Raw genomic sequence first — 72,089 nt, 5'->3', positions numbered from 1 at the left:
TTATGACAGAACATAATTGTTTAATTTCTGCTGAAAAACCAAATTCTTGTACAGGGTAAGTCATAAGTCTCCATACAAATGGTGAAAACGGTGACTAATGTTTATTTTTCCTTTTCAGGCAGGTGAACCAATGAAAAGAGATGCCACTAACGAAGGAAGAACGGATTGACATCATTCTGTTGGCTGGTAATGTTACCACCCGTCGCGTAGCACGTACATTCAATGCAACCCACAGAACGCAGATAATCCATGACACCATGGCCAAACTTATCAAGAAATTCAGAAGAACAGGTTCCGTCACCGACGAAAGTAGACCTGAAAGACCAAAGACAGCAACAGATGAAAGGAGGGTAACACAGGTGTCACGGGTTATCTGCGTTCTGTGGGTTGCATTGAATGTACGTGCTACATGACGAGTGGTACCACTCCCAGCCAACAGAATTATGTCAATCCATTCTTCCTTCGTTAGTGGCATCTCTTTTCATTGGTTCACCTGCCTGAAAAGGAAAAATAAACATTAGTCACCATTTTCACCATTTGTATGGAGGCTTATGACTCACCCTGTAGTGTTTAGTGGTAACATCAGGTGCCTGTAAAGTAAATCACGATCTCGGTACACCAAAAACATTTTCACAGCACTGCAAGAAAAAAAAAAGAAGGAAAAAAAACATGCACGACTACATGTAATAATTTAATCAAAGTATTTAGGGTAACGATCACATATACCGGAAACACATTTCTTGAAATTTACAGGAGAAAAGACGAGAAAGTACTTACGGAATTTAGTTCTTGTGGACTTTCTGAAGCTGGGAAAAGTGTTTTTTCGAATTGTGCAAATTATTCGGCCTATAAATAAGGTATTTTTTCGACATTCATGTATCTCCGTTATACGATAGCTCGTGCCACCATTACCGTCGACTACCTGAATCAAATGTTCCGTGCCTTCGATTATGTAACCCCCTGTCAGTGTAGCAACCATGCGGTAGTTTTACAAGATGACGTGTGAGTGGGATTTTTTTTTTCCAATTTAATTTTCTAAATTTGCCTAACCTAACTAAACCTAACCTAACCTTCCGTGAATGGTTTGTGGATTAAAAACAATCATTTTTCGGTTAATAAGTGTTAGTGTAACAACCACGTGGTATTTTTACAAGATGACGTGTGAGCGTTTTCTTTTTCCAATTCAATTCTCTATGTTTGCCTAACCTAACTGAACCTATCCTAATGTTCCGTGAATGGTTTGTGGATCAATTTTCGCTTAAAAACCTTTTGTGAATAGTTTGTGTGGCATTTATTGGTTCATAAATTTGGAAACACTGCATATCAGCTGACGATAGACAACGTGAGTCAAAATTAGGCCGCCAATTAGCAACGACCAATAAATACTTATAATGTTAAAAATAAAGCTTTTTTCATTGAAAAAAGTAATCCCTAGTTGAAAAATGTTCCGTTATTCATATGAGGTAAGTAGAAATGAATTTTATTTAAATGTGTTTCCGGTATATCTAACTGGTACCGTATTTAGTGCAGGTTAAAGATTTTCTACATAAAATGGCAAAGAGTTAAAAAAAAATCCATAGATGTGAAATCCAATGTTTCTGAAAAGCAAGAAAAAATGTGAGGAAGAATAGGTTTTTTAAAACATTATAGTTGTCCAAACAAGACTGGTTACAATTTACATTCCGTGGTAATGGTTCTGAATGCTTAATGATTTTTGGCGAGTTTTATCGGAGTATTCGGAAGTGCTTTAGAATACCGGAACGGTTGAAGGAATACATTAGAACCATGAAGAAACTAATTAGCACAGTTAGAAGCTTCAATAATATTATTTACTGGAGAGTGGAGATTTTATTTGGAAAGAATCTTACGCGAGAGTCCCCACTTTGAAGACATGGAACGCGGGTGGATTTTTCATGCGAGGCTTGAGGAGGGTCGTGCTTGAGACCAGATATTCCGTGATAAGGTGTTAGAAGCATTAGAGATGTTATCTTAATGCTACGATCCATAAATCTAAGAAAGGGGGGGGGGAGGGAAGCATTTAGCGGCGACCTAGGAATACCAGCTCGCACTACCGTACGTAAAGTAGATGGCAGCAGCAGGCACCAGTCCGTATCAAAGACGACAGTAAACGAATGGTTGCTCGTAAACAATTAAATATTATACACTGGTGTTCCCTAGAAATCGAACCATGTAAAAAAAATGCCTGTGTATAATGATTAATTCGGAATTAAACAATCGGAACTTGGGCGACGGAACGAAAATCAGACCCGCAATTTTGTTTCACACACCCGGGTTTGAATCCTGGCCTGGGCATGGATATTTGTGGGTGTCCATTCATCAATTGCATCTTATCATCACTCATCTCCATCTTCGCAAATTAGCCAAAAGTGGCAAAAAAAAAGCGAAGAAAAATAAAGCAAATCAAATCACACACGTCCGAATTTCACTTAAACAGTTATATTTCCCTTTACTCGTTTAACAAAAAACACACGGTCCCATTTTCCTTCATAAAGTCACCGGGATTAGTAGAATAAATTTGATTTTTGGACAAGCGTGTTTTAAGTCACTGCTATTTTCTATGCTCTTACTTACCTGTTTTAATCAGACAAGTATATGTAACTCCTTTTACAGCACTGATTTTCTATTGTAACTCTCGCTAATATTTTTATGTTAGAGAAAAGTTGTTCATATTCACGATCGACGGACATCGAACATGCATCTTAAAAAGTAGTTCAGTGTTGCTATAACAATGGGTGCGTTCCGAAAGTCTTAACGAAACGAACGCATTCAACGAAAATAACTGGGCTCGTGAATCTGGTGAAACCAGTTATTTTACAGACTTATGGGACACGCTAGGCGAAAGCGCAGGCGCAGCGTTTTGTTTAGAGAAAGTTTCCGCATGGCGTCAGCGGAAGGGATGTCCTTATGGCAAAAATAAACTCTTATTATGGCCACTGTTACTCATTTTAATCACATTCTAAGAACGGTCAAGGCATACTTATCTTGTGCATGTTGCTTCATATCGCTATCTGTTAAAATCATAATACATTTTCCGAACTAGTGCAGTTTGAATCCATCAGCACGCGCTTTGTCTGCAAGGAGCAGACGATTTTCACGGAACAAACCAGCATCCTGGCCCGTGCGTTTGGTGAATCTCGTTCTTGCACGAAACGCACGGAATGCGACTTTTGGGACAGCATAATGAAACTCACGAAACGCACGGAAGCACTTATGGAACGGCCAGTTACCATAACTCGTTTAACGCGTTAAACTCGTGCGACTTTCGGAACGGGCCCAATGAATCTGATGAAGGGTGAGTGAAGAGAACACAATTTCCCTTTCCGAGAGACGAAATATCCCCTTTTCGACAAATTTTCCCTTTCATCTAAAAGAATCAAATTACAGGGTGTATCAGAAGTCCCTTACCACCCCTTTTAGAATCCGCAGTGATGTACAGGGTGTCCATAAATTATCTTTACAACTTTAGACTTTAATAACTTGAAAACTATACTAGATAATGACAAACGGTTTTCAACATTTGACAAGAAAACTCATTAAGTTTTTTTGCTTTCCAGGTGACGCAAATTTGAAGAAAAATTTTGGACGCCACAGGAAAAAGGTGAGTTTGTAGACTGCTTTATAGACGAAGTCCGATACCCAAGTGCCTGGCCGTACGCACTGATTTTGTCGGACTCCTTGCAAACGCCTGCCGCACCCTGTTCACGTTGGCGTCTGACACAGATGACCGACTCGCCCCCTTTTTATGGAGAACACTACCCGTTTCCATTAGTGACGTATACCAAGCCCGAAGGGTGGGTCGGGACGGTGGTTCCCTTCCATACTGTGTCCGAAAGTTTCGTTGCACTTGGGTATCGGACTTCGTCTCTATAAACCAGGCTACACACTGACCTTTATCCTGTGGCGTCCACATTTTTCGCCAAATCTGCGTCACCTGGAAAATAAAAAAAACTTTATAAGTTTTCTTGTCACATGTTGAAAACCGTTTGTCATTATCTAGTATAGTTTTCAAGTTGTAAAAATAATTTATGGACACCCTGTATTTTCATGGAATTTGATATGGGCGATACAAAATAGGCCTTGGGGGACACCTTTTCGAGTATGTCACGGGGACGGCCGCCATCTTGGTTCCGCCATCTTGCATTCAACTTTTTTATTTAAAATGATAGGTGGGTCAGGTGATACATGACCATAGGCTTGAATTTCGTCAGGATATCAAATCTGAAACTGATTTCATGTAACTTCATTTGGTGAAAAGTTATTGGCAACTGAAAGTTATGTTTAACTGTTACAGAATGTGCTCCACATGTTGTCCGTGCTGGGCAATGCACGTGTGCAGACACTTCTCCCAATGTCTGTGGACACCGAGCAAGGTATGTGGTGAAATTTGCTCAAAGGCAGTCATGACGTCCAGGTGACGAAGATCACGAATTTTCACACCATAGCCTTAACGTGTCCCCAAAGGTAGAAAGAAGTTAATTGGAGATAGGTCTGGTGATCGGGCAGGCCATTCAACTGGCCCACGTCGACCAATCCATGCCCCAGGAAATTGTTCATCCAGGTACTGACGCACCTGGCCGCCATAATGGGGAGACGCACAATCTTGTTGAAAAAACCTGGGAAATGTACCATCTTCCGACATCAGAGCTGGCAGTATCTGTTCCTGTAGCATCCCCAGTAATCGTTCCGCATTTAAATTTCCTTGAATAAAAAAATGACCGATTATCCATGTTCCCCATATACCTGCCCACACAATAATTATGCCTGCACCGGTCATTTTGGAGGGATCTGTCCATGTGGGGTTGTCATGCGACCAATTCGCGATTAAAATTAACCGATATGCCACCTGGTGGGACTTTCAGGAACTAGTCTACGTAGAATACGTTGTGTTGAAGTCGTTTAAAGCATGGGGAATATGAGAAGGAGTAAGGTCTACTGTTCAGGTTTGTTGTGCTGTAAATCGTTTTATGGGTCAGAACAAATGAAGCGTTTTCATGTGTTTCCACCCCGTGGAATCAACAATATTATACTTGTAAATAAATCAGGGAAAACGTAATTGATTGACAGAAGATTGGCATGGGGAATAACACTAATTCGGCAAGGAAATTACGAAAAATGCACGAGTCTGCTTACTTTATTTTTCGAGAGAAAAATATATATTGCCATGAAAGTAAAGCTTTTTCTCTTTTTCGAAAAGTCATGAAGCGTCTTAACCAATGCATCCATGTATTATGTATGTGTGAAATTTGGAACAGGTGCAAGTCGAGAGAAGATGAAAATAGTTTGAGAATGAATTAATGTCAAATGTAACCAGAAAATGAAAAAGGACATACTAATGTTGCTGTTTCATTCAGTACGATGTCCTTTATCAGTGAGGATAGCCTGGTCATGAAATCGTGAATATTATCGAGTAAAAACTGCACCGACATGTTCGCAATTTTCTCCTGCCAGCTTTTCAAGTATAAGTCTATTTCAATTTCTTTATTTTCAAATAATTTCCGAGAATCCCAGTTACAACATGAGGTGCAAATGATACAGCACTGCTTTGAAGAACCAGTGCGTATACATTAGTTTCGTCTGCGTTTTCCATGTTATCTTTGCCTATCATAATTAAATGCTTCGTTCTCATCACAGCTTCACCTTCGTTAGAGTTCCTGGATTTCACATCGCATTCGCAATATTTAAAAATATCGCGCAATTTAAACATTTTTACCATACCAACAATGACAACACGCTGCTGTTTCGTACTACTGCTGAATGTAAACAAAGATTTATCCTACATAGAGCGGCCATATTGGAAGCGACACTAGCGCTCAGGTGGCAATTTTAATTGCGAATAGCGCACGTTTTGCCTATTCACCTCCCCATTTACGTAGAAGTTCGCTTCATCGGAATGGAGTAACTGCATAGCGGCGTTTGGATTTAGCCGTAATTGCGCGATAGCCCACTCGCAAAACTGCACGCGGCGATCTGGATCGTCCTCGGAGAGGTGTTGCTGCATTTGCACCTTATACGGATGCCACTTGTGCCTCTGTAGCACCCTGTACACTGAATTGTGACTCATAGCACATTGCATTGCTATATGACGTGTGCTTCGCTGCGGTGACGTCGAGAAGGAGGCCAACACTTCCGCCGTAGCTTGTGCTTCATCCGTGACTGTCCGCGGTCGTCCACTACGCAGTCTGTCCAAGACCGTGCCCCTCCCCTCGAATTTGGTTAATAACTGTGCCACTGCAACATGTGACACAGGTGACGCTCTGGATGATGCAGGTTGAAATCGGCAGCCACTGCACGGGCACCACTCCCACCCCACAGTTTGACGATCTGGATGCGTTCCTCAGTTGTTAACGGCATGGTTCAGCACCTGCAACAAACAGGTAAACATCACTTTCAGTTGCCAGTAACTTATCACCAAATGAAGTTAAATAAAATCTGATTTCAGATTTGCCATCCTGACGAAATTCTAGCCTATGGTCATGTATCACATGACCCACCTATCGTTTTAAATAAAAAAGTTGAACTCAAGATGGCGGAACCAAGATGGCTGCCGTCCCCGTGACATACTCCTTTTTGTATCACCCATATCAAATTCCATGAAAATACATCACTGCGGATTTTACAAGGGGTGGTAAGGGACTTCTGATACACCCTGTATAATGATAGTAATTGATTGCTGGATTTTTTCGTTTTTCTGCAGGTTTTGGCTAATCGTGAAGATGAGGATGATTGTGACAAGCTGAAATGGATGAGGGGACAATCAAAACATCTAAACAGAACGATGCACAAGAGCAACTGAGGATTCTCTTGGCTAAATTCAGGCGCAATTGCCTCGTTAGTCTGCACAATTCAGTCCAAGGAGTCCCACCTGAAATAGGGTGTCTTCAGAAATGATCACCCCTTACACCCCAAGATTAATATTAATGATGATAATAATATAAATAATAATACTAGGTCTAATAATAACAGCAACAACAAGTGTTTGTAGTATTTTCGTTGCGCCAAACAATCACATACATGCCCTATCGTTATTCTTAAAAAAATGTGCAAACTACCATTAAAATAATGAAAAAAAATATCCGTGTTAAAAGAAGTAAGAAATCCGTTTTACTTGTGATGTCCCCCCTTCTTTCTCATTCCGTTTCGCGAATCGCGACAGATTCTTTCTTGAGCATTCCGTTTATATAGCTCCGTCGTTCTCACTCGTTCCGTTCTGTAACAGATTCTTTCTCATTTATTCCGTTTTGCAGTCACGCCATTCTCATTTTTTCCGTTTTGCACCAGATTCTTTCTCGCTCACTCCCTTTTGCAGCCATGCTATTCTTACTTCGCTTCGCACCAGATTCGTTCTCTCTCATTCGGTTTTGAGGCCACGTAGTTCTCGTTCATTCCGTTTTGCAACAGTTCCCTTTTCGCTCATCCCGTTTTGCAGCCACACGATTCTCACTCATTCAGTTTCGCAACATATTCTTTCTCGCTCATTCCGTTTTGCAACCGTTCCCTTATCGCTCATCCCGTTTTGCAGTCACGCCATTCTCACTCATTTCGCAACATATTGCTTCTCGCTCATTCCGTTTTGCAGCCACGTATAGTTCTCGTTCATTCCGTTTTGCAACAGTTCCCTTTTCGCTTATCCCGTTTTGCAGCCACACGATTCTCACTCATTCCGTTTCGCAACATATTCTTTCTCGCTCATTCCGTTTTGCAACCGTTCCCTTCTCGCTCATCCCGTTTTGGGCCACACGATTCTCACTCATTCCGTTTCTGATCCATTCATCTGATGCTTTTTCCACCACGGAAGACAAATTTAACGAAGAAGGGCAAAAGAGACCTCTTATTCAGTGGCGTGCCCAGGATTTTCGAAAGGGGGGCGGGTTACGTACACTATTATTGGTAGTCATCCCTCATTTTGCCATATTTTCCTACATTTGACGGTTTTTTTTAGGAATACTGTGCCAAAGGCGAAGGTTATTACCCCCACCAACCCACCCCCCCTTGGGCACGCCACTGCTCTTATTAATAAGTTTTTAAGGCATAACTGGACACTTATGCTTCTGGTGTGCAATTCCAGCGCATACCGGAAGATGAGAATAAGGCTCCAGAAGCCATTCGGCAACTTTCACACTTTCACCTCGGCCTACTTAGGGAAAGTCTCTCCGTCAGAAGAATAAACTGAAGCTAAGCATTCCGCCCCATTGCCTTCGTGCTCAGGCCGGCACACGAAACGTCCAAGGACTCTGATGCTTTCTTGTTTTTCCATCTCATTAGATAATGTAGTCACGGTTGCCAGGTACATGTAGAATCCATGTTAAGAGCTGCTCTTCTTGTTTTTATGGCGTTTCCTTCGCTTAAAGGTGAACTTGAATAATAAATTATGTTTTCCGATCGTTCACTTCAGCGCCGGCTTGATGGCCGAGCACGTTAAGAGGTCGACTTTCAGACCCGCCACCAAAGTTGCCTGGTTCGAGTCCCGGGTGTGGGTGTTGGTTGTGTGTGCTTCTCGATTTCATCTAATCATCCTCATCGATTCGATTAGCCTAAAGTGGTAGATAAGGGACGATAAATAGCAAAAATACATTCACTGCAGCAGTGGCGTGTCTATTGAATAAAGGAAAAGTGAAGTGCTCCCCTGTTCTTTGCACCACGCCACGAAGGCGTATAAGGGGTGTGGAGTTAGGGCCGAAGATGGGAGTGATGTAATCAGCACCACGCCCCTGGCCGCCTTTACCCCAAGAGTTTCCTCCAGGTACCAACCTTATAGACCCTGGGTGGGCACCGGAGCTGCTTCAACAGGTGGAAAAATTCCCGGATCTCCCCCGCCGGGGATCGAACCCGAGTCTCTCGCATAGTAGTCATGGTGGCGTGCCTATTATTATTATTATTATTATTATTATTATTATTATTATTATTAATATTATTATTATTATGTTATATATATTTTCCATTATAAGTCTAAGATTTTGTTCCTTCTGCTTACTTTCTGCTTCTCTCTCTCTTGTTGATAATTTCTCTCGCGTCTTTTTCTCCTTTTTTGTCTCGTTTTCCCTACACTTTCATTTTTTTCCCTTTGTAGTTTCATTTATTTCTCTTTCCCTCTCTCTTGAGTTTCTTTTATTTATAGTTTTCTCTTTCCCTTGAGTTTATTTTATTTCTCTTTCCCTTTAACTTCTGTTCCTTTTTTTCATACTATTCTATCATTCCTTTATTTCTTACATTTCTGTATTCGTCTCCCTCCCTCACTCTTTCTTTCCTGTTCCCTTTTGCCACTATTTCCCTTCTTTGCATGATTATTTTATTTCTCTATCTCTCTCTCTCTCTCTGCTTCTCTGTTGACATTTATATTCTAAGATTTCTCGTATACATGACGCCACTCTTGTAGCACCGACTTCATGTAATAATTTAGGCGGCAAGATTGACAAACAAGATTACACAATCTTCCCCTTCGTGAAGAATTTTGGTGCCCAGAAGGTGCCCTGACTCTCTATACATATGTGTCACACTATTTTCAATAATATAAGTACATTCCACTTAAATAATAATAATAATATTTTTGAGACTCTCTTAGTAAATAATCTGTGTTCGATTTCACCAACAATACGAGGTGTGGCAATAAAGTTTCCGGACTCATGCTGTAACTCTTTTATTGAAAAAAAAATCTGACAATCGAAATGTTGCACCCTGCAATGTAGTCCCCTCCTCGATCTCCGCTTCACGCGGATCCACTGTTAGAAGCAGTGTTGCAGGTCATTTTCTGACATGCTGTTCAAGAGTTGCGTCTCTTTGGCTTTCACCGCAACCACAGACTCGAACCGGGTTTATTTTATTGCGGACTTGACTTTTGGGAAGAGAAAAAAGTCGCACTGGGATATGTCCGGCGAGTACGGTGGATATTCCAACACTGGGATGTTGTGTTTTAACAAAAACTTCACAGATAGCGCGTTGTGAATTGGCACGTTGTCCTGATGAAGAATGCATGAGTAATTCTTCCACATGTCTGGTCTCCTTCTCACCCGTCCACGAAGGATCCCCAACACATTCTTATGATACAACTGATTGACAGTCTGACCTTCAGGCACCCAATCAACGACCAATTTTAGCGACCTTCTTGATACTGACTTGAGTTTTCGAATAGCAAGGGCGGCCTGATCGTGGATCGTTCCCAACGCCTTCTCTACCCTTTTTAAACGTCTAAAACTACTCGAAAACTCGTGTGCGAAATAAACACTGATCCCCACAAATTTCTTTCAATAATTGTAAGTTTCCGTGACGGATTTCCCAAGTTTTGTGACATTAGCACGTTGTTCCACTTTCGAACTTAACATCATTACGACGGAGCTCAGAAGCACGTTCCGCTTCTAGTAAAGGCTACAGCCAGACTGTTCCACGCATGTGCGTAAAAGTTTGTGCGCAGGCTGAGGAGAGTCCACAGGCCAGTATCCTACCCAGCTCTTCGTTATCGCCGTGACCTGAAATGAATAATAAAATGAATCCGGGAACTTTATTGCCACACCTCGTATTTTCTATTGTAGTATATATGGCGAGAAGATTATGTATCAGTACCTTCGGTTTTTCAGCGCTGAAGCTTCAGTTGACATCATCGCCTATTCCACCACTTAACGTTCGAATTTTCATCACAAATTGTTTCAAAATGGAGTCTACAGTTGCTCTTTTCTCTGCAGTTTCGGCTGTTGCTTGGAAACACCGTTGTTGAATGAATTTAAAAGAACAACTAAGGATAGTACGAAGGAAGAGGAAGATTTATTTCTACTTACAAGTGTAATGGCAGAACACAAACATTTAGTCTGTAGATTTCCGGCCCGCAATTCACTTCCATCGTTCTCATCAACGCCATTGTAGCTCCGTTAGAAGACTACAATTACCCACAATTCCTAAAACCCACCGCATGCACCAGCCCCTGTTTGTGGTTGGAAGAGGTGGAATCAGCGCTGAATCCATCGATGAATATCCGAATGAAAATGCTTAAGGGCTGAAGTCAGCGCTGAAAATCCGAATGTGCGGTAATGTAGTTTGGTTGATTAATTTGCTTAATTTCACTTCCCTTTCTTGCTACGTTTGGCAAATCGCGAAGATGAGGATGAAAGGTGATAAGATGAAATTTATGATGGGACAATCACAAGCATAGCTTATAGGTAGGGACATTGAATTTTCGCGATGCTCGAAATCGCGAAATGTGAAAAAAATGATGCAATTTTGAACATTCTGCACGTAACTACACCCCAATGATGAAATATGCATGAGTTTCATTCGCGAAGTAATGCGAAATGTGTGCTTTTCCACGAAATGAACGCTTTTTCGCGAAATAACCGTGAAATATCATCAAATTAAGTAGAAAACACGCAAAAATCGGCAATCGAGGTTGTGCTCGCAAACTGTCGATTTGTAACGAAACGTTTGCCTAAAGTTTCCTACCACTTGCAGCTGAAGAACGTTTTATCTTCGATCATATCAGGTAGACGCTGCAAATTGGGATTTCCCATGCACATAATTTCAGTTCGAAAACTTCGCTCCCTGTCAAGCTGCATTCCTTTCTTCCCCCGAATGTCTACTCAACTTCCAGTTTCATTGAACTTGCTAGCTGTAGCAGCGATAAGATTAGTGTGTTCCCGCACATCAAGGGAAACAATGGTGTGATTTGTGTTCAGTCATGAATGAATTTTGTTTATCATCATGTGATTTTCAACATGTGTTTGTGTATGAGCAGTAGTGATTATTTTATTTGTTGGACAGCAAGGATATCCTTTAAATACATACAATGAGATATGCAATTGAGAAATGAAGTGATTTTGTGTTGATGTTTTCTTTTTGGTTGGACAGCTAAGTACTTGTGTATGTGTACAGTATATAAAAATGAAGTAGTTTATCAATTTATAGCTCTTTTGTATGTTGTTTCCTCTCATGATGAAAAAGTGTGTGCGCCGGCCCCTGTGGCGGAGTGATTAGCACATTGCGCTACGACGCTAGGGGTCCCGGGTTCGAATCCTGGCCTGGGCATGGATATTTGTGAGTGTCCATTCATCAATTTCATCATATCATCACTCATCCCTATCTTCGCAAATTAGCCAAAAGTGGCACAAAAAGCGAAGTAAAATAAATCAAATCAAATGAAAAAAAAACAAATGAAAAAGTGTGTGCCAATTTTTTTTTCCACCGCTGGTATATACCGCTAATCTAACATTTTATTTACCGCTCTCCTCAGTTTTTATTTATCATAAATTTGTCTCCCTACTTATAGGACCGACACAAGACGAGCCCCACAGAGTATTATACTGGCTGTGAGTCGAGACGCCAAAGCCTCGTTGGCAGCAACTTTGCAGTCACCGGGGTGTGAAAGAGATAATGTAGAGGAAACACTATTTTCTGTGCCGAGCTCCATGGCGGGCTGGTTAGCACAGCGCGCTACGACGCCAGAGGTCCTTGGTTCGAATCCATCCCGGCTTGGGCATGAATGTTCTTTGTGAGCGTCTATTCATCAGTTTCATCATAACGTCGCGATTAGCCAAAAGTAGCAGGAACCAAGGGCGCCCGCAGGGGGTAAGTGCCCCCTTAGATTTCCGGAAAGAGTTAATGCAATTGAATGGTGGAATTGTAGCGATATTCTACAACAAAAACTAATGTTTTCTGTGACTTACAGGCCGTAAGTTACAGCAACGATTATTATTATTATTTTACAGAACCATTCGGCACGTAAATCAGAGGTACCATGAAGGACAGTAGATTCAATGGCGTCTGACTCCGATTGATATCTGTGCATTGTGAAAAAGTGCAAATAGACAAAGAACTGTTCATCAACAAAGTGATAGATGTTTATAAAAAGGAAGAAAGGCGAATCCAGTTTCTTTCTAAATAATAGACTTGATTGATTTAATGTTTTATGCCCCTTTAAGCACAATAAGGCTAATCGGGACTGGACCTACAGTTTAACCCTTCGTGAGTCGCGCGATAAAATTTACATCGATGGTCGCGCACGGTCTCGGAGACCGTGTTTTTAAAATATGCCAAATTAATGGTCTGAAACGCCCAAACCTCAATTATTACGATTGGATCTTTTCTTTCAATAATTGATTGATTGAGTTGGTAATTTAAGTCCACTTTATGCACAGTAAGGCTAATCGGGACTGGACCTACAGTTTAAGGTGAGATCCGAACCACTACGTGCCTCCACCGGAAATCGAACCCGGGACCCCTTGAATACAAGGCGACGACTCTAGCACTGCGCCATCGGAGAGGCCCTTTCTATAAAACTATAAAAATTGAAATTCTATAAAATTATAAAAAGGCACTCTTCGTTAATTCGGGCATCGAGGCGGCATATCGGATTTTCATTAAAAACTAGGTACCCCGCGCATGGACTCAGACAGCAAGTGGCTTCAACGAACCCTCCCCAGCGGCTCGAATATCTTACCAACGCTGGTAACAAAATCGTGGGGTAACAGAGGAAGGTTAGAAACTCAGCAAGACACAGGGAGGGTTGACAAAACAATCATTGATAAATAACGACGTAAAATCACACACCCGGAATCGTATTTACAAACCCCATAGTGCTGCAGAACCTCCAGCGATGTGTGGCTTCTGATTGGTTCTTATTCCGGAAGTTAATCCAGTGTTCCCTCAAGATAACGCTAGATGGCAGGGTTGATATTGACAATGTTGATTAAAGAGATCCATCCCAACAAGATAAGAAAGCCCTTCAAACTAAGGTTAATTTTGAGCACATTTTTTTTAGAATTAAGGTTTTGAAAGACAGAAAGTCAGAACTCTTCTAAAAGTTAATTGTTTTCTTATTTAAAGTCACATTATTGCAAACATTGTAACTACTTATGCATATATTTTGTATGTCACATCCATGGTTGATTATACAGAAATGGATTTATTTAGTATATTTCAAGATTCCAAGATATGAAATTTCTCCTTTAATGCAGTAATCACTTCGTATAAGCTACAAGTGCTTTCAGAGATATCAACATTATTATTCACGATGGCTTCATATTGATTTTTATCACCTGCAAACGATTCAAAAACATTTTTAACATTTTTTCCATACAAATATATATTCGTAACATAATTTCGACAATTTGATTACAAATTTTATTTCTAAATAATCACGAGTCTGATCTTTCCATACTTATCCTGTAAACAGACAAACAAGGAACGACGGACAAGGAACATAAACTCTTCCGGTGCGCACAGCCAATAAGACAGCGTTTTGTATGGTGATAATTAGGGCTAGCATATGACTTAGCATATTTTTGTGAAGAAACTAATTGAATTAAGGTGCTTTTTAAGGACATATTTTGGCATATTTGGCCATTTCTGCGTGATAGAGCATATTTCGATGGTTTTTCGGTCGTATTCAGCATATGTTTGCATTTTAAAGAAATATACAGTCATTTTCGAAGTGGATTCGTTCTTACTCCCATGTTTACTCGAGAGTTTCTTTTTTTGGACTGCAGCAAAATCTTTTTCATTTTTATTTGAGAATTTGGAGAAAGTATTAATTGTGCATTTCAACTCAGGGCCCATAAAGTGAACAAAAAAAAGTACGAATGTGAAAATATCTCAGCATTTAGATATTGATGTTTGAAACAGTCCAGTTATAAAGGGCATATTTTTCAAATTATAGTGCATATTTTGTAAAATTTTAGGTCATAAGAGCATACTTTATTTTGCATATTTTGGCGATTTTTGTCATAAAAATCCTAGCCCTGGTGATAATAATAATAACAATAATAACAAAAACAATAGCAATACTAATAATTTCTTCGACTTTGCCCCCAGCCCCCCGATAAAAAATCTCCCTTGGCAGGGACACTAAGTTACAAAAATCAGATCAAATCAAAACTCTACTCTGCCTTGGGTGGAGGTTGGAGGTGTCGCGTGACAAAGTAGCTTAGACCAAAGTTGGAGCGTGCAACAACCACTTCTGGACGGCATTGGCGGCAGGCTGTCATAAGTCACGGTTTCTTCTTTGACAAGGTTAAACAGCGGCCTTTTTTGATGTACATTTATGTTCCTCTCACGATCCGTTGAACTGCATGGAATAGCCAAAGTCAAGAGGACGCGGGGTGACATTCGAATTTACAACCTGCACATACTGGTTCCGGTTTTCCGGGTCCGGAAATCGATGGGAATACCAAGATAAGTCTATGTATTGTTACCAGCTGATTAATTTGCAAGGAGGGATGTCTTACGCGAGTGTGTGACGTAATGCTGCCCTTTACGAAGTAACGGAGGGTCTTCTTGGAACGTGTTCGTGGTTTTTGGGTCTCTGTTTGCGTCATCGGTTACTCCTTTCACGTGCTCGCACAGTTTTATTCTTGGAGCTGATTAATAAGCCGTTGGAAGTTGTTAATGTGCGTGATTTTCATCATGGCGGTCGGGGAAAATGCGTTGTAACAAGGTTTTGGTTCGTTGAGCTGACCAGTGACGTCATCAGAGAAATTCGTTCAAGTGCACTCTGCTTCACTTCGGTAGTCATCATAACGCCTTTGAATCTCTCTCGTCTCTCCTCTATTTCTTGCGAGCTTCTCCAATTTCTCTGTCTCTTTCTTCCTTCCTCTTCCTCTCTTCCCTCTCAGAGTCTTTATTCTTCCCCTCTCCCCCTGTTGTATTCTTTTCTCCTCTCTTCCAATGTATATCTTCCCTGTTTCTTTCTCTTTTTTTCTTCTCTCTGTCTCTTTTTTTTTCTTCCCATGTTTCACTATCTTCCTCTCTTCCCTTCTTCCTTTCTTCTTATATCTTTCTTTCCTGTATCTCCATCTCTCTCTCTCTCTCTTTTCTTCCTATTATAATGGGTTCAATCTGGTGAGGATACCTGAACCCACGTGCGTCCCAAGAAACCACAACCGTAGATATCACATACCCAATTATTTCCCTATTTCCTTAACTTCATCACCAATGGTTTCTTGGATGACATGTCTGGTAACACCGGTAACTCCGACAGGAGGGTCACAGTACGACAAAACCTATATCAATCTGAATTAAATCAATCATTCAAGTATCCATCAAGCTTACATGTAACATTCATATATTCCATTTTTGTATTGTATTACAATATATATCGCCAAGGGTCCCGGGTTCGAATCCCGATCGGGTATGGTTGTTTGTGAATGTCCATTTTCATCCATTTCATCATTTCATCACTCATCCCCATCTTCGCAAATTAGCCAAGAGGCACAAAACGCGAAGTAAAATAAACTAAATCAATCAATCAATTACAATATATATAAGGGGCAGTCAAATGATAACCGAACACCCTCCACAAAGTGACAATGGAGTTTGTTTTATTCAAAAGTAATTGCCACAAGTGTTAAGACATTTATCCCACTGGGAGACGAGACGATCAATTCCAGTCTTGTAGAAAGAGGTAGGTCGCTGACGGATCCACAACCTCACCCACTGTTGCACTTCCTCGTCCGAATGAAACCGACGTCCACGAATGTCTTTCTTCAGGTCACCAAAAATGTGGAAGTCACAAGGGGAGAGGTCGGGGCTGTACGGAGGATGTTCAAGCGTTTCCCAGCCAAATGTCTGAAGCTTATCCCTCACCAGATTGGCAGTATGGAGACGGGCGTTATCATGCAAGAGGATGCCGTCCGACAGCATTCCAGGGCGTTTTGACCTTATGGCGCGTCGCAGTTTCTGCAACGTGTCTGCATAGCGCTGCGCATTGATTGTGGCTCCACGCTCTAGGAAGTCGACAAGCAGAGGGCCCTTGTAGTCGAAGAAGAAGCTCATCATGACCTTACCAGAACTCGTATGGACAGCCTTGAATTTCTTTGGCGGGGGAGAATCGACGTGTTTCCATTGTTGGCTTTGCCGTTTGCTCTCGGGCTCAAAATGGTGGCACCACGTTTCGTCCCCTGTGTCGATACGTAACAGAAACGCATACTCTTCCTCGTGGTACCGCTGCAAATGACTCAGACATGCAGTCATTCTGTCAATCTTTTGTTGATGCGGAACCCACTGCACGCAAATTTTTCGGAACTGCAGGTGATCTTTGATAATGGCATGAACAAAGCCATGACTAATGCCAACCTGAACACGAATTTCTTCCTCTGTGATTCGTCGGTCTTCCCGGATCAGACCATCGATCCTCGCAATTACATCAGGCGTAATGGCTCGATGGGCCTGTCCCAGGCACGGATTGTCTTGCAGTGATGTGCGTCCTTCGCGGAATCTCTTCTGCCACTTCTCAGGGACATGCAGTGTTCGCCATACACTGCAGACATGCGACGATGAATTTCGCGTGTTCCAGCACCCTCAGCCACCAAGAAAGGAACGACACCTCTCTGCTCTTCTTTGCTTGCTTCCATTTCCAATGCTGGACGAACACACTTTTCACTACGCTCACCTCCTGAGCAATGACGAAGCAACTGTGTGGACCTGTGCGTTTTTACTATGCATTTCTCCTACCCTTCACATGGCAGTATCGATACGTAACAACAATGTTGCCAACTTTTGCGAGGAATGTGTTTTAGGGTGGGTGTTCGGTTTTCATTTGACTGCCCCTCATATATATATATATATATATATATATATATATACCGCGTGAGGTACCTAAAAGTACCACCTGAAATATTTATCTTGGTAAGTTTATAAATACTGTGAATGCTTCTTACAACATCGCAAGTACCATTAATGTTTTGGATTTTGCTCAGGCAAGACTCCAAAGTTGTTGTTTTCAAGGCGTCTCTCTTAACGAGGAACGCTAGTGGCAACCCTGGTAGTTATGTCACAGCAAGCATTTGCTGCGTTGGGTTGCATACGTACAGGATAGATTCTAAGCGCTTATAGTGCAGAAACTAAGTGCTTTCGAGGTAAACTTTATAGGGAAAACTTACTTGTTTTTATGATATCTACCAGCATCCAAACGTTGTTGAAAGAGTTTTGCGACACTCTGTATATACACTGATTACTTGTAAGCTTGACGATACTGAATATAAAAATATAAATTGAATATACCCTTACACCTCCTGGCTTCAACGATGGCGCAGTGGTAGCGTCGTCGCCTTGTAATGAAGAGGTCCCGGGTACGATACCCGGTGGAGGCACATAGTGGTTCGGATCCCACTTTAAACTGTAGGTCCAGTCCCGATTAGCCTTACTGTGCATAAAGTGGACTTAAAACACCAAATCAATCAATCAATCAAACCTTACACCTCCTAAAACGAACTTAAACCCCCAAATAAAAAAAAATCTGGAAAAACTTATGTCATCGGTTAGCGCATTTACAAACCCTGCTGCAGAACCAGAGGTACATAACGCTGTCTTATTCGCTGTGCGCACCGGAAGAGTTTATGTTCCGTGTCCGTCGTTCCTTGTTTGTCTGTTTACAGTATAAGTATGGAAAGATCAGACTCGTGATTATTTAGAAATAAAATTTGTAATCAAATTGTCGAAATTATGTTAAGAAATATATATTTGTATGGAAAAAAAATGTTAAAAATGTTTTTGAATCGTTTGCAGGTGATAAAAATCAATATGAAGCCATCGTGAATAATAATGTTGATATCTCTGGAAGCACTTGTAGCTTATACGAAGTGATTACTGCATTAAAGGAGAAATTTCATATCTTGGAATCTTGAAATATACTAAATAAATCCATTTCTGTATAATCAACCATGGACGTTACATACAAAATATATGCATAAGTAGTTACAATGTTTGCACTAATGTGACTTTAAATAAGAAAACAATTAACTTCTAGAAGAGTTCTGACTTTCTGTCTTTCAAAACCTTAATTTTTTAAAAAAAAACGTGCTCAAAATTGACCTCAGTTTGAAGGGCTTTCTTATCTTGTTGGGATGGATCTCTTAAATCAACATTGTCAATTTCAACCCTGCCATCTAGCGTTATCTTGAGGGAACACTGGATTAACTTCCGGAATGAGAGCCAATCAGAAGTCACACATCGCTGGAGGTTCTGCAGCACTATAGGGTTTGTAAATACGCAATCGGTTATCCTCATCGCTACGATTAACAAAAACGTACAGGAAAGGGACGCTAAATAACAAAATTACAGACAAATACACATACAAAGTCGCCTTGAATGACGCAGTCGTTACACACATCGTTTCCCAAGTCAGTATAAGCTTCCGGTCAGGAAGTTGGATGATTGCTTCAAGAACGACCACAGAGGTCATCAAGGTTGCAGCAACCTAATTTGTCACTGAAACACAAATGACGGAACCTCACAGCTATTCTTAGCTCTGACAGACTTCTGTTCACTTGTCTTCATTCAACACCTTTCGTTGGCCTTCACTGGGTCAGTAGCAGCAGGAAAAAACACGCCCTTAGATTTTTTCTTTTTTATATTATTCTTTCGGGTTCACCACACTTGGAAGCAAGGTTTACCGGAAATGCAGTCAGTCTCGCAGTTTTGTAGCCGGCGTCCAAGGATACGCATCGGAAGGAAGGTAGTATTGTGCTTAAAATAGGTTAGGTTAATAAACCGTAAGCGTGGCAGTGGCGTTGAAAATGAATGTAGTTCTAATGGGTTCAAAGTTAGACGAAATATTTCCTGGTCGGCTCTGCTTCCTAGGAATCTCTCTTCCTCTTTCCTTTTTTCCTCTTCGTGTTTCTTTCCAACTTCTCTTTTTCTCTTCGTTTCCTTCTATACTTTCTCTCTCTTTTTGCTTTTCTTTCCTTCTCTGTTTTATTTCTTTCATTATCTTTCTTCTTCTGTTTATTTATCTTTCCCTCCTTATCTTCTTCTACTTTTGTTTTCTTTCTTTCTGTTCTATGTTTCTTCCCTTCTCTCTCTTTCCTTCCCTGTTGTATGTCTTTCTTTTCTTCTTTCTCTCTCTCTCTCTCTCTCTCTTACATTATTTCTCTGCTTTTCTTTATTTTCTTCTCTCTTTTTGTTCCTTCCTCTGATTTTCTATTTTTCTCTATCTTTTCTTAGCTCTTTCTTCTTGTGTTTTTCTAACTTTGTTTCCTTCTCCCTCTGTTTCTTCTCCTTCTTCTGGTTTTATTTCTTTCCTTCTCTCTTCTTCATTCTTCTGTTTTTCAAATCTGTTCATGTCTATCAATTCATGTCTCATTCATTCTTTCTCTCACTGTTTCTCCTCTCTCTGTCACTCTCTTTCTCTCTCCGTGTGTGTGTGTAATTCTTGCTCTACTAAATGAGTATGAAAATTTCTCACGAATACAATTTTGATATACGTACAATATGGACAGCAAAGATTATTTCAGAATGAGCCTGTCACAATAGATCATCAACATTATCATTTAAATCACGTCCTGTAAAGGCAACTCAAGAGTACCCACACAATTACAAATGCAATTATTTACAGAATCGTGAGCAATTCATGTCTCCTACATTTTGCTTATAGTGATCTGATAGCCTAAAACGTATTGCTAATCGCGAAGATAAGGATAAGTGGTAATATGAGGAAACTGACGAAGGGACACTCACAAAGTACACCCTTGCCCAGAATGTATACTTGAATTTGTGTATGGGTAAACTGACTTTTGTGTCACCTGGTATATAAGAATTAATTTGTTACTTATAATAAGATATTTATAAATTGGCAAAATGAATCCCGTACCAACTGGTTTAAATTGTCAATAATAGTTGAAATTTTTTATTATGTTTTAGTTTAAATTTAATTTTTGAATTTTATTAACATAAATCATATTTCATACTTATATTTTTGTTGCATTACTTTATTATGTATTGCTTATTAGCAGTGCTCGAAAAATTGTCTTCAAAGCTAGGCGCCAGCTCTGAAAATCAGGCGCCAGGAGACCACCTATTAGCAATTGTGCATACTACAGTATGTTTCAAAAGTCGCGCAATCTAAACTTTAAAATGTATATCATGAAAATCGTAAGAGATATTTACACCACGTTTTCTGCACTAAACTAATCCTGTAGGCTCTCACTGAGTTCATAAATTTATGTTAGCCTTTAACTAAATAAAAACAATTACATTATTTTAAAGAACATTGTTAATTTGCTGAAAACATCTGAGAACTGATTTTCAACAAAAAAATACCAACTCTTAAACAATTTGTGTGATCATATGTTGGTGTTTGACTGATTTTAATACAGTTGCTTTGTGAGGTACAGCAGAAGCAGGGCATTTGTATTGGAAAACCTCTTGCACATGAGTGTAAGAATGAGTAGTAAAACACTCTTCAGCAATGCACACGCACTGCTCCAATGAATACGCCATGTTGAATCAATTAAAAAAAAAAAAAACAGGCACAGTAGCGACGAAAGTGAGCGAAGAGAATTCAATGTAACCAGGGGTAGTCTAGGATTCTCTCAAGAGTCCAATTTCGGCACAAAATCTTGATTTAGGATATTCCACGTAAATGTATGGCCAATACTTAGACACATGTTGCATGCGACTGTTGGTAATATTTCGACCTGCTAGTGTTTCCATATACGGAGATATGTCCCAAAAAAGGCACTTTTCACTTACCCATAAAATCGCCAGTCAAAAATTCATCAAATGTTGCACATGACCAATATTGGTCGCAAATCACAGACTGACATGGCATCAGTCATCAAATGTCTAATTATGACCCTTCGATAATTTCTTACATATTTTTCTTACTCAGAAGTTCATTTCTGGAAAAAATTGAATGTCGCTTTCCGTCAGTTATTAATTTATATAATTTTCTGTACGGAGTGAACTGATAATTTTAAGCATTGAAAAATATCTCAATGGATGAGGCTTTATAATGCACAAAACCCGGTGTAAATATCTCTTACGGTTTTCATGATATACATTTCCAAAGTTTGGGTTGTGCGACTTTTGAAACACACTGTATACGATGCTGAGCATCACGGTATTCAAAACCGCTAAATTATTTGAGAATGCAGGAAATGGGGTGTTGGGGGACAAAGGGTAAGAAATTGTTACTGGCTCTATGGAATGTTCACAACGTTGATAAAAAAAAATTGCTAACTTACGATGTACTGCTTTTAGAATCATCAAAAATTTTGTACATATTACAGCAGAAGATCATAGTCGCCAGGCCGAAATTTTTAGTCGAAATGGCGACCTGGTAACAGGGATTTTTCGAGCCCTGCTTATTAGTCTAACAGCGAACATACACACTACACACATACGTCATCATTCGTTCATTTTATGTGTTTTTTTATTATTTCTTGGTAAAGTTTATTTGAAGTTAAACTAATTGATTGTCATCGTTCTTATAACAAAAACTCCTCCCCTCGTACGTATTTGGTGTTAGGAATTTTTCAGGTCAAGATTTCGCACCCTGGTTTCCACTGAACACTTTCCTAATCGCAATACTTGACAAAACTCCCGAGGCAAAAGGTTAGATGCTAGTGTGGATGCATATTCCTTGAATCTTCACGCTTCTGACGACCTAGATTTCCTGGAAATCAGTTTCCTACGTTGAAGATCATCAGAAGCTGCTAACCTTATGTTATGTGAGGTAAGAGACGTCTTCCTTACAGGCACGCGCGTGTATCTGGGATTTTTTTGGCCTTCTTCCATTCCACGAATCGGCCTTCAGTGCCTTTACAAGGTCATATACATATATACGTACATGTATATATATCATAACGTAATTCATGATCGCGAAGCTCTGTTTTGAACTTGGGAAATACGCCCCTTAGTGAATCCTAATGTTAAGGTTTGGCTTGCACTTTTTGTATTGCCTTCATGTCATTGCTCACTGGCATTGCCAAGGTGAACATGTAACAGCTGTGATCTGCATAATGCAGTGTAAACCTACAGCCTTGAAGGAGTACATTCAATGTTAGGTTGAATACAACCTTCAGTTGAAGGTGAGGTATCACGTCCAGATTTCCTGGTGCATATAACCTGTTGTAAAACTTATTATGCTCTTAACGGCATCTTAACTTCACGTTAACGTAATAAGCCGATCTCTGCGGGAGTGTGGGTAGCGTTGCAAAGTTCGTGTTCGTGGTTTCGTATCCTGATAGATGCGTCATTCTGTTTAGCTGCCACCTCTATATCAAAGCTTCCATTCTGGCCTTCCCGGTACCACAGTGATCTGTATTAGAAAGTCCCAGGATTGATTCTTGGTGCAGTTATGCTGCCACAGTCTCAATGTGCCTATCATGGGCGTATCCACCATGGGGTAGGGGGAGCACATGCCCCCTGGAAAACGAGTGGCGAAAAATTAATTTTATTTATTTCTTTATTTTATTTATCGGCTATTTGACATGGCGATGTTAAGGCTTTACTTAATGCCTTTTCTTACACTTAACCATTTTCTTTGCATTTTACGTTGGATAGTAAAATAAATATTATTTCCTTTTCAAATAATTCAAAATGAATGATTTGGATTATTTTACTTCGCTTTTCTGTCACTCTTTTGGCTAATCGCGGCTTTGATGAGGAGGATGTGATGAAATTGATGAATGGCCACTCACAAAGATCACCCATGTTAAGGATGCACAGGCTGGGATTCGAATCCGAGAGTCCTGTCGTCCTAGCACGCTGTGCTAACCACTCTGCCACGGAGGTTAGCTAATTCAAAATCTAGTAATACCACAATTTCCAAGTACAAATTCCTTACCCTTCCTTGGAAAGTGTTTTCCTGGAAGAACGCCCCCATCCTGGAGAAAGTTTTTTCCTTCTCTTGAAAAAAATCTAGGTCTACCCTATTTGAGCAGAAAGCTGACCTGTACAAATTTTCCCAAAATTTGTCATGCCATTCTCATCATCGCGATTAAACGTAGGGAGGTAGAAAAGCGGCGTAGAATATCGAGAACAGATGAAGCTTTGCATTTTAATCAAAATGTATCTCTATTCAAATCTCGATGGTATACCTGCTGGTTCGTTGTCTAGAAAGCTTCGAGACGTGGAACATTCATTTTCCAATTGCTCTCAACAGTGCAAACACTTGCCCAGTCCGTTGTTAAACAAACGAATGAAACAATGATGCAAGCATCTCCTAAGATTCGTAACACATATCATGGAAGATCTTTGGATGAACACAATGAAATTGATTATTGTAGCACTGGAAATAATAACTGAATCAGGAACATCAATAAAAGCCATTATCGTTGAAAAGAAAGGAAATAGCAATAATGGTAAATAAATGAACTTGTACTCTCCCACTTAGTTTTTGCTTGCATTGTTGTCGTGTATACAGACACACACGCGCTCACTGAGTATCGTGCTGAAAGCAGAAGGGTGTGTTGTCAAATGTTAATTGTCGTTAAAACGAGAAAGGTTCTTGGGTTCACGTGTCAGTACGTTGACTCTCGAAATGTGAAGAATCTTTGTTAAACGAAATGTGATATGCGTGAATCCTGTTTGCATTCAAGTTACATGACCCTCTCTACCCACTGCAGTCCGCAGTTGGCTCACTCCAGCCACACTTCCTTTCAAAATATATCAGGTCATTGCAGGTAAGTTGACGAAAGGTACAATAACCTGCAATATTTTGAGATGAAGTGCTGCTTGGAGTGAACCATCTGCATGGTGTTTATTTAAGTCAATTTTCAAGCTCTTCATATCAACCACAACGATGAGGTGCATGATTTAGTGCTACATGCAAATGCTTTTACATTGTAAAAAAAATTCATTATTCTAGTTCTTATTGTGTTTAAATACATGTTTCAGGTATGGATTCATTTTGCAAAAAAAGGTAGCTGCATTTCTGCTAATTGGAGTAATATTTCCCTATGCTGCCATCTTTTGTTAAATTTAAACTATATTTTCCTATTTTATTTTATGGAGCCGCTCTGCCCTCTCCTCAGTGCGTTACCGTAAGTGTAATATTTATATGCACATTACTATTATTATATTCCGTTTTGTTATGTGTATGTAACATTCATATTGTTACAAAGTATTGTTCAAAATGTCCACCGCTTCTTTCCCAAGCCTTCCACTCGTGGTGGAATTGATAGCATGTGACAATACAAGACAGCACTGGCGTACGCAGTGGGGCAACTAATGGGGCTGCAGACCTCACCGAAATTTTGAGAAAAATTGTAATTATGAAATACAGTAGAGCGTCGATTATCCGAAGTAATTGGGGGACATGGGTGTTCGGAAAACTGGTTTGTTCGGATAATCGAACTGTACATGTTTATTTGCCAAAAAGAAGTACTGTACAGTAAATTTATTCATAAAAACAGGCATCTCTTTAAGTATGTATTACAAAGTAACGTACAAAGGCAACTTTAGTAGGAATATATAGTATGTGGTACAGTTTATTAAACAAAAATATGTACATATTACATACGCATTTTGCATGAACAATACACACAGTACACAAAATTAACGTTTAAAAAAATCCTTTATTTTGGTCTGTCTAAGCAAGCCTACACGCTTACGAGCAGCTAAGTCACGTACTTTTTTCATTACAGATATCTGAAAGTGAGCGAGTACACAGTTCGGTTAAGCGGTCGTTCGGTTGACCGACGTTCGGATAATCGACGCTCTACTGTAATTAGAAAGCAGTTATGTAATATCCGCCTTTAGAATCCCACCCCTGCGATAGATTGATTGATTTAGTTTATTTTACTTCGTGTTTTGTGCCTCTTGGCTAATTTGCGAAGATGGGGATGAGTGATGAAATGATGAAATTGATGAATGGACATTCACAAACAACCAAGCCCGAGCGGGATTCGAACCCAGGACCCTTGGCGTCGCAGCACGATGTGCTAACCACTCGGCCACAGGGTCCGGCTTCCCTGCGATAGACAATGTTGCATACGCTAGAGGCGGTCGTCCACTTCAAGGGAAGGGGGGCAAAGAGTGATCTGGGGAACGAGGAGGCCAAGCTAATGGTTCAGCACTCTTCCAGTCCGACTTTCGGCGAACCTGTTTTGCACATTCTGCTCATGCGCGCCACACCATCGCCACGGTGTGTTTCAAATAAACTGACAAAGATATTTTCATGACATTCAGTCTGAATCGAATACAACGAAAGTTAGGGACGCTTCTTTTATTAAAGATACGAGGGTCACTATTTATATTTTGAGCCTAACAATGAAATGACAGCTGGCATTGTCTTGATGAAGAATGATCCGACGGCGTTTGTTTGTTTTCCGTATTTGACCGAAGACCTCTGGCAAACAAATTGTTGTGTACCATTCAGAGTTGACCGTTCTACGTTCCTCTAAAGGCACAGTTGCCATATGACTAGTTTTCCCGAAAAAACAGGCGACCATTTGTTTCGATGTGCTTCGAGCGCGAACAACTTTTGTTGGATTGGGTTCATCTTGAAACACCCATACAGTCGACTGCTGTTTACGTTCCGGCTCATATGCATATATCCATGATTCGTCACCTGTTACAATCTTATATACGTCTTTTGAAGCACCACGATTGTATTTATTGAGCATTTGTTTGCACCAATTGACGCGAGCGTCTTTTAGAGTTTTTGTCAAATTGTGTGGGATCCAACGAGAACATACCTTCCTCACAGCTAAATGATCATGTAATATTCTATATATGCTGGTGAAACTAATGCCTATGGTTGCCTCAATCTCACAGTATGTCACATGACGATCTTGCAGTATTAGGTTTTGCACAGCATCAATGTTTTCTTGAACAACAACTGATTTTGGACGACCTTTGCGAATCTCGTCGGTGAGCGAATGGCGGCCACGATTAAATTCGTTATACCAGCGTTTCACAGTGGCTTCATCGCCAAATGTGGAAGTAAGTTGATCGATGCACTCTTGTCTTGATAATCCACGTCGAAAATCGTAAAGAATCATCGCACGAAAATGTTCACGAGTTAATTCCATTTTATTGTTGTCGCGCAATCTCCAAGGCAACATAAACAACACAAATGAAGCTATTGACAAAACATTTGAAGTACGTTATGGTCAATAATGCCAGACGATTCCGTGCAAACGTCAAATCGCGCCTAACTTCAATCAGTGTTGCCAAGGCTCAAAATATAAATAGTGACCCTCGTACATATGTGTGAGGTCATGTAATGTCGTTTTAGCCCCGGGTCAGAACATGTATTGGCACTTGCTTGGAAATAGTCTACAACAAAACATAACAATTACAATGATATTTTTATGTAATTGCACTTAGGGTACTGAAAAATTCAACAAAACTGAACGACAATATCGTTCAATTATGCGATACCGAACAGTTAATTAGCTAATCCCTCTTTGTTTAAATTCATACGTAGTATCTCTACTGTGTGTGCCTAAATGTTATCTTGAAACGAGAGCTCAGTTAGTATAAATCTTTTTAGAGCATGTAAAATGACACTATCATGAAAGTTGTTTGACTGTTTAGTGCCAAAAATTTGCAATGATGATTTTTGCAACCTTTAAAAGGGTCACGGCATGTAGCTTTCTACGGTCTTGGTAGTGGATGTGTGTTGCCAATTTTTTTTTGTTTTCAAGACTTGGATTTGCGCTGTTCGTGGCACACTTCCTCTTGGTGACTTAACCAAGCTTGTCGCCTGAGTACAAAGCCGTATTTAGACCTACGCCAAGGCGAGAAAATAATTTTGCAACTAATTTGATGCCTCCTCTCCCCCAAATTCCCTCTTCCCCTTCCTAGCGGCAAATGTTTATATTCTCATAGTTTAGCTCATTTTCAACAATCGTGCAATAACAGCGACACCAAGAGCGTGTAAGGAATTCGTAGCAAAAATGACGGACGCACCTCTACGACAGATATCCTTAGTTCTCTTACCTGTAACAAAGTTAATTTAATATGACAAAACTGTCCTGTGGCAAGATTCAAAATGCACATTCGTTACTTCTCATGTCTCTGTTCTAAATGGGATTCTTTACACTGTGTTACTATGTAGTATCGGTATTGATATCCAGAAAGCAGCGACGATGGGATTCGGTGCGCTGACCAGGCATCACCCAGCGAAAATTAGCTTGGTAGGCACTGCTTGATGTGGTTTTATTTTACTCCACTATTGTGCCACTTTTGGGTAATCGCGAAGATGAGGCTGAGTGATGAAAGGACTGACAAAGAACACTCATGCTTAGACCTGAATTCGACCCCGGGACCCCTGGAATTAAACTTTCCGCCACGGAGGGTGGCTGTCAATCCCTGGTGCTCAAAGGGCTGTTGCGTCATGGAGTTTAGTTTTTACTATGTAGTATATTGAGTACAATTATGACGTCATACATAGAATCGATGTCATCTCCTTATGCTGTCAGCATTTTCGATAGGAGGCTAGTGGCGCCACTCACCTTTTGTGGACGGTGTGAACCTTCCGATGTGTAATTTGGCTCAATCGCGAGCGTCTGTGTTGGCTATGGCCGTGTCAGTTTCTGTGAAGGTGTCTCCGCCGTGACGGGTTTGTGGCTCCACGAACATTCAATAAACACGCTACTATACTCTGTCCCAAGACTTTGTGAAGGAACGCCGAGCATAACGGTAGAGAAGAAGAGAAAGCGAGTGTGCGGATCAAGGCAGTGCGCGCTGTCGCAAACGTTTGGCAGCTGCAGCCACGTTTTCCCCTCCATGCACCCATTTCCCCTCTCACGCGTTCATTAGACGAGCGCACTCGAGTGACTACGGTAATTACGCCTGGGACTTGCTTTCGCTCGCTGACTCCACAGATTTCTAAGTGGAACTTTGCTATAGAATCCAGTGCATGCACGTCAAATTCTGTCAGTAGCAGCTCGTGATAGAAAAATATTTAGTAGTTCTGCAAACAATAATAATGTCAATTGTGAGCAGGGTGGTATTTTACTGAGGATGATAGGAAATCTCCCAGTTGCAGTGGCGGCGATTGGTTTCCAACACTTGGGGACAAGGACAGCTTACTTTTCCTTGATGGATAAGGTGTAGCATAGTGCAGGGGCAAAAGTGGGGGACAACTGCCCCCTCGCCCCTCCTAATCACCGACACTGCCCAGTGGATACTATTTTTCCTTCTCTGGATTCATAATTCTGGTGTCTGGACTCGCAGCTAGTATAATCCTCAGTGCGACTTGTGTTGTGTTCTCTGCATTATATCTTGTCAGCATTCTTTGTCGCGTTTAGTCAAAAGTGGCAGAAAACCGAAGTAAAACAAATCACATCAAACAACAGTCAGTTACTTGTGTCAGTACACATATTTTCTGGCAACTATTAGTAACTTTCTGTGTTCCTTTCATTAGTAAAGAATTTGCTTGATAATTTTCGTTACGTCATGTACGTTAAAAAATATCGAACATTCTCTGCAGCGTGAGTTTCTATCTATTTGCCGCTATTAAAATATTTTATTTGTTTTCTGATACAAGACACATATTCAATTTTCAATGAGTATTCAGTGTTACTGATAGAAAGTATGGAAAGTGGCATATCGGTGTAGAATTAAATTCTTCTTTGGTCTGTTGTTATTTTAACCTGTTTCACGTTGCTCTTCTGCCTCTTTAGGCCATAATTGAAATGCACAGTACGTTACTTAATATAATTTTCTTCTTTTATTACATAAGAGTTTTTTAAAGTTATTCTTTGCACAGTAATTTCATATTCCACACTAAACGAATATACACTATCTGCGATTATTCTGTTTCTATTCATCAAACGTTTGCTCCGAAACTTACCGTCCACAATTTAGAAAAAGAAATACTAAGATTGATCTTGAGGGGTCTTTCCCCTGTTACATATACCCGAAACCGGTTGCATGCAGGTCGAGTGCATCTGGGTTTTATTCTCTTGGGTCTCCCCCTCCTCCCGGATTATTAGGCGCTTCGCGCGTGAGGGGATAATGACGCAGACCGCCCCATCTAAATTCTTGGTGAGGAATATTTTTCCTTTCACTATCATAAAATTCAATATATTTTTCTAAAATATATGTATAAAAAGGAAATCGTTGTGCAATGTGTGCGATGAGGCGGAGAGGAACATACTTGATTAGTAATTAATTCAACTCACTATAATTGGTTCCAAGATGAAGAAAAGGAATAATTTGGAGAAGGGGCAGATCAAGTAAATTATTCAGTAAATCTTAAAAAATGACTTTCAGTAATAGGAGAGTGTCGCAATAAAATACTTTATGGGAATTATGGCATGATCTAAGGGGGGGACGCGCTGTTGGTCATGGAGGGGGTGGGAGACTGATCTATACAATTGTTAGAAGTTCATTATCCAGATATTCATGAACTACTTAACCTGCGCTTTATTTTTGCCGAAATATTCTTGAAATGGACATTGTGTAATTTATTTCTCTTCTTGACATCTGAGATACTGGGGAATATGCTGCCCTCAACCCCTCCTTGAGAACAGCAATGCTTTACAGCATACTTTCGCCATCCCGGTACTTCGAGAAATTTCATACTCCAGACTAAGTGAATATATATCTGTGCTGATTCTATTCGCATTCCTGAACACTTTCTTTTGGCCATTTTCAAGTTAGCCCTATAATTTCAAAAATACTCAGTTAAATCTTCCGAGAGCTTTCCTCCCCGGATATTTATACCTGAAGCAGATTTCTACAGCTCGAAAACATCTGGTGAGTTATCCTCGGGCCTCCCTCCCTTCTCCTCCCGGCTCATTAGTCGTGAACGAGGGTCCGTGAAGAGCCAGGCGACTGGGCTCTGCAGGGTTGCTGTGTCAAGAAAAGTGAAAATTGAGTAAAATGAATTAATTAATTTTCGGGACGTTGATGCAAAAAATGAAAATATTAATCAGTGGGTCTCTAGAAACATCCTTTCTCAGTGTTCAATCAAAATTTGGAAAATTTTTGTCGACTGGTTCTCGAGATAATCGTGACCAAAATACCGAAAACATCCCATAAGCTTACATAGAAAATGCTCAGACCTTCGCCGGGGTAGGAGATCGCCTTAAGTTATTACGATATTTTTCTTGTTTCACAGAGGTTTTAAATTTGGCAAATTTATATGAAACTTCATGTTAAAGTTTGTCTTATTAGGAAAGTAACATGTTTCTGGCGGTTCTGAATATCGTTATGAATGTATGCAACCACGCAGTACAGGCTCAAAATCGCCACTATTTGGATTTTTGTTTTTTAAGTCCACCTTATGCACAGATAGGCTTATCCGCAGGGAGCTTACAATTCAAAGTGGGATCCGAATCGCTGTAATGTGCCTCCACCGAAGTATCGAACCCGGAACTCCTTGATTGCAAGGCGACTACGTTACCACTACGCTATCGGGGGCCACAATCGTGAGCTTATTTTTCCACTAATACGTTTTATTGTTTGTTATTTTCCCAGAAATGAGTTTTATTTGTTTGTTTTAATGTTGTTGTTGTTTGTGTTGTGAACTGAGGCCTTTTCCTGTTTCGAGAAATTTCTAGAAAAGTCCAGTCTGACAACGAGACAGTCGGTTATTGAATCGGTTTCCAGGACAAAGGTTGGTTAAGAGACAGAACAAAGGTTGTGTAATGGATGCGAAATCTACGGATGAGACTATTTTAAAGAGAAAGCTACTATGTATCGAGGTTGTATAAGTAACAACAACGCTACAAGTGTTCCTAATAATAAATCGACAAACTTTGGGCAAGAGGGAAGATATTATCTTTTCATTTTCCGATATCACGTCCCTAGGGCGCTCATTGCAGCCGTAATATAAAGGAGAGTCACATAACTCTAGCGCGCACGGAGATTGGGCAGCTGCTGTGACGTAGTAATCTTTAGTTCCCACAAGAAGGAACGCCACCCACCAAAACAACGAGGTACATGTCTGAAGGTCAAATATTTGGTTTTGTAAAGGAAAGGGTCAGCCCTTACCCCTCGTCCATATATGCTTGTGATTATCTCTTCATCTAATTCATATTATCACTATTCATCACCATCGTCGCGAGGAAAAGTGACAGAGTGAAAAGTGACCTAAAATAAACTAAATCAAATGCAATCTTATCGACACGTCTCGTCTCGAATTTTACAAGGCCGTCAGCTGATAACTTCTGATTATTTGCCCTTTTCTGCTAATCGCGACGTTGAATATGAATGATGATTAGATTAAATGGGTGACACACATTAAGAAACACCAATGGCCAGTCCGAGAGACGAACCCGGAACCATCGGTCACCAAGCTCCTCCACCGAAGTAGCTATATTTAAAGCAACCAGAGGGGTGACGTAGGAAAACTATACGATTCTTCGAGTATGGACAGAGTTCCACAACAACTGCAGTAGTTTACGTCGAGCTTATATATTTCCTTCATCAATTTTTAATGATGCAGAATTTACAGCATGAGCAATGACCTATTTTCCTTGCACCTGGTGTGCTTTCTACCTGGCCTCTAGTCAGAGAACGGGGCCCCGGAGCGAGCATAACGCGTGTTCATTCACTGGTAAAGGCAGCCCCAAAAAGCAAGGGAACAGAACGAGAGACGACAGTTGTCTACATTGATACAGTGTGAGTGAGGTGGAATCATCACGATGTACTGGACTGCCGTGTTGTTTGCAGCTGTATGCGTGGTCCTGGGTGCGGAAGCAACACGCGTTAGGAATTGCGAAGATGGTAAGTTGTGTTAGTATTCGTTGAAAGTTTGTTTTCGCGCTAACAAGTAAGACCAGGAAATGCACAGGATTTGTGAGAATGTGGGCTGAACGGTACTGTGACTGCATTCGACATGATGATTGTTCCGTAACTTTCGTACAAAAGGAAACCGTGAAATGTAGATGTCATGTTCGTTGAAGCTTGCAAAATTTAACTAAGTAAGTACCTGGAAGAAAGCAAAGGTGAAACATTCGTATCAAACGTTTTCTTTTCCTTAAAATATGAGTAGACGAAAGGACATTCAAATTACACAATGTGTAATTTCATTCTTCCTTACTGCCAATAATTATGTGCAATTTCGTTCTTCCTTACTGCCAGTAAATACTTTTACTTGCGTGGATTATTATCAAACAGATTCCTAAGACATTATACATATATTAATTCCAACTTACAAGGTTCTACTACACACATCTTGTTAAGGAACATCTATACTTATTTGTGCAATCCTAACAATCGAGTCACAGAATACAATCCTTGTTTGTTTGAATAAGGCTTCGCTTTTAAAACATTTAGCCATGTGTTTCTATCTTGATACTTCCGTACATGAATTTTTATTCCAATGTCATTCTATATGCTTATTTTATGTTGTCTTTCAATATATATTTTAATAATCAGGAGATCCCGGGTTCGTTGGAGTTACACTGATTGCATAGTGGTTCGGAACTAACTTTATTGTGGGTTATCACAAGTGATGCGAATGAAAGATGATTAGATGAAACTTGTGACAAATAAACACACTGTCAAGGATTCGAAGCCAAAACTTTGTGTGACGACTCGGATTTTTTGTTATTTTACATTACTGGTCTGTCACTTTTGGATGACGTGATGAAGTGTAAGAAGAAATTCACAGGCCGGGACATGCGGTGGCGAAATCATGTTCGGGCATGTAGCTATTAATAGTTCTGTTCACTTTGTGCTGTTCTGGGCCAATCGGAACTGGATCTAACTTTTTGAAAGTGATCAGATCTTCTGAATAGTCTCCACCTACAGACGAACCCGTATCACTTGATTACAAGGCAACTGCTTTAACCACGACTACGCTATTGGGGTGGTGGTCGAAATCTGTTTCAAAAGTCACTTTATAGACAAAGACTAATCGGGATTAATGCATAAATCGCATGTATGAACATATATGAAAACCTCGATCTGGAAGCAACAATGATAATTTTGAATTCCAATGGTTGATTTCTCTCAGAATCTTATTTTTTGATTCTTGTCTGTTTCAAATCGGCCATTCTGTAAGTAAACGGCGTTTGTTAGTTCATTTGCGTATCCAAGATGGTTAAACTTGGATCAAATGCATTGTGCTATACGAAACGTAGAAAAAATATTTAGTGCTAACGAATTCATTCTGTGTATTTCGAGCTGTACAAATTCAGGTACCATCTTTGCCTTTGAAGCGTAAGAGATGTTGTCAGAACTGTGATCGCATAAGATAGGTATATAATTTATTCTTTTATATTTCTTATTTCGCATCACTTTTCTGCCAGTTTTCGCTCATCACGACAACGATGATGAATTTGCATGAAAAGAAAACAGTTTATTAACATGGAAGCAAGGCTTAAGTGTTACCAAAAGTGTAGTTCATAAGAGATGATTCTAACCTAGGACCTCTGGACTAGTGGCATAAGCACCCTTAGATTAACGCACTACTAGGAAGATGGTGAGATAAAGGGTAGAAAGTAGGTGAAAGAAGTACATGGCAACTTTGTCAAATGTATACTCTGTGTTCGCCTGGAGTGAGAGAAAAATACCAGCGTCGCTATCTGTTCCTGTGTGTAATACGTACTATTGGCTTGCAATAAGGAGGTCCCAGCTTTAATTCCCAGTGGAGACTCATTGTAATGTGCTTCGCATCCAATCGTGACTAGCTTATCTCAGCATGAAACAGACATAATAAACTTTCCAGAGACTTTGCCTATTTCTCTTATGGACAAGAGGAAAAGCTATCGTAATTTTAAATGGTAAAGGAAGACATTCTTAATTAATATCTTATTGTTAATTTAGATCGCCCCTCTTTCTTCTCTCACTTAATCGTGCATTTACCTTCTTTCATATTCATTATGAAAGTGGTAGAAATGCGATGTTAAGTGACTAAGAAATGACAATTCTATATTTCTTGCACGTGAGTTTTCTTCGGAACTGTTTCTTAATTTTCATTTCTATCTAAATTGTTGACGAATTTTGTATTGGAGTTCTCTTGTATTGTTCTCAAGTGAAATTGTGCTGAGGCTCTTGTCATTAGGATCACAAGGTACACAGAAAACCACTTACCGAAAAGTGACAGTTTGCTTTCTCGATTTTTGTAAATACTTAATGATATATGAGCACTGGATTTCTCCAGAAATGGTATTTTTTTTATTCCTATACAACAATTAAAGAATCATAAATCCTAAAATTTCAAGCATATTTTGATAGGTGTTCAATTACTATTTTATTTTGTTTTAAGTTTTAATTCTATATGAAAAGTAATTTCATCTCGTGCTGAAAAGCACAAAAAGATCAATTGATTGTAACAAAAAGAAGAAAAATGTTAATTCAAGGTATTAGCAAACAATAGAAAAGATCCGAACTATAATTGTACTGACATCTATGTATGTCCTCTTTTTTATGTTCGCAGTTTTCAACGGAAATTAGCATTTGATACCACATATTATCTTTAATTTTGTGCACTTTTGAACTAACTCATATCATTTACAGACACTGTAAAACAATTTTCAGTGAATGGCCTATACTTTTTAGATAAAACCTTACCTAATTTTATAAAACCAACAATAGTAGATACGTACAGTGGGATCCATGAGTATTACCTTGCAAATTGTCCATCACCATGTTCGTGCACTTTATTTGACCCAATAAAAGCTTCAAGAATTAAAAGAAAACTCAAAACTAGCTATTGACAATTTCTGCACCAGCATATATAAAAATCCATCGCTTAAAAGCACATAGGATGTAAGAGAAAAATTAAGGAAAATAGTCATGTACAATTTGCACAGTAATACTCATGGATCCCACTACAAAAGGAACTAGAAGATTTAGCCTTGGCCAGAATCATAGACGTGCGCAGACTTAATTTATTTGGGGGTGCATGTGTCTGAGCAATGTTATTAGCTTTATATCTACTATTAGGTATATAGATATGAAATTTTAACATTATAGTCTCCGAGTATTTTGTATCACTTTAGGATAGGTTTTCCTATTGTTGTGATGACAGTTTATTTATTTAAATAATGAGTGTAAACAATTGAAAATCAATTTTGTTACGGAATAAGCAATTCTTCTTTTTCGTGAGAGTGCGGTTTTGATTATTACTGCAATCTTCTTGCCATGTATAAAATGTAAATAAGCAAATAAGCCTTGCGAGTAGAAGGTTCCATCAGTAATAAAATCCATGTTTTCGACAAATACAGACCGAACTGCTTGATTACTGATTATTATAATAAACAATGTATCATATTTCGGTAAAGAGAGCGTGCGGTGCATCTCAACTGAAAATAAATTCCTTCATTGTTCTTATACTGATATTATTTGCGTCATTTTAGCTGTGGTTTCTATATTTTTAGAAGTTTTTGGGAATGCATTGGAAGGTGTCCAGGCACCGCGCACACTCTTATGGCCAGAATCAGGATATCAGCGCCATCTGAATTCCATAGTTTCAATTCTGATTACTTGCCTCAGTTTCTTTGTACAAACGAGAATAGTTATGACATCATTTCTAGTCTACTCCCATAATTTTCATCCGTTTTCATTGTTTGTATATCACTTTCATTTATTACATCCCGGTATATGCAGCCTTGAAAGCCAACGAGGCTCTGGCGTCTTGACCCACGGCCAGTAAAATCCCGTATCGTACATGTGTGTTCGTGAATGTCCCTTCATCCACTTTATTTTATCCCCATCGTCGAGTTTTGCCAAAAGTTGAAGAAATGCAACGTTAAATACACTAAATCAATCAATCGATCACCGCCTGTATTTGATTCTCTCCATTTCTTTCCTTATATATTTCGCTTTACTTCTTTTCTCTTCTTTTTCTTTTTCGTTCCTCTTTTTATTTCCTCCTCTCTCATTTCAATCTTCGGTGTCATTGTTACTTTTCTTTACGACGCCAGGGGTTCTGAGTTTGAATCCCGTCCTTCATGGATGATGGTCTTTGGTGAGTGTCCCTTCATCAATTTCATCAAATCATCGCAATCCCCATCGTCGCGATTAGCCAAACGTGGTAGAAAAGTGTCGTGTACTAACCTAATTCAATCACTCATCAAACTTCTTTTTTATAATTAAAACTTATTTATTTTGCCCATGTCAAAGTGGTAATTTTGAATCGTTTTAAATTGTCACAGTTCTCATGTTTTTACGTGGAGGTGAATCGACGAACACAATTTCCGTCTGTAACCTTGGCCACATTCCCCCCTTCAATTAGATCGTATCTTCTCGGGAATGCGAGATATTGGGAAGGAAACATACAGAAAGCTGTTTCGTAAGCTCAACCAATTCAGCCTGGTAATCAGCATGACACGCTCGGATGGGTTTGTCTGTCAGTCAAGGTAGGAAAGCTTGGTTTTGGATTGGTTGGAGTAGGGTGACCAGACATACTCTTTTTAAGAGTATTATACTCTTTTAGAGGTTCATATACTCTATACTCTTTTCAATTTGCAAAAATCCCCAAATATACTCTTTTCCTTGCTATTTCATTTAATTCATTATTTTACGCGTAAAAATGCCTTAAAATCCATAGAACGGAAAACGTCAAGATGTCAACAAACTGAAGTATTTACTCCTTGACTCAAGAATTTCCTATGAACAATTTCAAGAGTCATTTTCATATTTTATCAACAAGCAAAACATATTTCAAATTCATTGGAATTTAATGATAATGACTAGGGTTGAGCCGATACCACTTTGAACCGATACTCTTACCGATACCCACCGATACCGATACTTGAAAATTGCAATACTTAAAGTTTGTTCAACATATTGATCAAAATTGGTGTGTAAATATTCTCCTCCAATTATATGCATCAACATACCAAGAAATGTGCTTTAGAATATTCAAAAATTGCATCCGAATATTAAAATAGATATTATGTAGTCACAAAATATAGTTTTTTGTGCAAAATTACTGTAAAATAAAAAGGAAGTTTTAATTTTGCATAATTTCCAGGATAATTAGACTGTCAAGAAGTCGCCCGGGATTTTTGCGGACCTCGTGAAAGACCAAAATACATGCGCACCTTCAACCTGTAGACTATACTCTTTTTGGTCAACAAATATATGGTCACCCTAGGTTGGAGGATAGAAGCATCGAGAAGTGTTCTTCAGTTTGACTGCTTTTCCCTCTGATATGCCACGAGTTCAAGAGCTTACGGTTAAATTGCATGATAACTAACCGTTTCGCTTTCCTCGTTAAATGCAGATCTCGTATCGTTAGTTAAATGATTGTCAGGTTGTGTCGATTCGAAATGGATAGCTGCACTCGCGTGTTAATCATGTCATTGTGTGCATTTATGTAAAGACTTGCTAGATCGTCTTTTGTTTGTGTCATTCTTCTTTCCCTATCTCGCCTCTCTCTCTCTCTCTCTCTCTCTCTCTCTCTCTCTCTCTCTCTCTCTCTCTCTCTCTCTCTCTCTCTCTCTCTCTCTCTCAACTCCTCGCACCTGCCGGGGTCCGTAGCTGAGTGCTTAGCACAGCGCACTTCTATGGCTAGGGGTCCCGGGTTCGAATGCTGTTGACAACTAGCGTACGAGGATTTGTTTCGGAGGGTTCAGGAATTGTAATGGTGGACATTACATTACTGCGTTTTAAGGGTGGGGGATACACAATAACGTAATTTGCCGTTTTTAACGTTCGTTTTAAAAGTTGTTCAGAGGCAAGAATGTAACCACTTTGGCTCTGTCCGAAAGGTACAAAGTACGGACTTGAAGTATAGTCTTGACGGAAGTGACGTCACCCAGTACAGTTCGAAAGCGCCAAGTACACAAGTGCACCGATCGTTGCTGACGAGGTCACGTGATTTTCGCACTCCTTGTTCATTTGTTTAAAATCACGAAGGTACAAAGCCCGCAAGTTGTTGGTTAAAGATCTTCAAATGCTTTTTGGTTGATTGATTGAGTTGGTGTTTTAAGTCCACTGTATGCACAGTAAGCCTAAACGGGACTGGACCTACAGTTTAATGTGGGATCCGAACCACTATGTGCCTCCACCGGGTATCGAACCCGGGACCCCTTGATTACAAGGCGACGACGAGTTCTTCTAATGTGTGGTAATGTATGTGTAAGAACATTTGAAAATGGTATGTGATTTCTACGAGGGCCACTATTTATATTTTGAGCCTTGGCAACACTGATTGAAGTTAGGTGCGATTTGACGTTTGCACGGAATCGTCTGGCATTATTGACCATAACGTACTTCAAATGTTTTGTCAATAGCTTCATTTGTGTTGTTTATGTTGCCTTGGAGATTGCGCGACAACAATAAAATGGAATTAACTCGTGAACTTTTTCGTGCGATGATTTTTTACGATTTTCGACGTGGATTATCAAGACAAGAGTGCATCGATCAACTTACTTCCACATTTGACGATGAAGCCCCATCCTTTGCCACTGTGAAACGCTGGTATAACGAATTTAATCGTGGCCGCCATTCGCTCACCGACGAGATTCGCGAAGGTCGTCCAAAATCAGTTGTTGTTCAAGAAAACATTGATGCTGTGCAAAACCTAATACTGCAAGATCGTCATGTGACATACTGTGAGATTGAGGCAACCATAGGCATTAGTTCCAACAGCATATATAAAATATTACATGATCATTTAGCTGTGAGAAAGGTATGTTCTCGTTGGATCCCACACAATTTGACAAAAACTCAAAAAGACGCTCGCGTCAATTGGTGCAAACAAATGCTCAATAAATACAATCTTGGTGCTTCAAAAGACATATATAAGATTGTAACAGGTGGACGAATCATGGATATATGCATATGAGCCGGAACGTAAACAGCAGTCGACTGTATGGGTGTTTCAAGATGAACCCAATCCAACAAAAGTTGTTCGCGCTCGAAGCACATCGAAACAAATGGTCGCCTGTTTTTTCGGGAAAACTGGTCATGTGGCAACTGTGCCTTTAGAGGAACGTAGAACGGTCAACTCTGAATGGTACACAACAATTTGTTTGCCAGAGGTCTTCGGTCAAATACGGAAAACAAACAAACGCCGTCGGATCATTCTTCATCAAGACAATGCCAGCTGTCACACATCTCGTCTAACAACCGACTTTATGAACAGTCAAAAAATCGAATTGATGGGTCATCCGCCGTACAGTCCTGATTTGGCACCAATGACTTCTTCTTGTTCCCGAATGTCAAGAATAAATTGCGTGGCCAACGATTTTCGTCGGCGGAAGATGCCGCTGATGCGTTCAAAAACCATATTATGGAGGTGTCTCAAGAAGATTGGAAAAACTGCTTTGACAAATGGTTCGAACGAATGCAAAAGTGTATTGACCATAAAGGAGAATACTTCCAGTCTACGACTTCAAGACCATTCTCGGAGGATGTCCGCTTCAAGTACTGTCTTGCACCTTTCGGACACTGCCTTTGATTTTCTGCTGTTTTCATTTGAACTTTTTTATTTTCTCAAAATTTAAGGGATGCCTGTAGCCAGGGGTGTAGTCGGTACGGTACACGCCGTATACCCTCTGTTTAACCTTATCGATAGCTTATACTTTCTTCTACAATGCATATATCTTCAACTTTCGTTCATATTTATTCACGTAATATGGCAGTTTCACGAAATTTATCATATACCCTCTGAAAATATTGGGGCTACAACATTGCCTGTAGCCCCATCGGCTCCCCTGCGTACGCCAGCGCTGTTGAAATTTACATGACGGTGATTGACAAACAGGCGACAGAAATCGTAGTAATCTAGAATAGATCCCAGAGCTTCTGACTTAGCAATTCGTTTCGCAACCGCCAGAAAACTAGGTTGGAAACACTGTGTTTGGAGAGCTTACAACATGTAATGGAGGACATAGTTCTATATTCGATAGATCAGAAGAATATGGTCTGAATGGCGCTACCCTAGCAGTGGAAAAATTGATATAAAGACCTTGACACACACAAGATAGTTTCGTTTCTTGAGCAAGATGGGTAATTTAACTTGTGTGGTCCGTCTGTGGCGTGTCTGGAACTTTCTTTTTTTGTGGCAGTCAATCGTGTATTTTGTAATCTGTCCCTGCATGTAGCTTTTCACTTGTTCCCAGTTGTAATTCTAAAGATGTCAGTAGATGGCAGGATATTCGTTGTTATTAGCACTTGCAGTACTTGGACATGTCTTTCTCCTGTACCAAACTTGATTTTAAAATTTTTAGGACCCGTTATACATTCTGATAACTGCTATAGATCAAATTTATTCTCTTCTGTAACATAAAATCATTTTTTTCAGTTATGCTTAGTACTTCCTTGTTACAAATTTCAATTATATATAAATAATAGCAATTATAAAGTAGGCACTATGCATGAAAAGAACTCACCAGTTCCGATGTCAATGCTTGAAGATTGTAATAATTAAAAGTTGTATAAAATATTGATTAATATTAGTGGGCGAATATTCTAATCCAATTATAAGCATCAATATACAAGAGTCTTGTTTTAAAATATTCAAGATTTACATCAGAATATAAGAATACCTGTAATGTAATCACAAAAATGGAAATTTCAAATGTTTGCTTATCATCTAGGGTAATTAGACACAAGCACAAGTGCCTCGAAAGATCAAAACACCCTAAAAAGTATCGGCACATAAAATCGAACCGATACCACTGGTATCGGAATACAACAATACATTTTGTCTTATTTCATGTCTCTCTCCTACCTCTTGAAGATGATGATGAATGATGAGATGAAATTGATGAAGCGATACTCATCCATACCCAGGTCAGAACTCTAATCTGTAACCTTTGATAGCGAGATCTTGCATAGACCAATCAACGCGCTAGGCCACTGAGGTCGGGCAAAATCATAAAAAAAATGCATTACAGTGCATTTATTCAATATAGAAGTAGCGAGCCTACATTTATTTTCGTTTGCATCAAGGTCGTCTTCCTGTACACTGCACTTATATCATCATTCATTCCCATTCATTAACGGCGATTGGGTGCTACATTTATGGGAGGGGCAAGGACAGTTTACTTTCTCTTGGTAGACAAGGTTTAACATTTAAGAGGCCACAGTGCAGGGCAAAAAGTAAGGGGGGAAGCAAATGCCCCCACGCCCCTCTAATCTCCGCCACTATTCCCATTGTTATATTTATATATATTTACCAAGCACTAGCAATGGTCATCTCTCAGGTAGAACGAGTTGTGCTAGGGTGAAGACCTGCTAGTCTGAAGTAAAGAGAAAAAGACAGTTGAAATGCAGAAAGTAGGTTGAAGATACTGGTCTATCCGGGCCTCGACAGAACTGAAATTCCTGACTCGAATTACAAGAAAGGTTTCACACACGGTACACATATACTGGAAGACCTAGTGTCTCGTCAACAACTTGTGGAATGCATATTGTTGTGCGTTTGATGGAATCTTGAGAATTCACGCGCCAGAAAATCCAAGTTCCTGCTCCAATCAAGAACTGGGATGCTCCGGAGAGTCAGTGTAAGCATCACAAAGCAAGTCGATGTTGTAACGTTGTAGTTTAAGCAACATGTGTTCTGCATAGTTATGAAATTGAAACTTTAAAAATCCGAATCTTCATTGTTATTGCACTAATTATACAATTCATTCACATCAATCAACAAAACACGGCTTGAAGAGCTTTCGGTAATACGAGAGCAACCTTTCTACTGTGGCAACCTTGCGATGTTACTGCGCATGCCTTCTGCGCACGTTAAGCGCGGGATATCCATCAGCTGATTGGCCCAAACCATGGGCGTCCGGAAGGGGGGGGGGCAAGGGAGGGATGTGGTCCCCCCCCCCTGGAAAATGAAAGTTAACCAAAAATCATGTATTTCACACATATAATTTCATTTTAGCCACCATAATATGTGTTAATTATTGCATGAACACCATAAATTCAAATTTAAGCAATGTTTTTTTAGGGAACAACACTATTTTTGGGGAATATGTGCCTTGTTTGCCCCCCCTGGAAAAAAATACCTTCTTTGCCCCTCCCTGGAAAAAATCCTGCGGACGTCCATGGCCCAAACGGCATCATAATACTTATCATGTGAACGAAATAGAATTGTGGTAAAATGTAAGATTGTAAGTTTTAATTTATTTTGTAATAGGACCTCCCCAATGGCACGGTATTTGAGATCCAACTTTAAACTGCAGGCCCAGTCTCAATTAGCCTATCTGTGCATAAAATAAACTTAAAATCTCAAATATTTATTTTGTCTATATACTTTGTCTATATACCCTTTGCCTATATAATATATACTAATCTGTTATTGCATTTGAGCGAAATCCGTCAACGTGTTTCAAGACATTTTAAACCTATCTGAACATAACTTTGAGAAATGCACTTGATGTGCGGAAGATTTTTTTTATATTGTTGTAAAGCCAAAGAACCTTGTCCTAGTCATGCGTTGCATACTAAATATCTGTGCACGTCCATGTTTTACTTCCAGTTGCAGGAACCTGGCCTTGAAAGTTCTGGAACATCAATTGTCGACGTTTATTCGTCCGTGAAGTGGTTTACAAATTCCACCATTGCATATCCGGCTGTAAACTTTCTTTCAAAAGGGTTTGAACGAAGAACCAGGTGGAATTTGTTCTGGGAAACTATCCTAATTAACTAACAATAAAAGTTACGAAAGTACAAATGCTTCAGATGAATTCTCGGATCGATATCAGTGATTATCTGTGAGTAATGACCAATTATCTCTATCTTTTGTTGCTGTAGAAAACGTGAATTATCTGGAATGCTTTTTTAAAATATATTCACAAGGAAGGTTTTATTTCTAAATGATTGGATTTTAAATTAAATGCGTGTATTCAGTCATTTTTGTTCGCCACGAGGAAAACTCAAGTACACTGTCTCATAGTTTTATCCCACTAAATACCTTAGAAGATTGATTGATTGAGTTGGTGTTTTAAGTCCACATTATACCTACAGTTTAAAGTTTGATCCGAACCACTATGTGCCTCCACCGGGTATCGAACCCGGGACCCCTTGATTACAAGGCGACGACGCTACCACTGCTCCATCGTGGAGGCCCCAAATTCCTTAGAAGGAAAGCAGATGGATTGAGAGAGAGAGAGAGAAATGTTAGAATAACGAGAGAGAATGAAGGAATAAAGAGAGAGAGAGCGGCGAAGAAAGAATGAGAGAGAGAGCAATGAAGAAAGAATGAGAGAGAGCCGTGAAGGAAGAATGAGAGAGAGAGCAGTGAAGAAAGAATGAGAGAGAGAGCCGTGATGAAAGAATGAGAGAGAGAGAGAGAGAGAGCTGTGAAGAAAGAATGAGTGAGAGCTGTGAAGAAAGAATGAGAGAGAGCAGTGAAGAAAGAATGAGAGAGAGAGCGGCGAAGAAAGAATGAGAGAGAGAGCGGTGAAGAAAGAATGAGAGAGAGCCGTGAAGAAAGAATGAGAGAGAGCGATGAAGAAAGAATGAGAGAGAGAGCAGTGAAGAAAGAATGAGAGAGGAGTGAAGAAAGAATGAGAGCGGTGAAGAAAGAATGAGAGAGGAGTGAAGAAAGAATGAGAGAGAGAGCGGTGAAGAAAGAATGAGAGAGAGAGCCGTGAAGAAAGAATGAGAGAGAGCCGTGAAGAAAGAATGAGAGAGAGCAGTGAAGAAAGAATGAGAGCAGTGAAGAAAGAATGAGAGCAATGAAGAAAGAATGAGAGAGAGAGAGCCGTGAAGAATGAGAGAGAGAGCCGTGAAGAAAGAATGAGAGAGCGATGAAGAAAGAATGAGAGCAATGAAGGAGAGAGAGAGAGAGAGAGAGAGAGAGAGCAGTGAAGAAAGAATGAGAGAGAGCGGTGAAGAAGAATGAGAGAGAGCGGTGAAGAAGAATGAGAGAGAGAGCAATGAAGAAAGAATGAGAGGGGGAGAGAGCAGTGAAGAAACAATAAGAGAAAAAGAAAGAAAAGATGAAGAAAGAAAAGGTGAGAGAAACAAAGAATTAGAGACAAGGGTAGAGTGTAGAATTAAAGAGAGAAACAGAGACAAAAAATGCAGAAGGAGAGAGAGAGATATAGTGAAATAAGGAAAGAAAGCTGGAGGATGAGAGAGTAAAAGATAGAAACGAAGATAGAAATATAAGAAGGAAAGAAATATAGAGATAAATAAAGTTGGATTGAAATACAAGGGATATTGATTGAGTAATTGATTTGTTTTATTGTACTTCGCTTTTCTGCCACTTTTGGCTAACCGCAACGGTGATGATGAATGGTGATAAGATGAAATGGATGAAGAGAGAGTCACAAACATATGTCTACCACACAAAGCGAGACCCACAGAGTATTATATGGGCTGAGTAGAGACGCCAGAGCCTCGTTAGTCTGCAAGATGTAGTACAGGGTGTACTACGTGGAAGAGAGATTGACATTTGGGTGACTTCACCCCTTACACCACAGAGAGAAAGACAGAGGCACTATGCGAAATATAAATAAAGTGATTAGAAAAATTAAGGATATAATATTTGAGAAGAAATATAGGCAATACCATTTCATCCATACGTATTTTCGACTCTTTCCATATTTTGTCGAGTTCGTCGTGTTATTTATATTCAAGACACCTTATTTCTTTAAAGCTAATAACTAAAGCTGACAGGTGTAGGCGTGATGCCTTTTATTTTGCATTTAAAGTCCATGGTCTCTACATAAATGAGTTTATTATTGCGTGAAACAATAATCCTCGTAACTTTCATTATCGTTAACATTTGTTACATGCAACATGTAGAAATCTCTTTTTAAGTGCGGCTCAGTAAGTTATTACCCACGAGACTGAACACAATGCATTAATACATGTAATTTTTCTTCTTTAAAAACATTCACCTTTGCTTTCTGCCCACTTTTCCAACTTGACAGGCAACCAACAATTACAATGTAACGGTTTAATTAAGTTTGTTACGATTATGGAGTTGGAATTATATTGTTGGGAAACTTCACAAATGTCATTAAGGTACAATGCAAAAATGTTGGCAAGGTCACCAGAGCATGTAGAATTTTTTTCAAGGGGGTCTGGAATTGTGAAGGTGGATTTTACAAACCTGTGGTTATAGGGGGCGTTTTGTAAGTTGTTGATAGACAAAAATGGTACTCCGGGATCATTTTGAGGGGTGTGCATTCGTCACTTTGGTTTTTCCCGAGTTCTTTCCTGTTTTTTCCCCCGAGTTTTTCCTGTTTTTTCCCCGAGTTCTTTCCTGGTTTTCCCCCGAGTTCTTTCCTGGTTTTCCCCCCGAGTTCTTTCCTGGTTTTCCCCCCGAGTTCTTTCCTGGTTTTTCACGAGTTCTTTCCTGGTTTTTCCCCGAGTTCTTTCCTGTTTTTTCCCCGAGTTCTTTCCTGGTTTTCCCCAGAGTTCTTTCCTGGTTTTCCCCCGAGTTCTTTCCTGGTTTTCCCCCGAGTTCTTTCCTGGTTTGAAAATGTTGATTTTCTTAAAATTTCGCATTGGATTGTAGCCCCTTCAGCCCCTGCGTACGCCTGTGCCCTAGATAATGGAATTCAGTTGACTACTACTATTATACAGGGTGTATGAACACAACCCAGACACATTGTAGGAACAGAGATGAGAACGAAACACTTTACTTCAGAAGCAGAGACGAGAAAACATTCGCTCTGAAACCGAGACGAGAACGGGACTTCACTTTAGAAACTAAGACCAGAACGAGACGTCCGTTTTGAAATCTGCATGAGAATGAGACTTCCTTTAGAAATAGGGACAAGGACTTTCGTTTCGAAACAGAGATGAGAAAGAGACTTTCGTTTCGAAACAGAGATGAGAAAGAGACTTTCGTTTCGAAACAGAGATGAGAAAGAGACTTTCGTCTCGAAACAGAGATGAGAAAGAGACTTTCGTCTCGAAACAGAGATGAGAAAGAGACTTTCGTCTCGAAACAGAGATGAGAAAGAGACTTTCGTCTCGAAACAGAGATGAGAAAGAGACTTTCGTCTCGAAACAGGGATGAGAAAGAGACTGTCGTTTCGAAACAGAGATGAGAAAGAGACTTTCGTTTCGAAACAGAGATGAGAAAGAGACTTTCGTCTCGAAACAGAGATGAGAAAGAGACTTTCGTCTCGAAACAGGGATGAGAAAGAGACTGTCGTTTCGAAACAGAGATGAGAAAGAGACTTTCGTTTCGAAACAGAGATGAGAAAGAGACTTTCGTCTCGAAACAGAGATGAGAAAGAGACTTTCGTCTCGAAACAGAGATGAGAAAGAGACTTTCGTCTCGAAACAGAGATGAGAAAGAGACTTTCGTCTCGAAACAGGGATGAGAAAGAGACTGTCGTTTCGAAACAGAGATGAGAAAGAGACTTTCGTTTCGAAACAGAGATGAGAAAGAGACTTTCGTCTCGAAACAGAGATGAGAAAGAGACTTTCGTCTCGAAACAGGGATGAGAAAGAGACTGTCGTTTCGAAACAGAGATGAGAAAGAGACTTTCGTTTCGAAACAGAGATGAGAAAGAGACTTTCGTTTCGAAACAGAGATGAGAAAGACTTTCGTTTCGAAACAGAGATGAGAAAGAAACTTTCGTTTCGAAACAGAGATGAGAAAGAGACTTTCGTCTCGAAACAGAGATGAGAAAGAGACTTTCGTCTCGAAACAGAGATGAGAAAGAGACTTTCGTCTCGAAACAGAGATGAGAAAGAGACTTTCGTCTCGAAACTGCGACGAGAACGAGATACAACCTCGTTGACGGGACGAGTGAGTTCTTTGTCGAAAATCTAATTTCTAGTCCTAACTTTGACTCGTCGGACACAACTGAAACCCACAGTTTACCTTGCAAATCCATGCATGGTTCCTTCGCCGACTGAGAATTACGTAACGGCCGATTCCCACAGGCAATGAGTTGGAGGAATTTACAACAAAAGTAACCGTCTACGTATTGTATTGTTGTAAATCATGATGACATTTGAATGTAAATGATGTTAAAAGAAAAACATTAATTAATGATGGAACGTGACGTCACGCTTCACTGCAATCTATGACCTCGACCTTGTGTTTTTTTTGCCATAATAATGCATGACTGTTCGCTTCAAGTTTCAAATTGTTCCGTGAAGCTTTACGACAATGAAGTTACGTAACAAAGAGAGCTTCAGACAGAAAGTTTGCAACACCGGAAATGTGCAATAGTTTTGTGTATTGTTCTTAGAAAATTGTGGACGTATCTTCCAACGATGAATAGAAATATATTTTTGGCTGTCTGCAATGGAATTGCAAAAGCAAGCATGGTGAAAGTCTATTGTTTCATGGAGAAAGCTGTAAGGGCCCACAATATAACAAATATCTTACTTTGTACCTTTTGGTCGAGTATTTTTTACTATGATATACACAGAAGCTTTACTGTTCGAGAAAAGCTTTTCAGTAACTATACTCAGTCCATCGTAAGAATGAAGGCGATGTAAACAAACGGATGTGACTTGCGCGAAATCCTATTGGTAAATCCCGATGACAACTGTTGCGCATGATAAATGCCCACCATTTGAACCATTTGACAAAGTATTCCTAATGAAAGACCTCCGTGGTGGAGTGGCTATCACCGGGACGCGAGGGATCGCTGGTTCGAATCCCTGCTTTGGCATGGACGTTCTTTGTCAGTGTCCCTTAATCAGTTTCATTATACCATCATCAGTCATCTTCATCGTCGCAATTAGCCAAGTGGGGGAAAAGCAGCGCTAAATAACCAGAATCAATCAATATCCATAATGAAATTGTGCAACCATTTGTTAATGAATTAAATTTCCATGGCAAATATGTGTAGGCTATCTATGGGAGACATGTTTTAAGAATGTACCATTGCAAATCGTGAGGTTTTGTTTACATTGAATCTATTCTTTCAGCGCACAAAGAATATATGTGCAGCATTGCTTAATTAAGATAGACTTCTCAATTAACGAGTTAAAACAGCCTTCTACAAGATGGCAAGCTTTGCTAAGCAACCTGTCAAGAATTGAGATACCTTTTTAAAAACTCTACCTTAACTTCTCTCGACGTTAAGATGATCAAAGGATCAAAGAAACACGCTGCTTATTTTTTAATCATTCTTACCATTCCGTTAATTGTTCTTTACAGGGCACGTTCTGTTTGCTGTTAATTAGATAAGAAACAAAAAAATAGTATTTTTTTAGAAAATCTAGTGCACGACGTTCTGACATAAGAGTTTACTTAACAGAACATTGCGGTTCACTTTGTCGAAGGCTTTAGACAGATCTGTGCACATAACAGGTATTTGTTTTATTTCTTCCAAGCTTGTTTGCTACATAAGGGCTATACTAAAGCCGCCACCAACTGTGGAATATTACAAAACTTGGCTTTTTGATTAGTATATACGCGTGCTTGTAATAGTATTTTCATTCATTCATTCATTCCTTTATTTGGAACCTAACAGCTTTTATGCCGTTTTTTGTCCATAACAATAATAGTATTTTACCTGGTATATTTTAACTTTGGATGTTGACAAAAAAACAGAGGAAGATCGTGAATTATTGTCAGGGAATTAGCATGACGCGACAAGGTCATATTTTATCAAACTCCTGAAACGTTACTCACTTAAAAATGGGAATCACGATTTCCCTGTCATTTTGTTATTCTTAATCTTTGAAATGTTCATTCTCGTGGAAGAGTAACACAAAGTATATTTGATTGCTGTTATCTTTGAGATATATTTCGCTTTTATGGTTTTAGATGTACTATTTTATATTATATAAAGTTATTGTACACTCCAATTCACATAAAATGGAACATTTCATAAGGTTTAAGTAGGTATATCCCATATTATCTAAACAGGAGTGTACATGCTAGATAAGGTTAAACTTCACAAAAGGTTTCGCACCCTCAGGGAACTGTACACGGAGGCGTCAAGCGACACATATCAATTGAAAATAAATGTAACCTCTCGTACCGAAGCGACACGACAAGATGCACTTGTCTATTGTCGTTCGGACAGCCGTTTTCTCAATAGCGTGCATATTGTCGCCTCGGTCTGTTCTTCGCGTGTGCGCGGTGAATGTTTTTTTTTACAACCTGAAAGGACACGTGTTACTTTTCCCTTCACGCTTCTGTGTGAAGGAGCTTTCAGACCGAAGCAACACAGGCCCCCTTTCCAGTCTGCGAGAAAGCCTTCACTGCACATGCGCTACCAACAGACCGAGGCGACACGGTGCACGATATTGAGAAAACGACCCAGTCAGAGCGACACGCAAGCAACAAACGGCATGTGCAGTTTGGTCAAAACTCGGGGGAAGGGAGACAGTTGATTTCCCTTGGGCAAGAGTGGCAAAAAGTGGGGGACAACTACCCCCTCAAGACCCCCGTATCGCCGCCACCCTCACACAATAATTCGGATTCTACTTAAGCTTAAGTCCAGTAGGTCCTGTCCCGATTATGTGAGGGTAAATGTGGCTTAAACAAACAAAACAAGTCGAAACGAAATAAATATTTACGACCTCGTAATTAATGCGCACCCGACCTTGCAGAAATTTTACACAAAAGCAACCCGACCGCTTCCCGCCACTTCTCAGCAGTCACGATTAACTCATCTGTGCATAAATTGACTTAAACTTACAAGACTTCGAAAAAGCATTTGCATTTTGGATCCAGCCATGAACAGTATAGAGCTTCAGGCACTCTGAGTTTGACCTAGACTATAAGAACCTTGACCATGCAATATCGCATTAGGCTCGGCAGTTTAATTGAACTTCAATGTGGATCTTGCAAACTCATGCACTTCGCAAGTCATAGAAAACGCCACCTTTTGGCCCGTGGCGCTGTGTACCGTGAAGAGTTAATCAGAGGCGCTCCGTGTCTGATATTACGTCACAGATTCATTGTGTTGTAGGAATAGAAATGAGCTCTCTCACTCTTTTTACAGAGAAGCATCACGTTTTACATGTCACTGTGAAACGTGAGTGTTCTTTCTTTTTTTATCGCCTTTGACTTTGATCGCTAAGAAATATGCTATAGACACGGTTGAATTTCATGGTTATGCAATGCATATACCCCCTGAGTCCTGTCTAAATATATTCTCGTGATGGTTAGATGATAGAAGAGTGGGGGTCATGTGCAGTGGCGTAGCAACATATCGCGAGGCCCTGGGCGAGATTAGAATGAGAGGCCCCCATCCCTTCTTTAAATTTGAAATCTCAATGTGAATCGATGCAAGATCTTCAGTGATACATCAGCAAATTATCATATTTAAATAATAATAACAAATTACTGACGAAAATGATATTTAATAATTTCACTCACCCTAAAAATGTCTCCGTTTTCCGAGAACTGAAATCTGAAGCTGTAAGGAAGGAAGAACTGCTAATATTGTCCATGCCCTCCTTGAGGGGAAAACAATGCAAGCATTCAAATGCCTCACACTTGCTTCGTGGCAGTTGGAGATGCTTTACTATTAACATACTTAAATTTTTGCGTGAATGTTTATATGAGAAATACGACAATCATTTAAATTTTTTCTTGGCTCTTAGGCGTAGGGCCTTCCCGCCTGTATGTTACGCCGCTGATTTGACGTATTCATTCAAATTATAACGTTTAACTAGAATTTAAAGCCTGATAAAAACAATGTTTTAATTTTATTGCCCTTAAAAATTATTCTTTTCCAGCTTTTCCGCACTTCAATTTACTTTCGTATCAACCACATGGGGCGCGAGGCCCTGGGCGGTCGCCCACCCCTTGCTACGCCACTGGTCATGTGTGCTTTACGTGAGGTAAACATTCAATAGACTTGCCAATATGTCGTCTCAGAAACCGGAGATGTCGTGTGGTCGATTCACGCTGTCGGTATCGAAAGGACACGGGGTTTGAATCCTAGCCTGCACATGACTAATCCTTTACCAGTCTTTCTTCATTGCACTTTTATCCTCATCGTTGCGATTTGCCAGAAGTAGACGAGTGGCCTCGGCAGATGTCGTGTGGTCGACTCACTGTCCCGTCACCGAAAATATTCAAGGTTACTGTCCCTGTATGGGCATGATTTTTGCCAGTCTCTTTGTCACCTTTTCATTTTCATAGTTGCGATTTGAGTTGGATTCGATTCACTGTGCAATGTACAGTCGCCAGCAATAAAAATGGGACATCTAGATCCTGAAATGCTTGCTTCCCTGCGAGGCGTTATGTGTGTTGTCTACCTCTACGGCGGTGGTACAAGTTGCCATTGAAAATTTGCTATTAAGATCCACTTATCGCTAGACCACGTAGGTTTTTAACCTATTTTTTTCCTTTACAGGTAAATGAGAAATAAATAGTTGCATCAGCGTTTCATTAAAAAACGCAACAACTGATGAAGTTTTATGGTGCCTAAAATACAGTAAACCCTCGTTAACACGAATCCAAAGGGACCGAAAAATGAAGAGTTCGTGTTAAAAAAAATTCCTGCTAACCGGGGACTCAAATTTTATTCTTGTAATACAGTACCTTCTACACATGAACCATTTACAATACGTATTATGTATGTCATCATAGCATTAAGTATTGTAGATAATGTAGATTTGACAATTCCATACTGTTCAGCAATTGTCGTTTTGTTCAATGCACCACGGTCTACTTCCTCTAGGATTCTGTTTTGTTTGCAGATCTCCACCTGTCTGCTTCCTCTTGGCCATGACTCCCGTCTTACTGCTTGCAACTTGATGTTACTCGTACTGGCTACGTTTTAAAGAATACAAAAACACATCTGAACACACAACTTAATTTGTTTGTTAAATACGTATAAACTCATTGTTGACGCGATGATCGCGATCGTCGAGCAATTGCACCCAAGTTTTAATCTTGACGTTAGAGGGAGATTATTTCCGTAACATCCTTGACTGTTATGCATTTGAAGCTTCGGAACGAGTTACAACTCTCGAAGCAGCCAATCAACGAAGCGAGCCGCTGACGTCATCTCAACACAGAACCTATCGCTAAGCCCCCTGCTCAGGCTCTCCACGCCCACTAGGCTCGCTAGACAGACTCACGCAGTCCGCTGGGGATGTTCCGAAAGTAATTCGACTCTACGCGTACTGGCTATGTTTTAAAGAATAGAAAAGCACATTTGAACACATTGTTGATCTGAATCTGTTGGTTACAATACTGTATAAGTTGGTTGTTGACAAGATGATAGAGATTGTTGAGCAGAGGAACGACAGAGGAACAACAGAAAAAAAAAAACTTTGAAAGTTCATGTTAAATGAGATCTAATGACGCAACGGACTAAAAAGCAGTTCGTAATTCGGGGTAACCGAAATTCGCGTTAACCGATAAAACTTTCTATAAGATATAATACATCCCTGCCGGGACCAACATTTTGTTCATGTTAACCGGGCGTTCGTCTTAAGCGGGTTTGTGTTAACGAGGATTTACTGTAACCTATTTTGCTTGTTAGAACCTATTTTAGGCTCTTGTGCCTAATCAAACCTTTTTTTTAGGTTTTTGTATATTTTTTAAGGTTTTACATTATTTTTACATCACTCAGACGTATTTTTTTCTGTTCGGTAATGAAAAAAACAATGACTAACTTGTTTGAAACATACTCTCGGCCGATTTCCCTCCCTCAAGTCCAGAATGTTTTTTGAAGCTCTAAACAAAACAAAATTTCTGGCGCCACTGTTGCCTGCACAGTCCAAAGTGCAAACTTCTGATCTGGTTACTTTTGGTGCTTTCTAGCATTCAAATTTGCACCATTGACTAATCATCATATAAGATGATCCTCACAGATAAAAGGCGGGGTTTTGTCTCAGGATAATACGGAAAATATTGTTAATGTATTGTGCAGGAAATTATACATAATTCATTTATCATATCGGTAAGTAACTTTTGCCAACAGTACAAGTATTAGTACTACGATAATGAGTGGATCATTTGAAAAATGATGCATAGAAATGAAAATTTGGTTAGAAAATTATTATTTTTTGATTGTTACATATATCTATTAAAATCTCTCACAGTTCCTTTGAAATTTTGTTTATAACAATTGTACCTAATTAGTATTTTTCAGTATCTTTGAACCATTTTAAGTTTTTGGAACAGACTTCCAAGATTTTTTAGTCTAATTTTATATTTTTAGAACCTATTTTAGGATTTTTAGAACCTATTTTAGAATTTTTAGGGCCTATTTTAGGATTTTTAGGACCTATTTTAGGACATGTAGAACCTATTTTAGAATTTTTAGGACCTATTTTAGAATTTTTAGGACCTAGTTTAGGAACATAAAAGTACATTTTTAGAACCTAAAAATCCAAGGTCTACTTAGTTATCATTACGCTATCGGAGAGGCTTCATTGTCCTCTGCAAAACAACACCGAGAATGTTAACAATACATTTCGCCTCATTGTAACAATAAGGATTGTGATGTTTCCTGTATTGTTGAGAATGTTTTAAATTGTAACCATCCTTGAAGAGAATGGTAACAATTTTATGGTATTCTTGTTTTCCTACAATCTTCCATGTGCTTGTCTTCACTTAACTACCAAGCCATAAAAATCAAGGCGCTAAGCGGAATTACGTAGAGCTTTATATCTGCCAGAAAGAACATGTTGTGGAAGGGCCTTGTAATGCCAGACACGTGTATGGGAAGTCAAGATTCTCGAATTAGAGGAAAACATGAAGGACGAAGCGGCTTTTGTTGATACGGTGAATGCGGGACATAGAAACAGGTTTTGACCTGATTTTCAGTTCGACTGAAACGATTACCACCAAGGTGTTGAAATTGATGATGTTATTTGGTGAAGACTTTCCCCAACCCTCTTTACAAATATCCCAATGAAAAGGTCACTGCACACAGCCTACTGTTGGGGTAATTAATATAATGGGGAACAGTGGCGGCGGTTGGGTGCCAAAACTGGGCGGGCAAGGATAGTTTACTATACTATAATGTTACCTAAAGTTTAGTATAGTGCGGGGCAAAAGTAGCAAAAAGTGGGCAACTGCCCCCCACGAACCCCTTAATCGTCGCCACTGATGTGTGGTCATAGCTTCCAATCCTCGTTAAAACATTTTTTTGCTTCACCGCGCGCGCACACACACTGATTCGATTTACTCCCACTTTTGGCTAATCGCGAATACGAGGATGAGTGATGATATGATGAAACTGATGAAGGAACACTCAGAAAGAACCCCCATGCCGGGATTCGAACCCAGGACCCCTGGCGATGTAGCGTTGTGCTAACCACTCTGTCACGGAGGTCATCACACACACAAAGAGAGAGAGAGACAAACGTGTGTATTTGTGTATATACACATGACCATAAATGGTATGTTCGACAATAGAGTATATCTTCAATAAATACATTTTAATGTTATGAAAAGCAATCAATCTACGAGACAATTATTGACATATAACGTACCCAAAACACAAACATCTTTCATTATCTAAAATGTGTTTCACATACAATATAATATCAAGGTTACAACTAGTTCTTGACTTCACGCTACAACTGATTATAAGAGGATATTAAACTCATGTTCTACAGTATTAATGATTGATTTATTTTCTTTATTTTACTTCGCTTTTTGTGCCACTTTTGGCTAATTTGCCAAGATGGGGAAGAGTGATGATATGATGAAATATGAAATTATTTCATATTTAGAATGAACTGTATAGAAATTATGCATTTCCTTCATTGGGATAATCAGTTTTAAAAATATTTATGAAGTACAACACAAATTAATGTACAATTAAGTGTAATATGTATGTGTAGATTATTATTATTATATTTCGTTATGTTACATGTACGTAATATTTACATCAGTGTTTTCTGTAATTGAAGATATTCTTCTTTCTTGGAGTTGATAAGTATATGTGATTGCATGTGTGTGTGTGTGTAGTGCGTGCTGTTTATGAAACTCGGTTGTAAGTGTGATGACATGGTGCAGTAAACACCACATTCTTATCTCTTTTCCCAAAATTTTCGGCTAGCCATCAATTATTCAGAATATTGAAGTGGCATAGAACAACTTGAAATCATGAATATGCACCCTCCCCCCGCCCCCCTTTGACCCCAATTTTAAAGAATGCTACAAATGACTGCCGACATAGAAAAGTTGATTCTGATACAATAAGATTGTATTTATACAGTCAAGCGAAATTATGTACAACTGAAGCCAGGAAGTAGAGCAGAATTTACAAGAGCATAGAATAATGAAGACAAAGATTAATATATATTAAATTTTAGTGTAATTATTATTCAAACAATAATTTAAAATGAAAACTGTTTAAAGTTAAGACATTATGTAAGTGAAACATTAAAATAACTTCACATTGCTCATGAATCTCAAACAAGATTATAACAATATGCACACACAAACACACACGCACTGTAATCCTTTCAATTCTATACTTTGTGATTTTAATTAAATTATTTTTAAAGCATGTGTTCTAATTGTATTTCAGTTGAGAAAGAGAGGTACATCGGTGACACAACCAATGTCACGATATCTGGATGCCACGGTCCTCCATGTAAATTGAAAAGGAATTCAAAGATTGACGCTGAATTTAAATTCAAAATAAGTAAGTACTTATATTGCTTTTTACCACATTTTGTGGTAATTTTTGCTTGTTTTTTTACTCCACTTTATTATTTATATATCTACTCTCAATGTATCAAATGTATCCTATTCCAATTGTTTATAAGTGAAAATTGTGTTTGAAGTATGGTAAACTAAATTTATTGAACGATTAATCTTATGAACATTATTTTACAGATTTCAAAATGCCCATATTTAATTTTAGTTTATTTTTAATCAAGGATTTTTGTTTGTGTAAATACAGTACATGGAAATACATACGCGTATCATGTCTTCAAGATTTCAACTTTAGTACTCCACTGGTTCGTACTTGATACATTATCAAATGGGTAGTACCCCGGAATTTGTTTACAAATTGGAAAAAGTACAAGTAAACCTTGAAGCATATATGTTGCCGAAGATACAAGTCAAATTGTTGTTCAACGTTCCACTTCAAAACTAACTATTCTGTAAAAGAATTTAGAACATAAATTTTGTTTTGACTCAACCATTTTAGAACAGTATGCACTTTGGAACGTTAGTTGGTTTTGAGTTGGTGTTTTAAGTCCAGTTTGTGCACAGTAAGGCTAATTGGGACTGGACCTACAGTTTAAAGTGGAATCAGAACCACTATGTGCCTCTACCGGGCTTTGGGACGTTAGGTGTGTGTGTCCCCAAATGCATCTTTAAATATGGTCACTGAGATACAAGGGGTACATCAATTTTTTTTTCTAAATTTGGTTAATTATGTCGTTAAATTGATAGGTATCGCAAAGATAAACATACTTAAAGATACATGTTTCATTACCTGCATGTTACATGAATTGAAGTATTATAGCAACAGAACTATGAGTAAATAAACAGCCCCTTTCTTTTGGGTTGACATATAACGTACCCAAAATAAGGGTATAATGTCCAATAGAGTACACCGTTATTTTGTCGCTTGCAGGAACTGCAAGATAATATCAGGTAATATCACGCAGTGTTAAATATAAGTAATCAAAGCTACAAAAAATAATATTTCTTTAAAACATAATATATGTACAGGAAAGTGCGAAAGGTGAAAATTTGTCTGCCGCCCAATGTGTTGCATCATTCAAAATAGTAGATGTGGTTGCTGTTCCAGGTTTACGGAACCATGTATCATTTAAAAGTTTCTGCTTTGTAGAAGCCAGTTCGATATTTATGTTAATACTGACGAGGAGCAGAACAATAATGTATATTGTTGTCAATCTTACTGAATAAATTTGGGTCCTAACGTCAATGATTTACAGGTGCATCCACAATACATTCAGAGGTCAGCTTTTCGTTGACTTTTGATGAGAAACAGTAAAAATAGTGACAATTTGTAAAACTTCACATTTTTTTTTACCACAACTTATACAAATTCTTACACAACTTCCCTAAATGTAAGCTGTTCTTGTTTATTCTTCTCCATAGTCCGATACAAGATATCAAATTTATTATTCTGCTCTTGTTCATCTTCTTCTCTACTCTTCTTCATAGTTCATACATAACAAAAGTGTTGTAAGGTCAACATTCTCTTAATCTTTCTCAGTTATTTTTTAAACACCCTGTGCAATTTCTTCCGGTGTCGAACTATATTTAAGTTTAAGCTAACTAAAATAGGTTAAAATATGAATGACACTTATTTTTTCACATAGGATATAAGAGTATTTAATATGTATCATACTAGTAGGGAGAAGATTGTCGATTCCCGGGAGATTGATCTCAGGTGGGATTTTTTCCAGCAGCACCTATACTTGCTGTGGAGTTCACCCAGCCTCAAATAAGCCTGAGAGGCGAGGGCTAATGGAGGCCGGAGCGTGGTGCTGATCACACCACCTTCGCAAATTACCCGAGACTGTCGAAATGTAGCAGTGTGCAGCTTTGCCATTATCTTCTTATAATATTGGGGTGACCTTTTCTGTAAAGCACCCAAATAGACTCCGTTGTACGTAGTACACCCTGGATTTCATTCTTGCAGCGATGCTCTGGCGACTGAACCCACAGCCAGTGTAATCCTCTGCAGAGCTTGTATTTTCTTCTGTCTGTGATTGCTCTTTGAACTTCATGATATCATCTTTCATGCTTATCTGACAACAGTGGCAGAAAAGCTAAGTAAAACAAATCAAGCCAGTACTGTAATACGGTGACTGTAAAATATACAGTTAGAAATATATATTTCTTGTGAGATTCTACCTCTAATGTTTATGAGAAGGATTTTAATGCATTGTATCAGGTCGCAAGTAGCAAAAAATATGATATTACCCAGATAGCACAATTAGTTTGAGTTTACATCAAACTTGAAACAAGCTTTCTATATCAAAGTCAAGAGGCTTGCTGTAAGCTTGCATCAGACTTGAATCAAGCCAACTAGTTATCAAGTGTCAAATTTACAGCAAGCCTGACACAAGCTTGTCACAGAAAGCTGCATGCTGGATACAAGCTTCTCAAAGCCAACTGTTAGCTCGATTCAACTAGCTTTGACAAGTTGCAAGCAAGCTTGCCATAAGCTTTCGCGCTGTCTGGGTAAGTAGTTAACCAATGAACTAATATTGGTATTGTCGTTTGCAGATAAGGATACAGAAAAGTTGAAGAACAGCGTCTACGGGTACATTCTTGGCGTCCCGTTCCCCTTCGTCGGGGTCCACAACACAGACGCCTGCAAGAAGCTCTTCACCACTGAAGGCGCCAAGACCAGCTGCCCGTTGAAGGCAGGGGAGGAATACATCTACAAGGACACCATCAACGTACTACCCGTCTACCCATTGGTAAGTCTAGGTTCATTTCGTAATTTGAAACGACCTGGCACCAGTGCTGAAGTTCCAAATTTTTCACAAGGCATACGCTTCGTGAAACTTCAAGTGAACACCAAATTTTGATTACCTTTGGATGTTTCCATTAAATATATGTATGACATTATTTAACTTCTACAAAAAATTCCATTCGTGGTGCTGGCGATAATAATGGCCATAATTGTCACAAAAAGGGCAATAGGCAATTTTAAAATAGAAAACGCGTATTTTGATGATTGCAATTAAACATAAAGGCTACAGTGATATTTTATCATCAGTTCGTATACTGTTAACAATTTTAATAACACTGCTAATTACACTAAAAGTAAAAAATCTTGGGAAAATACTTATTGTAAAAATAAGTGGACAGAAAAAGCAACAATTCTCTTTTCTTCAGTTCTCCCAGTGTTTAAAACTGAAATACAACAGACCTCAAGTGTCACGTTTAACGATAAGAGCCTTTACAGTCAGTTGTTTCAGGAATAAGATCATTATTTAGGGAGATTTCACATCGAGGCGACATGCCATGCTTGAGGATGCTCACTGCATGAATGATTGATTTGCTTTATTTACTTCGCAATTTGTGCCACTTTTGGCTAATTTGCGAAGATAGGGATGAGTGATGACATTGATAAATAGACACTCACAAACATCCATGTCCAGTTCGGGATTCGAACCCGGATCCCCTGGCGTCGTAGCGCGATGTGCTAATATACTTCAGATTTGTTCAGTTGGCCAACAAATTCCAAATTGAAGGCAGTTTGTGAGCCCAGGATTAGTCGAAAGAAATGCAACAAACGCTGGAAGGAATGATCGAGTTCTACGTCAATACCAAACACACAAATTTGTCCGATTTCTTGCCAACAGCGGTCTCGGCCATCAACAACACGCCCGGCACCTCCATGATGTCACGTTTAAGCCGTTCTTCGGGCTGCTTGGCTGCGAGACGATGTGTGTGTGGGGAATGGAATAAATTACGTTCATTGCCCTTTACCAGTATTTAGTAGAATTTGCACATGCGAGGGAGGATGATAACGCACGAGCCAGTAAGATATCTAAACACTGATAATGATAAGTCCAAAGAGTCACCACTGTACCTGGTTGCCTTCGTGGTTCTTCGGCTGACTCACGACGCGGCACTGTGTCGCTCCATCGAAGGTGTCTTCAGTGGGTTCGCCCCAAATCTTTTAAACGGACCGATTTAACACTGTCAGCAGTGTAGCCACATGAAGGGAAATTTCCCTTTTGCAGGGAAATTCGCATCCAATTCTTAACCAAAAGGGAAAAGGGGAATTTCAATGAAAAATACCACAATTTCAGGGAAATTTGAAGACATCTAACTCCACATTATTACTGTTCATGTTAATTTTCAATTCCATATCCACATTTTATTTATTTATTTATTTATTTTATGAAGTTGACATTGATGTGAATGTTCTTTTCATATTAACATGGACCAACGGAAATACTATTACTACTACTACAACACACCACTAATAATAATAATAATTAGTTACTTTTGCTTCTGCTGGTGCTACTGCTACTACTACTACTATTTATTATTGCTATTATTATTTTCATTATTACATGATTTGTTTAGGTGAAGGGAAAAAATGGTCCAAAATGAGGAATTTTGTCCCTTGGAAAAGGGAAATTGTGTCCTCATATTGTGGCAACACTGCCGGCGAGCTCTCGTCACCCGGGGACTGCTGGCGTTTTTGATTACACAGCAGTTAATTCCGGCTCGTGACAGTATTTCGTCTTCTGGCGTGGGGTTAAAAGCTTTCGTTGTTTGGCTAAATGTAGTAGTAGTTCATTTATGCTAAGAGGTGTACACTTAACAAGCCTGCCTGCGTCAAGAGAAACACTGCGCTTGACCAAGAAGGTGTTTGACTTACGTGCGATGAGCTATACCCAACTTCTGAGAAGGCACTCAAGAGTCAATCTCTCAACCCCTAAAACGCTTGCGGGCCAAGGAGGCTCTGATGCCTGCACTCATCCAGTATAATCCTCTGTGGGGTTGTGTTGCTCTGTGTTAGCCCACACATGTGCTGAGTGCCCCTATACAACCTCAGCTTTTAATCTAGATTATTTTAGACTTAATTGTCGGTAAGGAGTCTACATTTTAGAAGTTTAGAATTTGAATATTTAGAATTTTAGTTTTTGAGGTGCTGACGTGTCCATAATCATAAACATTGTAATAAGTGTTAGATTTCACGGGTTTTGTTGACAATATTGCAAAATTTTAAAATTTTATTCTCTTGTTCTTTCTTTCTCAAAGGTCGGCGTTGATGTCTACTGGGCCCTTGTCGACGATGAAGGAAGACCGGCCACCTGCTTCATGGTCAACTCGAGAATAGTTCATTAGATATGCTAGTGCGTAGCTCAAAAGACTGACCCATTATCTCTCTCCTTGAGACTCATCTCACAACATCGTGCCAGATTATTTTATTTCCTCAACTACGATCCATTTTTTCCATTTCTCTGTACTCATTGACAAACTTGACAAATATATGTTTTAATTATCATAATCTTTATTTGTTATTATTTCCCTTTCACGTGGTTCTGCATGTCTTGCAGTCTAACTAGGTTCTGAGTCTGGATGCGCAGTCAGCCTGGACTGCCACATTGGCTAATCGCGACTATGAGGATAAATTGAATGAAGCGACACTAACAAAGAAAAACTCTGACCGGAGTTTAAACCGGAAATTTTTTTGTTTAAATGGTTAGAGAATGAGTAGAATAAAATGATGAAGGAACACTCTCAGAGGACACACGTACGTTCGGGCAAGGACTCGAACACGGAACTTGTGAATTGGTGAAATAGCCTACATGAAGTGGGCAAACGCAAAAATTTCCCTGTCTTGCACTAGCGTATGCAGATTCCACCACGAGTGAAAAGCTTGGGAAAGCAGTGATGGATATTTTAAACAATACTTTGCAATGATAAGTATGTTGCAATGCATACATTAAACAAAACGGAGTATAAAAATAGACAAATATGATACTTAACTGTGTATAATTTTTGATGTTTCAACTTCAATACAAACTTTTCACGAATGGAATAAATGCGTAATTTCTGTGTTCATTTTGAATATATATGTAGATCCTAGTATTATATAATAAATCATTGTGCTACGTTTATACTTAAGAACTGTGTTTAATATCCTTTTATAATCAGTTAGTTATCTTGAGCGTTAAGTCATACGTTCAAATATTATATGTTGCAATATAGACACATTTATTTCTCATCTTAACAATCGTTCCGCTGTAAACAGCAACTTAACCTATATTGCTTTTGTTTATAAGCGCATGATATTACATAGAATGGTGTTCGTTAATCCTTTGTGATCAATCTTTCACCGCATTCGAGTGACGATAGTGTTGTTTTAAAAACGCGAGTTAAATATGTTCCAATCGTTCATCGTTTCTTCCCCGTGAATTCAGTTTAAAGCATAGATTATCAGATTCGTTACTAACGCCACCTGTAGCCACATTGACGAATTAGGCGTGTTTGGTCTAGTTCCTTACCCATTACCCACAATACAATAGCGAGTTAGTTGTGTGCTGCGTGCATCTGTCTTGTATTGGAAGTGTGTGGACCGGCTGATAATCGCGTTCGATCAAATGGGTTAATCCTATACGTGAGTATTTTGCATTTACATTTTTAAGCGTGTGTCCACGACTGTTGTAATTTTGTGCAGAATATGCAGGTTTGTTTACAGTGATAACGTATTAATTAACGCTGTCGATTATAATCAAGGATTCTTGTGCTTGATTCCAGATTTGGTAATATTGAAAAGTAGAATTGAAACTATTTTTGCCAGGCTTCGTTTCTGTACCCTGGACCTTCTGTACCCCGCTAAAATGTTAAAAAATTTGCATGGTTCGTGAAGATTATGTTGTTTATGAACGTTTTCCGTTATTTTTAGATCGCGGAGATGTGTTATTGTGAAGCAAAGTGCTTCTGTTACAGTAGTCTGAAGTAGCCCACCCGAAGACAGGTGAATCTAAAACAACAGCAGACGGGACATTGCCTACCGCTTCATAAACACACAATATTACTGATGAAAGTCAATAAATTTACAATAAATACGAATTATTTTACATTAAAATGCATTATGAAGTAAGGAGTGCTAGATTTATCGGCATTTATAATTTGACGTTTCGTTGGGAGTGTTATGTTTGACGCTGAAAGTAATTTTCGACGTTTTTGTTACGTTTGCAGTGATAAGTTTAATGGCGTTCTCATTTGGACGTGTTTCTCGTTAATTGAGTGTGCACACAACCGGTTTTTACTAATGAATACCGACGAAAGTACTCAGAGATAGGAGTTTTTTTAAAAAATAACCCTCAAACACAGTCGTGACGTCCGCGGGACCACTGTATATAAATAGAACACCACAGAAGCAGATAAAGCAACCTTTCCCTTCACGCTTTCACAGCACACTGAAGTTGAGGAAGGTACTGAAAGAGAGGTATCCTCAAGGTCAAAACTACTGGTGGGGTAACAAGCAAAAGGAACAGTCCGGTCCGTGGGACGTCACAACTGTAGTTGAGTGTTAAGCATGCCGTACTTTGGAATCAAATATCTGTTATTTGCAGTGGCGTAGCATGGACATTTCGGGTGGGAACGCTAAGTCCGAAGGAAGAGTCGGCCCTTTCTTGCTTAATAATTTACTTATGGTATTAGTCGCCACGGGTATTATTTGCCTGAAGTCAGCTGGGTTTTCAATAAAACATCATCATTGCATGTTTTAGCTAGAAAATTAGATGCCTCACTATGCCACAGATGTTTTGGACTCTGGTGTTCTATACCTTTTTTTATATCTTTCTGCATGACGCAAGTCATTAAAAACCTACCTGATCACAAGCGCCTCTGCACAACAGTAGACGTCATTGTTGTGGGCGATCAAACTACTGATTGATTTGGTTTATTTTACTTCGCTTTTCTACCACTTTTGGTTAATTGCGAATATGAATATGAGTGATGATATTGATGAAGGGACACTGACAAAGAACACCCGTGCTCACGCCGGGATTCAAACCAGGGACCTCTGTCGTCTTGGCGCACTGTGAAAAGCAGAGTGGATGATCCAAATATCGTACACTCTACTGACGTAACAGTGCCGATTAGTAATTCAGACCACTGTTTATTACATCTTGAGAATGCTGATAAACATTTTAAAATAATTTTCTCCAGAGACCATTCGATGTTAAGAGTTTTCAAATGAATGCTAAACATTTCCATTCACACAATATTAAGTAGTTAGATAATAACGAAAAAATACAATAAAAAAATAATAGTTTTGCGGGTTAAGTGGTAGAGCAGCCACAGGCTGAATTTCTATCACGAGGACTTCTCCAACTTATTTGACAAAAACTGTGTTGATCTTTTAGTTTCTAATACACATCGCTGTTCGTGCGATAAATTATACAATGCAGTGGCCATTAAGAAGCAGTATATTTGAGGTTGGTAAAGTTACGTCAGTCAATATTGCGTATTGTAGCATCACACAGCACGAGTTGCATGAGCGCGAAGAGCGAAGAACCGGGTAGGAATTCTGCCGTTGTGGTCTGCTTCAGAAGGCAGGAAGGGTCACATGAACCAATCACGGTAGACCTCTCGTACGCCGGCGTAAGAGAGCCTATTTACGCGCGTGCTGTAGAAATGGAAGCTTTCCCTCCATAAAGGCAGCAAGGAATATAGGAGTCCTGTACGCCGAACCTGCTCGGCGTCCGGCCGGGAAAGGCATTGAAAAGAGATGCTAGAACGAGTGTTGAGAGTGGAGCGTTGCAAGCGGATCGCGAAAAATAGCCATTATAATGCCATGAAGGTCAAACATATATGAAATTAGTCACGTTTTACTTTATAATCACAGCATTTTTGAAATTTTAAATCTGCGAACGCCGGGCGTACGGGCGTACTATAACGCTACGCCACTGGTTATTTGTGGTTTCCCCGCTCTCAAACACAATCTGTGTTACATAATGGTACCTTCATTTGGTGCAAAGGTACATAAACCTTAATCTTAAAACTCAGCTAGCTTATCTACAGGGTAGGGTTCTTTGTAGACAACGAAACCAGACAGGATGCCTTCCAATGGAGACGTTTAAACGAATATATTATTTAAACACAGGATACATGGAGTTAGAATTTTACATGATATGCTACATTCTTCTATAATTTTCTCGTTTACAGTCAATTTTCATCTCAATATTCTTCCTTCGTAATGGGCAGATCTGGATCGGGACTTCCTTCTCAATGGACGGTCTGGATCTGGACTTCCTTCTCAATATGGAGGATCTGGACTTCCTTCTTATCTTCTTTGTGAACTTCCCTCTGGATTTCAATTTATTTAGGTTTTGACTATTTAACGAATTCCTTTATCCTTTTCCAACCTTTTCCTCCAAGCTTTGGGAATAATACTAATATCCTCCCTTGGGGCTGCAATTGGAACGCGCCACCACTAACTAGGTACAACAGAGTGTATACTTGGTGCAAACGATTTACACGCGCATCCAAGTAGGTGCTACGGTTAAACCGCGCAACCAAAAAGTGCTGTTGGGCGTCGATCAGAACGCGCTCGCCACTGATGTAAACAAAATTTCCCCTATAGGAATGGTAAATCAATCATACAGATGCAATATCTGTTCAAAGACCCAACCTTGTATCAGTGCTTTGACTTCCTTAATTTTCATATTAACTTACATGTGATAACTGACTTGATTTATAAAATATATATATTAATTTACGTCTTTCATATTTATTCTTTGTCTTCTTATAATATATTCTATTGTTTTTCATCTTTCCAATTTGCTTTGTTCTTATTTGTAAAATTATTCACATATATTATGCCAATTCTTAACCATGCACGCCTGGTGCTGCCATCTCTATTCGTCTTTGGCAAACTATTCACATTACTTGGTACTATTGGGTACGTAACAATAAAATATTGAAAGCTATCAATTAAACAATACTTCGATGTAATTCTCGAGGCGGTACAGTCAGTCAAGGGCTCCAAAAGTGTGACAAACTATATTTTTCAAGCTTCGTTTTTTGGCAGCTGTTGCGCTTGTAAATCTAGTTACACAATTTGTATTTTTACTTTTGTTATTTAACGTTGCATTTCTACCACGTTTGGCGAATCGCAATGATGAGTAGTGATTAATTAAAACATGCTTAGGTCTGGATTCGAACCCGGGTCACATTTCGGGCCCAAATATGTCTGTTAGTTGTGATTCTTTCATCTTGAAACGCTGAAATCTGTTGACTAAATGAAAAGAAAAATCGAAATTTGCGAGTGCGTACCGTTGGTTACAGGCCCTGTCCCCCATTTGTCTTCGCGATGTTGGTCAAAACATACATTTTCAGGCTTTCTACACACCTGGAAAACCTAGATATCTCGGGAAATTTAAAAAACAAAAACAACAAAAACCCTGAATTTTCTAATGGATCAATGACTCCCAATGAACCGTATCTAAGGGAGAAGATATTGCTTGTATCTGCTGATAACAATAACACACTAAAAAGAACATGCCCTATGAATTATACATGTTTATTCATAGAAATAATGAAATGATAGGATTCTGCATTAAATTACAAGCTGTTTATAAGCATATCAGTTATTTTACTGATAAACCGATTTTGCTCAATACCAATATAAATACCAATTAACCTGTCCCATCTCCAATAATGATAAAGAAGGTGCAATTGATATAGATATGAAGGCCATTGTAAAATTATTGTAAAAACTGTGGCTTCGGTGCTCAGGGAAAATGTGAGGCTTATGGAAAACTCGAGGAAATCTCAGGGAAAATATATACATTTACAGTAAGAATCACGAACCTTCCGACCCTCTGTAAACAACCGTCTCACTTCGAGTAACGTATCACTCCGCGCCAGCTGTTCGCGAATGGTGCAGCCATCACATGCTGCTCACTCGCAACACTTATTTTTACGTAACATGGAAAAACGTATTCTTATTTTAACTGATAATCTAAACATTGAAGTATAATAAATTTTCTACAAGTGATTAAATACGTGTTCTTGTTCAAGAATGAACATATTTTTCTACGCCAAAAGTTCAATTTATCTGACACTGTGTTAACTCCTCTCTCAGTATGACAGCGCCAAAGTTATACAAGAGAGAGAGAGATTCGTTTCAGTAAATTCAAGCCTTTTGGTTTTATTGCTTCCTCTTCCACCAAATTATTGCCCAACATTGTTGACATGTAGAGTATTGTTTTCTCCTTTGTGCAACAAATATACCGCCAGTTTTAGCAGAAGCTAAACAAAGATAAGCCGGGGAATAAAAAGACATTGTTTATTTTTCTCTCGGTTTCTCGTGCACTAAAAAACAAGAAGACGATAATAAGCACATTATTTACGCACGTCTCATGCAAGTAATGTATTTTCTTACCTTGAATCAGCAGAAACTTTTTGAACTTGAGGCATTTTCGGCGCTAGACATCATCCTGTCAGAGTACGGTCTGTCAAATTTACTTCCCAAAAAGGAACTCAACGTGGCACAATAGGCGATTTAACGTCGACTGCTAAAATTGGGGAGATCATCATCTATCATCACTATCAACATCTTACCCACAGTGGACAGGACGGCTCTTTGATTGAAAGAATACGAAAGCACCTCGCGTTGTATTGCGCTTATCTCCAAATCGGTGTACTTGTTTCGAGCAACAACGTGTTTTTTTTCGCGGGACTCGCAACTTGACCGGTCGTTTTCCTTTCTTTCACCACACCGAAAACACAAAGACGGAATCACACAATTACACTTGGACACCAACTTCACTGCTTGCTCAGGATAGCACCGACACAACGTCACATAAACGTTAAGAACAACCTGCTTCTTGCCACTTTTCAAACGGCTGTATTTCCGAAAGACACTGAAAACACGGGATACCTTCCTGTTCGCATGGAAGTCGCCATGTTCGAAACTGGCGCTATTTTCTTGCTGTTCACGTGATCGATTGTAATTTATACAATAACCACGTATTATTATTATAAACAGAAACCTTTAATGAAAATATATTTTAAAATCTATAATCCAATGTAATTTACACGTTTTTCTTCCATCAGCGTACTTTCATAGAACGGACTATATGATGCGGAAGAAATCCGTTATTAGGCTGTTGCCAACCTCAATACTTCTCCCTAAGTCAAGTACAGAAACGGAAGTTGTATGTCGGCATATGACAGAGTGATTTCACGTTGTCAGTGACGATCCTCCGGGGCTGGGGGAGGGGGTGGGACACAGTAGTCGATCTATAATTCAGAGGTGTTCATTATCCGGATGGTGACATCCTCACACTCCGGAATACTTTGCAGGTGAAGGAGGGCAGGCCGTAGGGTGAGGGAAGTTGATTTAAAATGAACACCTCTCAACAAGAGAGAAGATAAATGTGACAATATTTAAAAAGTCAACCCCAAATATGCATTTTATTTTATATGTAGCATACAATAAAATGTGACTGCCTCAAAATATTTCTGTATTCTACAGTCTTCTTTCCCCACCTTTTATGCTTCTCTAAGTTGCCGTTTTAGTTTCCCTTGGTGTCTTTGCTGCATAATCCAGCATATTTGAACGGGATGAAAAGGACATAAAGGAATTAACTTTAGAGAAGATGAAGTACACTCTGGAGGATACTGGAATGTGTGACATTGAGGTGTAGATCGACCACGTTGTGGCACACACATTTTTCATTAGTTACGAGACGATGAGGGATAGGTGGTATTTGAATTCCAAATTAGTTAGCCGCCCCCGTGACAGAGTGGTTAGCACATCGCGCTACGACGCCAGGGGTCCAGGGTTCGAATCGTGGCCTAGGCATGGATGTTTGTGAATGTCCATTTATCGATTTCATCATATCATTATCATTCATCCCCATCGCAAATTAACCATAAGTGGCACAAGAGGGGAATTAAAATAAAGCAAATCAATCAAACCAAATGAGTTATTTCCATTATTTTTATCTAATTAATAATTAATAATTTAGTCAATCAAATCATATGTATTTGCTTACTTTCATTATCTATAATAATAAATCATAACACTTTCAAACATCAAATAAATTTAATGAAGAAACCCCGGTTTCAAAACGTAATTTATCTCAATGTGTCACATTCTTCTAGCAAGGTTTTTTTTAGTAAAATATGAGAGAAAATTATTAAAAGTTTGGTACGGAACCGTCTTACTCCTGGGGGATAAGATGTAAATTTTGTATTTGATTTTTATAAATTTAGCGTTGCTTTTCTTCCACTTTTGGCTAATCCCGACGATGAGAATGAGTGATCGTCAGATGAAATTGATGAAGGGACACTCACAAATAACACCCATGCCGGGATTCGAGCCAGGGAACCTTGGTGATGAGTCTGAAAGTCGGCCACCAAGCAAGATGTACATTTTTTTTTTTTTTTGCATACATTCAATAACTTTCAACAGGTCATCAGTGATACACTGCTTATTCCGCATATCTGTTGACAAATGGAATGTTTTTACACCTTGTAGGCTATGTGGATTATTTTTTTTCATAAGTTTGCAACACTGTTAGGGTACACGTGCTTTTGTTTACAGAAGGTCTTAAGTTCTATGATTCTCACTTTAGAGTTTATGTAGAAACCCTGATTTTGGAACTGATCGCACAGAAGTCAAGAACGTTAACAACTCGGCTATGCGAGAGCTCTGGTTTAGCCTACAAATAAAAAGTGATTGAAAATCTAATATAAATTTCTTCAGTGAACAAACTGTCAATATTCATAGCCATTTACAATGTGACCCCCCCCCCCCCCCTGAGATATCTGGAAATACTTCATATAGCGTGAAAACATGGACGAGGGGTTCCATGAAATACAGCAGATTAAGTGCCTATGCAAATTATACAGTGCGTCCATTTCGATCTTCAGCCGAGAGATCGGGAGAAGCGTGGCGGGCGGCGGTGGCGGAGATGCCGACATTTGCTGCCTGTAATGCCCGCTTATTTTTATAGACATATGCAAACATTTATATAAATATTGCAAAACGAGCACTAACCTGTGTTATGTATAACAAGCAAAAGTTCTTCTGTAATTCATCCAAGTTCTGCTCTTATATACACAAATAAATACGCTAGAGAAACGATGTTAAGAGCCACAGATAATAAAGCATTTTAATCATACTTTTGACCAGTAACGTCCTGCTTAAGTTTATATTCTTGAAAGAGTTTTATGGCGATGGGAATCGTTTGGAGGTTTCGAATGTGCAACACTGTATCAAGATTACGCTGCAGACGAAACCGTTAAAAGTGAATGGTTTTCGTGAGCTTCCTTGCAATCCGAAATATCCGAGCTCGAGTTTTTTGTTCCTTCGCAACTAGATGAAGACAGAGTTGTGAATATAGTGGCGAGCAATGTAAACCAAGAGCGTGTTAATTTCGTACTGTGCGCAAGAGTGTTATTCTTGGTTACTTGCAGTTACTTGTTTGTGTTATTGCAGTGTGTATGTGTGTTGTGTCAGTGAGACGATTGGAATGACAGCCGCAAAGTTCACGTTAGAACAAATATTTTTTTATGTATGACACGTACGTGAAAACAGACTCGTGTCGAGACGTGTGTAGGCAATTTGTACAGAAATTACCAGGCGTTTCAACTCCACACAGAGATACGGTTAGACATCTTGTCCTTAAATTACGAGAAACTGGATCGTTAAATTTTAAAACACCTAAGCAAAAACGACGGATTCTAACCGAAGCAGAACTCGATGATATTGTTGCAGCGTTAGAACGTTCTCCAAACAAACCTCTACGCCGTGTTTCACAAGAGGTGGGCGTGTCAAAATCATCGGCACATACAGCCACTAAGCTACTAAAATTAAAACCGTACTCTTATAACACAGGTTAGTGCTCGTTTTGCAATATTTATATAAATGTCTGCATATGTCCATAAAAATAAGCGGGCATTACAGGCCGCAAATGTCGACATCTCCGTCAGTGCCGCCCGCCACGCTTCTCCCGATCTCTCGGCTGAAGATTAAAATGGACGCACGGTAGTACTGGTGAGGATTCTTTGCGAGAATTTTATTAACTGGGAAAGCATCACCCCAGTTTTCCCCCTACTTTGAACACTGCTGCCCCCCCCTGAGAAAAATCCTGCGGGCGGCCTTGGCCATTTATCTTGAAGTGAATAAACCAAATACGTCACATGGCCTTCCCGGTGGTAACGTCTTCGCCTTTCATTAAAAGGGTCCCGGTTCGATACCCGGTAGAGGCACATAATCGTTCGGATTTCACTTTAAACTGTAGATCCAGTCCCGATTAGCCTTCTGTGGACTTAGAAAACACAAACGAAACACGTCAAGCTTTTCGTTCAGTGTTCTACACGCACGTAACAGTAGCATAAATGAGGTTTTAAGTACATCAAAGGTGCTTTCGGCAACCTTTTTTGTTAATAATTCTTTTTCCACAGTCCCAAACAGTTACATTCTAAACAATTATGCTGAAATCCTGCACCGAGTACAAGATGTTAAGCATAAAGATGGATTAATTCTTTCTTATCGTTTTATTGCTGAGTAACGTGAATTTGGGGGGAAGATAACACGGAAAGTGAGAAAATAACTCCGATTTTTGCAAAAATATAAACTTGCAATATTCGGGTTCCTGGTGACAACTAACGTACGGATTTTTACAATGCTATTGCCTAAAGGTATATTTAGAGACAAAATGACCATAAATTGGCCTTTATGAAATATTTTAGGAGGGAGGTGTGGGGGTTGAAGATATTGGGGGGAGTGTTGGGCGAGATAGATTTTTGACGCCCCTTACTGTCCACCCTGACAACCCCCAGCTTTCCACTCACCTCTAATAATAACATGATCATGTTATGTATTTACTGTTTTAATGATGAAAAATAATCTTATTTTTTAACTACTTTAAGTGTTACTGTTAAAGAACACGTTTATTGTGTGGAGTAACGGCGATTAGTGCAAAAACGGAGGAGGGGGAGGGGGGCCAAGGACAGTTAATTTTCTCTTGGTAGACTAGGCTTAGCATTAAGAGGTCATAGTGCGAGGGAAAAAAAAGTGCGGTGTGGGGGGAGCGCAACTGCCTCCCACGCACCTAATCGCCGCCAGTGATTGTTGGGTTTAGCTATTTCATACCTACATAATGACATCAAAATAACAGTAATCTCTTAGCTAACGACAGTGAAAATG

The 72,089-nt window shown here is 39.3% G+C and overlaps 1 protein-coding gene and 1 long non-coding RNA gene across 2 annotated transcripts in view; one reads left to right on the top strand and one right to left on the bottom strand.

Annotated features, from left to right (window-relative positions):
* LOC145999879 (uncharacterized) overlaps positions 1–2,822 on the bottom strand; it is a 28,323-nt gene extending 25,501 nt beyond the window's left edge. The window contains exon 1 of the long non-coding RNA XR_014443445.1: positions 2,593–2,822. This is a non-coding gene — a long non-coding RNA (uncharacterized LOC145999879). The remainder of the gene's footprint in view (positions 1–2,592) is intronic.
* Positions 2,823–32,250: 29,428 nt separating this feature from the next.
* LOC145999878 (NPC intracellular cholesterol transporter 2 homolog a-like) lies at positions 32,251–61,418 on the top strand. Its single transcript, XM_083137148.1, has 4 exons — positions 32,251–32,406; positions 55,977–56,093; positions 58,667–58,863; positions 61,169–61,418. Exons 1-4 carry the CDS (start codon positions 32,325–32,327, stop codon positions 61,253–61,255), a joined length of 483 nt encoding a protein of 160 aa, XP_082993274.1. The 5' UTR covers positions 32,251–32,324; the 3' UTR covers positions 61,256–61,418.
* The last annotated feature ends 10,671 nt before the right edge of the window (positions 61,419–72,089 follow it).

This window comes from Lepisma saccharinum, chromosome 16 (assembly GCF_977018435.1).
Source record: "Lepisma saccharinum chromosome 16, izLepSacc3.1, whole genome shotgun sequence".
Taxonomy (NCBI): Eukaryota; Metazoa; Arthropoda; class Insecta; order Zygentoma; family Lepismatidae; genus Lepisma; species Lepisma saccharinum.
Note: the sequence above shows the minus strand (reverse complement) of the source record. Positions and strands in the feature narration are given on the sequence as shown.

Excerpts from the sequence above, each read along its gene's own strand:
- LOC145999878 (XM_083137148.1), top strand. The coding sequence starts at position 32,325 with ATGTACTGGACTGCCGTGTTGTTTGCAGCTGTATGCGTGGTCCTGGGT. Across the intron at positions 32,407-55,976 it reads CGTTAGGAATTGCGAAGATG|TTGAGAAAGAGAGGTACATC; the intron begins GTAAGTTGTGTT and ends ATTGTATTTCAG. Across the intron at positions 56,094-58,666 it reads TGAATTTAAATTCAAAATAA|ATAAGGATACAGAAAAGTTG; the intron begins GTAAGTACTTAT and ends TGTCGTTTGCAG.